The sequence below is a fragment of the Musca autumnalis genome, unplaced genomic scaffold (genome assembly GCF_047663935.1).
Source record: "Musca autumnalis isolate F117 unplaced genomic scaffold, ASM4766393v1 scaffold_1, whole genome shotgun sequence".
NCBI classification, from domain to species: Eukaryota; Metazoa; Arthropoda; class Insecta; order Diptera; family Muscidae; genus Musca; species Musca autumnalis.
Genome location: NW_027411644.1, coordinates 304,718,232 through 304,781,236, shown reverse-complemented (window position 1 = coordinate 304,781,236; position 63,005 = coordinate 304,718,232). Strand labels below are relative to the sequence as shown.

General features: G+C 37.0%; 1 protein-coding gene across 3 annotated transcripts; it reads right to left on the bottom strand.

The window, feature by feature from the left end:
• Nucleotides 1-3,829: 3,829 nt before the first annotated feature.
• Nucleotides 3,830-12,534, bottom strand: LOC141389858 (acyl-CoA Delta-9 desaturase-like). 3 transcript variants are annotated; one of them, XM_073962032.1, is made up of 4 exons: nt 12,312-12,534; nt 5,157-5,448; nt 4,556-5,078; nt 3,830-4,480 (listed from the first exon to the last, which is right to left on the bottom strand). In XM_073962032.1, exons 2-4 carry the CDS (start codon nt 5,431-5,433, stop codon nt 4,162-4,164), a joined length of 1,119 nt encoding a protein of 372 aa, XP_073818133.1. In that variant the 5' UTR covers nt 5,434-5,448; nt 12,312-12,534; the 3' UTR covers nt 3,830-4,161. The 3 variants fall into 3 exon arrangements, with proteins under 3 accessions (XP_073818133.1, XP_073818136.1, XP_073818134.1); XM_073962035.1 differs by having other exon boundaries at nt 11,956-12,452; XM_073962033.1 differs by lacking the exon at nt 12,312-12,534 and adding an exon at nt 11,952-12,200.
• Nucleotides 12,535-63,005: the final 50,471 nt, after the last annotated feature.

The following is a 63,005-nucleotide window of genomic DNA, read 5'->3' as shown; positions in this document are numbered from 1 at the left end:
TCGTTTTTAAAAATGCACGGCGATATAATTTCTTGTCGCCGGAAAATGAACGTTACGGCATCTGGCAACGCGACACGACTCGCGTCGCAATACGGAATCGACCCATAAGCTTTGCAAGTGAATTCAAACAATATCCATACTTTTTTATTAGCATTTGGCACACAACAACAACAATTTGAGCAAACACTGTTGTCAGTGCATGGTTTTTCAATTAGTGAGTGGAGAGAGATGCTCTCTTTGCTTGCTCGCGAGTAAAGAGGTGCCGCATTCTGCTCTGAATTGAAAACAATTCTTCAGTTTCAACGTCTTCTTGCATTAGCTAACCCGATCTTTAATAACCACTACCCAGGGCACATTTATATAAGGTAGAAGTGACAATTCACCGTTTTTTTTTCAAATTTGGTTTTCAATATGTAAAAGGTCTACTCATGAAATTTGGAACTTCGAAATTTGCTATGCCATAAAATACTTCTTTTCATCCTAAACGTGTAATGCCATGTTCAGACTAGCGGTGATTCGCTCTCTATTCGTTGTTCGACCCCAAATTACGATACAATTACTTCATTTCCCATACAAAATTTTGAGAACGAACAACGATTTTTGTACATTGTTCAATTTAAATTACTCTCAGAACGACGATAAAATATGTCCCATCTCTAACAAATGAGAGAATTTATCGAAATAAATTAATTATGACAGGAAAAATAAAAAATTAAAAATGTATTAAAAATTCAAAACTTTTTAGAAAAACTGCAAAATATGAATGAAATGTAAACGGTTTAACGACTAGTATACATTCAAATCATAGCAAATTTTGTCTTCTCTTCCATTGCAGTTGCATTTCTTGTCCATCGTTTCAAATTCGCGTACAAATTTAGAAACAAAAATCAAATGCCTGCCGGAATGTCTGTATACCAAAAAGATATGTTGGCAGGTCTCTCTCTCTTTAATTATTGAAATAGAAAAATTTGAAAATATACTGAAAACACCAAAATTGTGAGAAAAAATGGAAAACATGAATGAAAATAATAGAATTTAATATTGAATAGATATCTGAAAGAAGGATAAATATTTATTCAGTTCATATCAATTAACTTTACTCGTCTTTTGGCTGAAACTTTCTTTAAAATCAGTAAACAAAAACTATAAAAATATGAATCATGTTGCTGTGAATGATGTACGATGTCGTATGAACGGGTTAATTCGTGTACGTAATTATGAGAACGAACGACGTGATTCAAATGCTGGTATGAACATGACATAAGTCCCAATTTACATTGGGCGAGTTTACATGCGGCAATTGTCATTTTGTAGGAGAGAGAGGTGAGGCATATGGTAACCCTTTGCCTCTCAGCACCCTCTCTCACCTACAAACTGACAATTGCCGCAAGTAAACTCGCCTAATGTAAATTGGGACTAATCACCCTTTTTACGGTTGGCGTAGTCGTAGACGTTCAAGTGACGTAGACGTTGTCGTAGGCGTAGACGTTGGCGTAGTCGTAAGATACATTTTTATGTGATGAAAAATTATATACAACGACATTTTTTGTCTTTTATAGCATTTTATATCCTTAAAAAATCGAATGAAATACATTTGTAATTCCCAGAACGCATTTCTTGGTTTAAATACAACATTTATTTTTTTTGATACGACAAATCGGTATTACGTATGGCGTAACACGACAAATTGGTATTACGTATGGCGTTGAAATACGAGGAAAGAGTCGTGACCGATTTTGTAAACGACAGCATATAAAAATAAAAACAAATTAATTTCAAAAGAATTTTTTGGCAATGATTATTAAAATATATTGGAAAATAACTATAATAAATACAAATATTACTACTTTGATTCATTTGCATAAGATAAATTTCGTGTCTTTATCAGATGACAAACTTTCTATTGAAAATCTGTTAGAGTCCTCATATAACGATTGATGCAATGTAAATTTCTTAGTTCTTGCTCAAAAGATGATTTCAAACAAATAGTTTTACAATTAAAAAATATATATTTTTTAAATTTTGTACGAGAAAAAAATTGTCGTTGTCGTAAATGTTACGTGGTACCAAAAAATATCCCTACGACAACGACTACGCCAACCACCACAAAAACGTCTACGCCAAACACTTATTTTGATTGTAAAAACTATAGGGTTAGTTTTTCTTCTGAATTAAAAGTTTAAAAATGATCTACTAATAATTCTAATTATGTTTGTTACAAAAAGAATTCTTTAAAAATTGAAATTTTTGCTTTTTTGTTCAAAAACATACATAATACCAATTAGACGTTACGACACGTCAGCTAGCAATTTTGGATACGACAACGCCAACCGTAATAAGGGTGAATAAAAATGACCTACGACAGTTCTGAATGCTTTATATTTACATTCGGGTATGTGATGAAAACCGAATCGACTCGATTTGCAGAATCGAAATGGTATATTATCGGAGTGCCGTTGATGATATATATAGTTTTGCTTCGTAGACGCCCCTTATTTGAATAATACTTTTAAAATCCATTTTCAATTTCATTAAAATATTCACCAAAATTGGAGATATACCTACGATTTCGATTTATGGCAAAACGAGTCGAATCGTTTTCCATCACATACCTGATTGTGATTCAAATTTGTTCTATTTTAAAAGATTTTCAAAATGAATTTATTTTTCCTGAGAAATTATAAGAACGACCTAATTATTTAATATTTTATTTGACAATTAATTTTCAATAATAACAATCTTGTTTTTGGTAAATTTGTTAGTTGTTGTAATTCATGCATATACCTTATATAAATATGCCTTGCCACTACCTATCACTATAGGGCCTTAGGCTGTGGGTATAACGTCGGTAAAGTTGACTGATGCTTTTTACTTGTTTTATCTAAAGTGTTCATTTTGCACGTTTCCTAATTGAACTACATGGGCATGGTGTCAGGGGAAGATACAATCAACATTACGGACCCATGTAGGTGTTATATTTATCAGTGAATTATCAGTACAAAAGTATTTTAGTAATATAAATTTAGTGTTATCAATAACAAGTTTATCTCTAACATGAACTTTATATGTATATGTGTTTGTTTTTTCAGTGAGAGTTATCAAACATCCATCAATCATATTTGCAGACAAAATTCGACAATATAAGTTTAATTTTCAAATTTAATTCAATATATACTGTCGATTTGATTAATTAATTCTATGGGACATCCAGTCATTTGTTATGAGCTTGTCATTGTGCTTTAGAAACTATTTCGCAGTTGTTAAATTTCAATACGACTAATCACGTAGGCATTGCTGATTTTTAATTTGCATTTATGAATTTGTTAATAATATCATCAAATGTCAATTGTGATTGGACATTTTGCAATGTTAATTGTGTATATACTTCTATAACAAAGCAGCTGAACGAACAACAATGGTAATCTAATTTGGAAACATACGTTGACGTAGCAAAATATGTTATTATGCATTCACGTATTTGTGGACACGTTGTCTTATCGCTCACGTGTCCTAAAAGTTTTATTTGAAATTTGGAATTTGCGTCTATAAAGTTTATATTTATTATTCGCCTCTTTAATCTAATTCGCAAATGGAAATTTTTCCTATCAACACCAAGTTTTTAGTGGTTGGTTATTTGCTAAATAATTTTTTTTTGGAAATCAGAAAAAAAAAATACAGTAGCCTATTGCCCCCCGTCATAAATGGTTACCAAGCTACGATAAGATAATGAATGAATGGCCGATTATAAATCAATAATTTTTTGTTATTTTCTTTATAATATTGCGAGTTCTTTTTTATTTATAGATAATCGTTTCATTTATTTTATACATTTCTTTTGCTAAATTAGTAGTTATTGCAACTACTAAAATCATCACATGTTCCCTTATTATTATTTTTTTAGATACAAGGGATTCCTTTTTATTTATATAAAAAATAGTATCTATATACGATTAGTAGGTTGGTTTTTAGAGTAGCTTAGGGGATAATACAAAAATACTAAAAATTAATAAATACAACTTTTTCACACTAAGAGACAGGGCCAGAGTATGGACCCGCTTGTGCTTGATGTTGGTAGGTAGCCTGTGTTGGTTTTTTGTTTTCATTACTGAGTCAGTTTGTGGTTTATCTTAATTTTACATGCTATTGTCTGCCAGACTGATCTTAGAGATCTTTTTTGTCGACAGTCAAAATATCCTTGGCAATTTCAGGGGTCAAATCCTTATCACCATAGCCCCACAAGTGATGGCTGCCATCACCGGTACGCAAGACACGCTTTTGAATGGTTTCGGGAGCAACAGATTTCAAATCGTAGGCCCAACCAATCTTGGCAAAGAAATTGATGAAGGCAGTGGTCAAATTCATGGACCAGTTACCCCATTCGGCAGTCTTGTAATCCCAGGGGAAGACATGGTGATAGTTGTGCCAGCCTTCACCGAAGGCGAAATAGGCAACCAAGGAGTTTTCGGAGGGGTTGATGTTCCTGTTTCAATAAAAAAGAAAAATCAATGAATAAAAAGTCTTTAAAAAATTCCCCTGAGGTAGGTTGAGGACTTACTTGTCATAGGGACGACCACCGAATTTATGGGCAGCACTGTTGACACACCAGGTGACATTCAACAAGAAACACCAACGGAACATGGTGGCCACAAACCAGGCATTAACGAAACTCTCATTCCAGCCGTACATGGGAATGATGGTGGGCAAAATGAAACAGGCCAAAGGCATCAACAGCATATAGTGTTTCTTTTGGAACATGAGAATGGGATCGGCACGCAAATCCGACAAATCCAAACCCTTGCCCTTAGCTACAACGTCGGGATGTTTTTTGCACAACAACCAACCAATGTGCGAGAAGAAGAAACCACGGGTGGCATTGTGGGGATCAGCATCGGTTTCGGAGAACTTGTGATGGACACGATGATCACGGGCCCAATGATAGGCAGCATCTTGGAAGGCACATGTGTTGAAGACGATCAAAAGCAAACGCAATGGCCATTTGGCTTTGTATGAACGATGGGCCCACAAACGATGGGCTCCGGCCGTAATACCCAAGACACCAATGGAATAAAGGAAGATGGCTGGAAAGAAAACCAAATGAAAATTCAAAATTGTAAGTAAAAAAAATCGATTTTTTCAAATCTTATCAAATCACTTACAGAAGAAAACAGTAGCCCACTTGGCCTTGGCAAAGAACAAATAGCCACCATACAAGGCAGCAAGATGTAAATAACCGAACAGAATGATGTTACGCCATACCAATTTCAGCTTACGCTTTTCAGCCTTCTTGAATTGGGTAATATCGGCGGCCAAGGCACCATCAGGAGTATCGGCATCAGCTTCAAACAAAACACCAGTTTGTTTGGAACCTCCTACCAACTCGGTGGTGTCAAGAGGTTCGTCGTTACTGGCGACGGTAGTTGAGCGTGGCGGCATTTTGTTGTTGGTTTACTGTAAAAATAGGAGGAAAATAATAATTTAATAACATTTTTTTTAGATTTTATTTTGGAAAGTATGGGTATTGAAAGGCGTGGTGCTGCCACGATTTTAGAGTTTCTGGGTATTTTTCTCGGGAAATATTTGGAGACTTGACAATCAAAAAACTCAATTCTCAAGCCGTTAAAACAGCACTTTATTAGAAATTGTGGAGGAGGTACCCAAACCCAAGGGGTCCACCGATATAATCCATCTCCGAATTTGATCTACGTTTCGAAAAAATGTGCAACGTTTCGGCCAAATTCGTAAGTAATCGTACTCATTCGTTTTAGTTTGTGCCGGCAGGGTTATAGTTTTTGCCCATTATCTCAGGAAGTATGGACTTGCCCCGGAAAAAATAGTATCGCTGCAATAGGGGCCCCGAGAGCTACCTGTTGTTAAGATTTCAAAAGTATGCCAATAAAACTATGTCATTAAACTGCACTTGTGCGAAAAGATTTAAAATTTTGTGTTTGGGGGGTATCTAAAGGAGCGATCCAGTCCATTTCGACCTAGGTCAGGTCTAAAAGGAATATTATGAGGATAACCATTTTGGACCAGATTGATGGATCCGTAGAAAATCCATTTTAGCGAAAAATTTTTAAATTTTGTGGGGGGGGGGGTGTTTATGAAAGAGTGGACCGATATGGCCCATCTTCGAACTTGACCTACTAGGACTTGGACAAAATTCTACTTTGACCAAATCGTTTCATTCATTGAGAATTTTTCATGCGCACCGTTTTACCGAAAAATGTTGAACTTTTGTGGGCCAGGTTCCGGAAAGAGTGGACCAGATAGGGTCCATCTTTTTATAAATCTAAGTTTGAAAAGAATATTGCGAAGACAAAATCAGTTGATCCGTTGGAGATTTATCATGCGAAAAATATTAGCGAACAAAAAATGAGACTTTGTGGGGGAGGTACCAGAAAGAGTGGTCCGATCTAACCTAACTTGGCACTTGATCTAAGTTTGGACAAAATATTACTTTTAGTCAAAATCGTTTTATTCAATGAAGATTTATTATGCGAAACTTTTTAGCGAAAAAATTTGAACTTTTGTAGGGAGGTACCGGAAAGAGTAACCAATATTGCCCTTTTTCGAACTTGACCTAAGTTTGAAGAAAATATTACTTTTGGACAAAATTAGTTGCGAATACAAACCGTTTGACTCATTGTAGATTTATCATGCAAGACATTCTAGCGGAAAGAAAACAACTTTGGAACTCCTTTCCTTTACCGACCCACCGCAGAAAATTATGAAAAAATTACCACAGATAATGCTTTTTATCCCGATTCCAACCATGTATTGCTTTTGTTGCGGAAATGTATACTTCCCGAGTTATGGGCCTCCAAAGATCCACAAAGGCCGTAACCTATAATTTTGGCACAACATCGCAGAAAATTTTGTTCCCGTTCCCGAGATTTGCACCTGTCCATAGGAGAAAGTCTTAAATCCCGGCCGAAGGCCGGCTATTTAGAAAAATATCTAATTTGCCAAAATTTTAGACTAGGGCCGTTGTGGAACTTTGGAGGCCTATATTTCGGGAAGTATACATTTCCGCAAGAAAAGCAATACATGATTGGAATCGGAATAAAAAGCACTATCTGTAGTAATTTTTTCATAATTTTCTGCGGTGGTTTGCCCACATTTTATACTAGGGCCTTTGTGGAACTTGGGAGGCCCATATCTCGGGAAGTATACATTTCCGCAACAAAAGCAATACATGGTTGGAATCGGGATAAAAAACACTATCTGTGGTGGTAAGGTGGGTCGGTAAAGGAAAGATAAGCCAAAACTGTTGTGGGAGAGGTACCGCAAAATGTGGCCCATGCGAAACATAACAAAGAGTGTTCTAAGTTTGGACAGAATATTACGAGAACCAAATCGGTTGATCCGTTCGAGATTAATCATGCACGATTTATCTTAGGGAAACTTTTTAGCGGAAACATTAAACGTTTGGGGGAGGCATGGGAAAGAGTGGACCGATGTGGTCCATCTTCGAACTTGATTTAAGTTTGAAGAAAAAATAACGACGATTCATTGAAATATTTTAGGAAGAAAATTTGAACTGTTTGGGGAAAGGTACCGGCAAGTGTTTACTCATATGGCCCATCTTCGAACCTAATCTAAGTTTGAAGGAAATATTGCGAGGACCAAATCGGTTAATTCGTTCGAGACTTCTCGTGCGCAACAACCAGACAGTCGGGCGGACAGGTTTAAATCGACTGCAAATTTTAGATTGTTACGATCAGGTTACCAAAGACTATCTGTGGTAAAAATGTCAACCGGATTCGAGATGTGCCGCTAAATAAGAATGATGAAGGAAAACATTTCCGGAAGTGTCAAGAGCCATATGTAGTACAAGACTTCCCCCCGGAAAACTACATATCGTTGTGACCAGAATACCATGGACTACCTGTGGTAAAAATGTCAAGCCGATTCGAGAGGTGCCGCTAAAAAACATAAGAATCATGAAGTAAAACATAAAAAACATTTCCGAAAAAAAGTCAAGAACTTTTGGTCTGTTCCAGAACTGCAATTTTACCGACAATTGTTGGTAACTCAAAAAATGTGTTTGAGAATCGCACCACAGGATAACATGAATTACATGGGGTAAGAAATGACACTGCAACAATGTACGAATTAAGGGCATAAATTGATTTTACGAACACCAGGCAGAAAAATCTGAAATGTTCACGATGGGTATATCTTCTCGTCCTGATTACAAAAATATAAAGCTTTTCGGGGGAAGTCCATCCTTCCCGAGATATGGGCCTCTGAAGTTTCGAAATAGGGATAGGTAAGTCGACTTTCGGTTAATCGATTAATCGACTTTTTGCAGTCAAAAATCTAAAAATCGTAGTCGACTTTTGTCTGGAGGGAAAATCGCATAATCGATTATCTTGTGATCGATTTTCGAGTTTGCCCATAGATTGTGGACTTGGCGGTTTTACACTTTTGGCGGTTTTACAGTTTCAAAAGAAAACTCGAAAATCGACGAATAGTCGATTATAATCGATTTTCTGCGGTTATGAAAAAGTCGAAAGTCGTGTTTTAAAACAACTGAAATAATCGCAAGACCGAAAAATCGCATTTTTAGTTTTAGACCAAAATCGAAAAGTCGAAAAATCGATTATTGCTTTCCATTACCTATCCCTATTTCGAAAATTGCATCGTGGAAAAAATTTACAATTTAAAAGAAAATTTTGTTTCCGTGCCCGAGATTTGCACCTGTCCATAGGAGAAAGTGCTAAATCCCCGGCAACTTAGGAAAAAATTTCAATTTGAAAAAAAAAAATTAAGATTTTTCCGCCAGCTGATCGTAAAATTTGTTCCGAATTAAGAAGTAAACAAGTAGGAACAAGTAAGAAAAGCGTTAAGTTCGGTCGGGCCGAATTTTTTATACCCTCCACCACAAATTTCAGCCATTTCGGTGGATTCATGTGGCCACAACCTTCAAAATACCGAAATTCGCAAGGTACCGTTCTATGGGGGCTATATGATGGCGTGGACCTATACCTACAAATTTCTGGGGGAAAGTTTTATACGCCTAAAGAAGACTAAATACCAAATTTCAGCCATATCGGTGTGATGATGAGGCTAAAACGTTCAAAATATCGAAAATCGGGAGATATTGTATTATGGGGGCTATATCAACACGTGGACCTATATAAATATTTTATGGTAGAAATGTTTCTTAGCCTCTGGAAACACAAAATACAAATTTACAACCGATTCTTTGGTCAAATGGGTCTAATACATTCAAAATATATTAAAATGACGCGTACTTTATAAGGGGTCTTATGTGGGGACTATACCAAAACGTGGACCTATATAACCCAACTTTGGTAGCAAAGTTTTCTGGCCTCTGAAGACACAAAATACCAAATTACAACCAATTCTGTGGTCAAATGGGTCTAATACATTCAAAATATATTAAAATGACGCGTACTTTATATGGGTCTTATATTGGGGCTATACCAAAACGTGGACCTATATAACCCAACTTTGGTAGAAATATTTTTTGGCCTCTGGAGACACAAAGTACCAAATTACAACCAATTAGGTGGTAAAATGGGCCAAATATCTTAAAAATTCCTTAAAACGACGACGCGTCACGCGTCATTTTGTATGGGGGCTATACGAAAGCGTGGACCTACATTGCCCGCTTTCAATACCAAAAGTCCTACGTAAATATAACATATTTTCCCAAAATTTCATCAACCTACGTCAATCCGTTTGGACGCTAGAGTGATTTCCACAGACGGACAGACAGACAGACGGACAGACGGACGGACATGGCTATATCGATGTAGAATTGCACGCTGATCAAGAATATATATACTTTGTGGGGTCTACAATGATTATTTCGAGTAGTTACAAACGTAGTGACAAACTTAATATACCCCCATCCTATGGTGGAGGGTATAAAAACGTTAAGTTCGGTCGGGTCGAACTTTTTATACCCTCCACCACAAATTTAAGTCATTTCGGTGGATTAATGTGGCCACAACCTTCAAAATACCGAAAATCAGAAGGTAATGTTTTATGGGGGCTATATGATGGCGTGGACATATACCTACGAATTTCTGGGGGAAAGTTTTATACCCCAAACGAAGACTAAATACCAAATTTCAGCCATCTCGGTGTGATAATGAGGCCAAAACCTTCAAAATACCGAAAATCGGGAGATATGGGGGCTATATTAAAACGTGGACCTATATAAACATTTTATGGCAGAAATATTTCTTAGCCTCTGGAAACACAAAATACAAAGTTACAACCGATTCTGTTGTCAAATGGGACTAATACATTTAAAATATATTAAAATGACGCGTACTTTATATGGGGCGTTATATGGGGGTAAAACCAAAACGTGGACCTATATAAACCAACTTTGGTAGGAAAGTTTTTTGGCCTCTGGAGACACAAAATACCAAATTACAACCAATTAAAATGGGACAAATATCTTTAAAATTCCTTAAAACGACGACGCGTCATTTTGTATGGGGGCTATACGAAAGCGTGGACCTACATAGCCCGCTTTCAATAACAAAAGTCCTACGTACATATAATAGATTTTCCCAAAATTTCATCCACCTACGTCAATCCGTTCGGACGCTAGAGTGATTTCCACAGACGGACGGACATCGCTATATCGATGTAGAATTGCACGCTGATCAAGAATATATAGTTTGTGGGGTCTACAACGATTATTTCGAGTAGTTACAAACTTAATATACCCCCATCCTATGGTGGAGGGTATAAAAGTATCCGAAAAAAGTCCAGACCAATTTTTCGTGATTGCGATCAAGAAAACATTGACTACATACTTATGATACAAATTTCAATCCGATTCGAGGTGCCCATAATGATTTTAAAGTTAGACATTTCCGAAATGTCAAGACCCATACCTCAGGAAGTATGGATTTTCCCCGGGAAAGTTATATATTGTTGTGATCAGGGTACCAAGGACTGCTTAAGGTAACAATTTCAGCCCAAAATGAGACTTGTTTCAAATTATCAAGGTTAACTAAAACGCAACTGTCCAAAGTCTACTTAGAACCCAAACCTGCCAAAACTGGTAGAACAGCTACTAATTCTGAATAAAAAATATTTACTTTATCCAGACCAATTGATACCATACCCTTTACCGCACAACTAATGCCGTTAATAGGGGTATTATCACCATATTTTGTGGAAATTGCGTCGTACGCTTTGCTTTGTTTCTCTGTTGTAGCCAACCGCATTAGCAAACAAATCATCATCCACACAACTGCTGACATTTTGAGAATTGAAAAATTACACTTAATAATAACAACAACGAAAAAATTAGTCAAATAAAAGTCACACGTTTTTTTTAAATCTCAGGCTCATCTCAAACACCAACACATTCAAATCTAAGCTAATCTTGAACGAAAAAAGTTGGATGGTTTTTGCTGATTTTTCTCCAAAAAGAAATTGCAAATTCTTGGCGAATATCTTACGTCATGCATTTCTGTGGGATGAGAAAGAAATTTTCATTGGGAATAAATTTCTTTTGCAGAGAAATGGGAGTAGTTTTTTTTCTTAAAATTCAAAATTTTCCATTGTGAATAGAAAGTTTGCAAAAATGAGATGCAAGACGAGACGTAAGAGGTGTTGCCCGACTACAGGCAAACGAATAAAATGGGTTTGGTTGACGTGGTATTTTTGTGTCACTGATAACCATCTAAAACTGTCTTTCTTCACTTCTTTTTGCACAAAAAAACACACCGTTAAATCAAAGAATGAATAAAAAGAGGGAGGGAAAAGAAGTGGTAAATTATTTGCCCTTGAAAGTTTTTTGTTGCCAACAGCTTCCCAGACACATTGCAAATGGGGGGGATAGATTTCTAATTGTTTATCTTTTTTGCTTCTTTTTTTTTTTGCAAATTTATACACAAGTTTCTTTTTTTGCTTAATATTCTTTGCCTTTGTTTGTGAAATTTTGCACGTACATACGTTTTTTTTGCTATTTTCTTTTGTTCTTTCTTTATTCAATGATTGTTTTCAAGTCACGTTTACGTTTCCGAACAACTGTAACTTAACCACCGTTCAACGCCATACACGCCATACGAATGAACAGTTGATCTTATTTTATGTGGCATTTCGGCATTTCACTTTGCCAAGCGTTGAGCTGACGTACAGAGAGTAGAGAGTGGCAAAACTAAAAAACCCGATACAAAAAACATGTGGTCTCCACACACACACGAATATATACAAACACAACAAATATAATGGAAGAATTTGCAAAGCTTTCTGAATTTCTTCGTCTCTGTTCCCTCTCTTGTTGTTCTTTGTTAATAAATTTCACTCACTTTTTCAAACTGATGATGCGGTACTGTACAAACAAATAAATTTGTTTAAAGGTTCGTTACTTTCTCCCGGACTTTTTTTTAGCCGAGTCTTCGATGGATCGAAGACCTTTTGTGCGCGTTGTTGACACGTTAGAGTCGTTGAAAAGACTTTCCTTGTTATGCCCCAGAGACCGGTATTTAAAGGTTCCATTATTCTAGCTTTGCTTGTTTGCCTATGAAATTTCAAAAAAAAAAGTTCTTTACTTGGGTGGGTATTATCGCAATCAATAGATTATTTTGCAGTCGCGTTACTTCGGCTAAGTTTTTGTCGCCGTTTTACTAATCGTTTGTGTGCAAATATTTGTTTGACGGTCAGCGCAGAGGATTTTCATTTACAAGCTATGTATGTACAGTGGAGTACGTTTAAAACGACATTTATGCTAAAGAGGTTGATACACTTTCATACGGGCAAAATGTGTCTCATCGAAATAATTGTTTTAGAGTCTAAAATTTAGACCCCAAGTATATTTGGGCGAAATCCGTTTCAGACAATTTGGAGTTGATTTAGCCATGTCCGTCGGTCTGTCTGGTAGGCTAGAGCGCACGATAACTCTCGAACGGATCAACCGATTCGGCTCAAAATTTGGATTTGATAACATTTTGTCTAAACTTAGTTTAAGTTCGAAGATGGGTTATATCGGTTTACTCCTTCCGGTACCTTCCCCACAAAAGTTCGAAAATGTTCGGAACATTTTTAGGCGCCAAAACTCCTATAGAGAATAAACGATTTGATCCATATTTTGCACATCGTTAAATTTCTATCAGACTTCTATGAGGTTCTAATATGGACTCAATCGGTGCACTCCTTCAGGTACCTCCCACACAAAAATTCGGAAAAGTTCAGTTTATGACCTGCTCTCGAATCGCTTTGATTTTTGTTGTAACAACTTGTGTTCACTGCCCCCCAAACGACGGTACAAGTTTTAACGGGGGCAAGTCCATACTTCCTGCGAAAATAGCCTGAAAGGTACAAAACACGCCTATGACACCGTGTCACAGTGCAGAAAATAAAAGTCGACGTTTTATTGTATGTTCATCCTTAGTTATGATGATAATAGCTTTAGATTGACAATTTTACTATATTTGGTCAACTTGTATTCTTTGGGGCAACTCCCGTTCTTCCTCCCGATTTTGGTAATTTCGATGATTTTAGCCACGTTATCCAACTGAAATGGCTGAATTTCGAAATATAGTATTCGTTGGTGGTATAAAATATACTGACAGACAATTGACGATACAGGTCTACTTTTTGATATAGGTCCCATAGGTCAGTACCATCCGACTTTGGTAATTTTGAAGGTTTTAGCCGAATTACCCATCCGAAATGGCTGAAATTCGGAATTGAGTCTTTGGTGGAGATATTAAATATTCCGACAGAGAATGGTCGGTAAAGGTCCACTTTTTGATATATCCCCCATAGGGCTTCATAGGGTTTGGCTTCAACTTACTTAGCCGGCCCATTACAGAACATTTGATCTATAAGCCGAACTGAGAAAAAATCTCCAATTCTCTCTGTTTACTGCTTCACTTTCTGGAATACCGCGCCTGTTCATCTCTCAATCCCCTTGTTTGCTCCATCTTAGCTTAGGCCTGCCAAATCTTTCGAAGAATTTTTCTCTGAAACACACCAAGCACTGCCTTATCTGCTTGCGCAAGTACCCATGCGTCGGAGCCATACATTAGCACGGGTAGTATCAGTGTTTTGCAAAGCGTTGTTTTTGTTTGATGAGATGTGGCTTTATTCCTAAACTGCTTACTCTGACCGAACTAGCATATGTTGGCCAACACTATTCTTCTTCGTATTTCACAACTGATGTTGTTGGTTGTGTTTACGGCGGTGCCGAGGTAGACGAAGTGCTTTACTACCTCAAAATTGTAGGAACCAACGTCAACAGTTGGCCCGATCTCTATGGACGCATTGCGCGTCGACACCATCAACTTGGTCTTCTCGCCATTTACTTCTAGACCCACTTTAGCAGATTCCCTTTCGACTGTTGCAAAGGTGTCAGTTACTTCCTTTACCGATCGACCCATGATGTCAATGTCGTCGGCATAAGCAAGTAACATATGGCTGTTCGTGTATATTGTTCCACTTCTTTTGACCTTTGCGCCTCGTATGACCTTCTCCAGCAGGATGTTGAAAAGATCACACAACAGGCCGTCTCCTTGTCTGAAACCTCTTTTGGTAATAAACTCTTCGGAGAGGTTCTTTCCTATTTTAACCGAGGACCGAGTATCAGTTAATGTCATCATTCTACAAAGCCGAATGAGCTTTGCAGGAATAAAAAAATCAGGCATGGCTTGGAACACCTTTGAACGTATAGGGCTGTTTTATAATCGACGAAAAGATGGATGGTGTCGATCTGCATTTCTGGGGTCATTTCCAGGATTTGTTTCAAGATAAATATCTGGTCAATGGTGGATTTGCCCAGTCTAAAGGTAGAATTAGACGTGACATAGTCATAACGCCATAACCATAGAAAACCTAAACCCAATTGGTTTCTTATGGTTATGGCTATGGCATTATGTTATGTTACTACTTATCGAATACATTGATTTCCATAGGTTTGGTTCAATCAGCTGATTGATATGGCCTTATGGCATTATGGTTATGTCACGTCTAATTCTACCTTAAAGCTGCACTGATAGGGTCCAATAATTTCATTGACTTAGTCTCTCACACAATATGCCAGATACTATCTTATATGCAATAGGGAGCAGACTTATGCCCCTGTATTTACACATACAGTCGTATCTCCGTTCTTGTGGACTGGACGTAGGATGCCACCCCCCCCCCACCCATTTTCGGTATTTCGAAGGTGTGACCTCACTAACGCACCGAAATGGCTGAAATCTGGTTTGAAAATACCTACAGTGAGTGTCAAAAATATTCGGTTTTCAATTTTACCAATAATAACACCTTAGTATTTTAGAAGCCCATACCCAATAACCAAAAAAACAAATACTTAAAACAATTTTGGTCCTGTGCAATTAAAAAATTTATATTACATGGATCCATGGCAACCCTATAAGCGAGAATAACAAAGAAAAATTTGTTAACCCCGTTTTCTATGCGTCAAAAATATTCGGTTTTTGTAACTTTTGTTAGTCCATATTTATATTAGGCAATTTTCCTTGCGGCAATTTTCCTTGCGGCAATTGTCAGTTTGATGGAGAGAGAGGTGAAGCATATGGTAACCCTTTGCCTCTCAAAACCCTCTCTCACCTACAAACTGACAATTGCCGCAAGGAAAATTGCTTAATGTAAATATGGACTTACATATTTTGCCTAAAAACAGGTAATTATCGAACCCATTCTGCAATATTAGTGTACATTTTAATATTTGCGAACCGAATCTTTTTCCCAGTGTGTAAAAATATTATATTTTATAGCAAATTATTAAAATTTAGCGCTAATGAAAAACGCTATCCTAGAAAAGAGAAAACTGGTTATATTTCATTATAAAAATGGCAGAAATAAAATGACATTTATATTCCTAAGCTATGGTATTACGACCAATTGTATTTTCTGGTGCCTCACATTGCTATGAGGTCTAGCAAAGACAACACAGAGGTAGGTAAACTGATAATTCGTTATCCTATTTTCTCATATTAATTCTACAATTTTATCTTTTTAGGATGCGAGTGCAGAAAATGAATGTGCGTGTTCCACAGAAGAGAATGATATTAACCAGATACACTGTTCGAATGAGTCCTGTGATGACATGGATAATAATCAGGGGCCTTCTAAAAAAAGATCACGAAAGGACAATGTTGCCGAAAAGCAGGACGCACTAAGGGAAAGTCAGGTAAGGCTTTGATCTCTCGTCGCGCTTAATAATCATATTAACATGTTTTCCAATTTTAGAAATCCAACGCTCTCCGGAATGAAGAAAATTATAAAGAAAAACTAACTTTAAGTTTTGCTTTGTTTTGTTTATTAAATTATTAAAGTAAATTGTTTATACTACAGAAAGATTTTAGGAATGGCCTAAAGGATATGAAAAATGATTTCTGGAAGAAAATAACTTAAGTTTGCCTGTTTAGGAAAATTAGTGGCAGCTCAAATGGAAAATATAGATCCCGAAAAACAAAGTGACGCCGCTTGGCAGATCCAATGCCTAATGCGGAAGCTTACAAGACCATCCAAACAAGCATGCTCTTCATCATTAAACAATATTTTGGAGCTATCTATGCAAGGTTTATTTGAAGATGGAGACAACAATGAAGATGTCATTGAAGATGAAGACTTCATTATAGAGGAAAGCATCCTTGAGGAAAATGACACCATTGAATATGAAGGCTTCCCTTATTATAATTAGGTAACGTATATTTCTAGAATTTTCATATGCAAATATTTTTTATTTTCTATTTATTTCAGAATAAACACGAAATTTCAACGAAAAAGTTTAACTTTAAAGACTGATATATGGATCTCAGATTGATGTATTATTAATTATTAATGATTGTGTCCAACGGAAACTACAAAGTGTCTTGACGTTGTAGTGATTAAACATGTCAATGTTCGGCTTAATGTTATTGCCAATTTTTGAGATGGATTAATGGCTTATCTCATTCTAGTGTTGCAACTGGAAATATGTATAAGGTTCAGAAGATAATCAAATTGACTTTTTGACATCCTCAAATAGTTGCAGTATGACCATTCGTCATGCAGTAACAGCTCGTTGGACAGAAACGCAGAAGATCCTCGTTGCAATCTGCCTTCTCTCCAGGTCTTTACCCAATACATTCTTTTTTAAGGATAGTGGGTAAATATGTGGCATTATGCACAGATCAATTATATATATATATATATATATATATATATATATATATATATATATATATATATATACTAGCACTCACTTGAATAGGACCCTCCTTTAAAATAAACTAATATAATAATAACTTGATAGTGGTTTAAAATATCTCCACATATTTTTGTTAGTTTGTTGTTCTCCTTGAGTAGAATTACTCCCAAAAAACCAAGCTCTAGAAATGTCCCGTTAAATTTTACCGTTACTTTTTTGATTTGAGTGTTTGTTTTGCATGGTTCATTTGAATAGGACCCCCATAATTTTAGTCAGTTATTGAGGAGAAGTGATTGATTTCGGATCGCTAAAGCATTGTTTTGGTGAAAAATAATTACAATAGAAATTTTTTAAGAAAAATGGGAAGAGCTATGTCGCTGAGTTCTGGGGAAAGAGCCAAAATTGTTGCTTATAAAGATTCTGGGCTGTCCATTCACCAAATTGCCGAAAAACTGAACAGAAGTCGAAACGTTATTTCAGTATTTTTTAAGAAATCCTCAAAATTATGGAAAAAACATGAAAGGCCGTACAGTAGGTGCCCTATCCGATGCAGATAAGAGAGCTATTCTAAGACATTCGTCAAACTCTCACAATTCGGCGGCTAAAATTAAGCGAAATGCTGCCATAAATGCAAGCGTATCCACAGTTAAACGCTTCATATCAATGATACCTGTATAGGAATTCTGTAACTTTTATCGATTCGAAAGTTGTTAAAATTTCTTTTGTTTTTGTAACAACTACAGAACAAACAAATGAAATTGTTGTAAAATAAACAATGAGTAAAGATGTTATAAAGTTACTGAATAGGGGGGCTGGAGTGGAAATTTCAGCACGATAATGCCCCGATTCATACCGCACGGATAGTCAAAGCATGTATTGATCGCCAAAATGTTGAGGTTTTGAATTAGCCGCCATATTCTCCAGACCTTAACATAATCGAGAATGTATGGGTATGGATGGTTCGTAAATTATACGAGTCTGGTAGGCAATATGATACCAAAAGTGAACTTATTGATGCAATAAAAAAGCCTGGTCTATGATTTCTCTCAATTATATAAAAAAAAACTCTATGACTCCTTGCCAGACAGGATATACGAGTGCATTCGTAATCAGGTTGGAAGTACCCATTATTGAATATCCCTGAAAGTACTTCGTTTTTAATATACAATTAGAAAATAGTGACATTGTATTGAAATATTTGTCTGTATTTAAATTTCTGTAGGGGGTCCTATTCAAATGAGCCAATTTTTTTACATGAATTTTTGACTTTATTTTGTTTTTACTGTATTATATTTAGATAAATAAAATATGAATTTTAATGAATGGTTATGTTTGATCCAAATACATTAAATATAATAATAAAATTTATATAAAACACTTCTGCCTTATACTTTTTTTTAAAAAAATAAGAATTAAAATAAACTTTTAGGGGGTCCTATTCAAGTGAGCGCTAGTGTATAATTGTTCCACAAACATCCCATAAGGGACAAGGGAGACTTCTCTCATATCAATGAGTGCACCCGGATTCATATTTGCTCAATGATATGGGACCTACAGTTTATCGCCGAGTCCGAACGGCGTGTCTAAGACACCACTTTTGTAGATAAGTTTTACATGGCTGAAATACTCAGGAAATGTCGCCAACAATAGGGGTATTTTGCCACCGTTGAAAAGTGTTTTGATGTTGCCTGGTCGGGGAATCGAACCCACGACCTTATGTGTGCATAACATTGCACCACGGTGGCACCCACAGATCAATTATATGTATATATCAAATGGTGAAAAGAGAAGGGGTGTTAGTTAATTATAATCAGCTATAATTTCTTAGCTCCTTTTCAGAATACTAAATTTGAAATTTACTGCACTATATGTTCACCAAATTTCAAAAACCACCAGCATAGCATGGATGGTGCAGTTGACACAGAAGATCTACACAATAATCTACACCTCTTTATACGTGCACCTAAATCTATTGAACTTATTTCAGAAACTTGATGCACAGCCACACATTTCTAGACCTAGATTAAACCAGGGCTATATGAAACAGAAGACCGAACAGGCTATACTTTTACAAACAGATTATATCAAACAAAACAATCCAGTATTGCTCACCAATTAAAATGCTCTCGTCTGCGGCCGCAGCAACAGCTTCCTGGAATAGCTCCATAAGTTCATTTATTATTATCATGTATCATTCTTAGTGATCGTACACTGTACACATTTGGTTTGCTGCAGTCCATACACATTTGTTTATTTGATTGGAAATAGGTATGTGTAGCCTTTCTTTTAAGCCTGCTAGTCACATATAGCATATCATTCGAGTCTCTGGGATCTATTATGCTCACGATCCAAGTAATGATTTCACGTAGGTAGCATTTGGATATGTTGAATTTAGGGTCGACAATCTTATCGTCAACGTTGCTGAACTCATCGTCTTCTTCTAGCAATTACCTGATTTCAGTATCACTGATTTTCTGTGAATTGAACATAATCGAATATGCCGAATATATAATTCATATGCCGAATTTGACGTGTGGTCAAAATTTTTCCATGAAATCCCTACGACGAATTAGACGAGTGGTCAGTTTTTTACACAGCATACTTCCCAGCAAAAATTCAGATCCATTAGTCATTACGTAACCCATTACAAAGTAATGTAAACAAGCTTCTTTTCCCATTACAAGTAATCTGAAAAGTAATAGGATACTTCTTCTCACTAAGTAATGAGGACGGTGGCACAGTGAGTGTGTGTCCGACTATAAATCCTAAATCCTAACTGTCGGCACGCGAGTTTTTTAATTAAAAAATAACAGTTCGTGCTGCACATGTGCACTGCACATTTAAGTTCTTAAGCAACCCTTAATGTTCGTGTGCGTGGCATAGTATGTAGTGTCTTTGGCTGGAAATCAGAGGGTTCGTGTGTTCAACTCGCACAGCGAGCGAAATAAAATAAAGTAAAATAAAAGTAAGAAGTGTGATGAAATTTAAAAAACAAATCTCTAAATCAACTGTTCTAAAAATAAAATTTTTTCCAACTTACTTTTCAACTTCTAGTGGCCCCAGAATAACTAGTTATTCTAGTGGTCATAAAATAACTACAAACTGAGTGCGACATGGCCTTGTAAAAATAATGGGGAAGAAGGGGGTTTGCCCATGATTTTGGTAGGACTTTTCTTGCTGGGTTACGTTAATTTGGAGGTGGTGGTAAAATATTTTCTATGCCAAAATGAGAAGAACTTAGACGTGGTGTAATTTTTACACCACCATAAGCATATCTCCTCACTCGCTAATCGTAGGACACCCAAAACATTGCTGACTACTTTCGCTAGCAATATAAGAAAAATACGAAAAAAAATTAGACCGATCGTTCAAAGAATGTGACAGTAGGAAACAAAATATGAACGAAGGGTAAAATTTACTCCCACCTCCACAGTTAAAGGTTATGTAAACTATAGTCAAGCAAAAAATGGTCATAAAATTAGTCACTTAAACTCTAGTATCCAACTATATCCTCCTATATATGTCTGAAGAGCTGCCCAACTAACAGCGAAACCGGTTACATAATTTGGTGGCTGTGTGGGTTCAAGTCCTTGGCTTTCCTTTTTCACTTGCAAAAAGTTTCGATCATCAAGATTACCTCTAAACGAAAAAAATTAATAAAAATATATCCTTTGATAGCTATGTTTGTCCCGATCAACACTAGAGCGATTTCCATGAAAAAATTTCATGAAATTAGGCGTTCTTATATCGAGTTAGACATCGGTAAGCCGCAATCACAACACTATATTCCACTCAACTAGCCCAATTACTTAATCAAAGCACTCCTCATCCCGATATCATATCAGCGCAATGGCAAAGTATTGCCCACTCCATGCAAACAGCCGCAAAATCCATACTTGGCTACCAGAGACCTCCACCAAGGAATCCATGGTATGATCAGGAGTGTCGTGCTGCTACCGAAGAGAAAAATGCGGTATATAGGGCTACCTTACAATGCGTAGCAACGCGTAGCGCACGAGAGAGATATCGGGAGAAAAGAAGAGAGGAGAAACGTCTTTCCGCAGGAAAAAGAGTGGGATGGAAAAGCGGGAGTGTGAAAAAATCGAGATGTACAGGAACCAGAATGAAGTCCGAAAATTCTACCAAAGAGTCAAGCATCAAACTGATGGCTTTGGTACAGGCACATCCTCCTGTAGAGACCAGCAAGGTAATTTGGTAACTGATACAGATAGTGTGCTCAGGATATGGAAAGAACATTTTTCAAAACAGTTGGTATCTAATAGCAGCGAAGACGACGAGGATACCACAGACCCAATTCCAGAAGATGGTATTGAATGTATACAGCCCAGCCAAGATGAGGTAAAGACAGCAATAAATTGGCTGAAGAATAATAAGGCAGCAGGAGCCGATAGCTTACCAGCCGAGCTGTTCAAAACCGAAGGCGACACGCTGATAAGGTGTATTCATCAGCTAGTTAGCACCATCTGGCAGGAAGAACGAGTACCTGACGATTGGAACCTGAGTATCCTGTGCCTCGTCCACAAGAAGGGAGGTAAGACTGTATGCTCTAACTATAGGGGCATAAGTCTACTCCCTATTGCCTACAAGATAGTGTCAGGTATATTGTGCGAACGACTAAAGCCTATGATCAACGAGATAATTGGACCATACCAATGCGGCTTTAGACCTGGCAAGTCCACCATTGACCAGATATTCACCCTGCGGCAAATCCTGGAGAAGACCCAAGAGATGCAGATTGACACCTACCACCTTTTTGTCGATTATAAAGCAGCCTTCGACAGCCCGCTACGCCCAAAGGTATTCCAAGCAATGCACGATGGGGCCAATAGCAGGTTTTCGAGGCAAAAAGTCAATTTTTGAAGTGAACAATTTGAAAAAAATAATAACGGATTTCGATTGCCAACACTCTGAATAACTAAAAATAAAAAAATAAATCAATCTGGTAACATCACATAGCGACATACTGATCTGGCAATGGTGACATATTTTCTTATGCATCATTTTCCGACATTCATTATAAATAAGTAGTGAAAGCATTTTAGGCGCCAAAAAGAACATTTCAACATTTTTATATTTTTTAAACATGGAAAGCTCTTCAATGGGTATGTAAAATAAGATAGTGTTAACAAATAATAAAAATGTTATGTGTGGTAAATGTATTTTTGAGTTAAGATGTTATGTCTTTTTTGGAGTATTTTGCTTTGTTATCCGTGTGTTCTCTGGAGTATAACTTTTGAGATCTAGGTAGATCTAGGATATTATATATATGTGGTGAAAGGTATTAATGTGTACTATCATTTTGTGAAAAAATTAGCTGCGCCTATCTGCGCCTTTTCATAAAAATCTTATTTCAGATGTCGTAATACTTAAAAATATGGACATTTTTATGTTTTGGTTGGCGAATAATCGGAAACCCATTAATGTTACCAATTGGATTTCGGAAAAATTTAAAAGACATATATAATAATAATAATATATAATTTCAAAGATATCGCAAAATTTTTGCTTTTGTGGTGGAATCTTAGCCGATTTTTACTAAATTTGGAACCTTTTTTATTAACTTATAACAAACCACAGACAAAACCATGAAATTTGAACATATGTATAGAGGGGAGCTATTTCTATATCTGAACCGATTTTAATATAACTTGACAAACTTATTTGTAGTCCGAATTCCGTAACATTTTCCAACTTTTATTGTAATTTGATGGAATTTGCATGCTTGGTCAATCATTTTCCTGAAATCGGGCGAACATATATATGGGATCTATATCTAATTCTGAACCGATTTCAATATGCTTTGCCAAAAATGTTTCTAGACCAAAATCCTTCACACATTTCAAATTTCATCAAGATTGGACATACATAGCGGGATTGGTGTACCAAATACCTAAAATCGGGCGAAAATATATATGGGAGCAATATCAAAATCTGAACCGATTTCAATATAACTTGGCAAACTTATTTGTAGTCCTAATTCCGTGGTATTTTCCAAATCGCATAAAAATTGGGCAGAATTTGCGTGTTTAGTCCATCAATTGCTTGAAATCGGGCGAACATATATTCGGCAGCTATATGTATATATGAACCGATATGAACCAAATTTGGCATATTAGTTTCTAAGCCCATTATAAACATCTGTACACAATTTGGAAGGTCTAGCTTGCCCCAGTGATTTGTTGCCTCGAAAACCTGTCATTGGCCCCATCGTGCAATGTCTGAATTTGGTATCTCCGCAAAGCTCATCCGGCTTTGTAAAACTACTTTAACTGTCACGATGTCCTCAGTTAAAATAGGGAAGAACCTCTCCGAAGAGTTTTGTACCAAAAGAGGTTTCTTGCAAGGAGACAGCCTTTCCTGTGATCTTTTCAACATCCTGCTAGAAAAGGTTATACGAGAGGCAAACGTCAAAAGAAGTGGCACAATCTACACCAAAAGCCACATGTTACTTGCTTATGTTGATGATATAGACATAATGGGACGATCAGTAAAAGAAGTAACTGATACCTTTATGAAGGTCGAAGGAGAATCTGCTAAAGTGGGTCTGGCGGTAAACGGTGAGAAGACCAACTTAATGGTGTCGACGCGCAATGCATCCATTGAGATCGGACCAACTGTTGAAGTTGGTTACTATAATTTTGAGGTAGTAAAAGACTAAGTATACCTCGGCACCGCCGTAAACACAACAAACGACACCAGTTGTGAAATAAAAAGAAGAATTATATTGGCCAACAGATGCTACTTTGGTTTAAGTAAGCAGTTTAAAAACAAAGCCACGAGCTGTATTTGCTATACAACGACATCAATAAAGTTAAACGTATCGAGATGCAGCGATTGCTTTGGCTAGGCCATATCATAAGAATGTGCGAAGATGAGCCCGCAAAAAGGCGTATAAATACGGACCGCTTGGCGGTGCACGCAGAATTGGCGGGCCAAGGAATAGATGGCGCAAACAATTGGATGAGGAGATGAAAAGGCGCGGTATTCCAGAGTGCGAAGCAACAAATAGAGAGAAATGGAGATCTTTTCTTAGTTCGGCCTATGGAACAAATGTTCTGTAATGGGCCAGCTAAGTAAGTAAGTAGGTCGAGTTTCCCATGACAGCAATTTCATAAAATTCATGAAAATTTTTCCATTGTGGTTTATGGATTTCCTTGTGTGGAAATAACATTGCGATGAAACGCTATCCATTTCATTTTTTTTGTTCTCTTCCCGTGTTAGTAGGATATCCGGACTAGAAATAGTACTATTTGCTTCATCGCATTTCTCTAATCCTTACGATTCTGATGTCAAAAATTTCCAATTATTTTACAACCTGAACAAGCCTTGTAGAATCACTTACCCCATTATTATAAGTCTTCTTTTGTTATAGTTTGGATTTACCCAACAGATTTATAGCGTTCTGGTTAACTTAAAGTTAAAAATGATGATTGAATTTCAAGGAGGAGCTTCAAGTCATTGAATTTTAATGTGAAAATTATATTTTTAATGCCTCCAAATTAGTTTATTTTGCATTTTCAAATCCATCAGATAGTAAAAGAACACATGTAATAATTGCCCTAAGTGTTCTAACGTTCAAACTTCCTATTTGTGTACTTTTACGTATGGTAACTTCACTTCTTGTAGACATTTCGAAAATCGATTAATTTAAGGTAGTGAAGCTGACAGTTTACTACGTAATTCTTCTACTTTTAGTTGTTCATTTTATTATGGGAACACTGTATATGTATGTTATCGCTTTACTTATACGTATGTATATATGTACATACATATATTAGGCATTATTAAATGATAAACCAATTTGCAGAGAATATATTTGTTTTGGCAGTCGGTGAAAGAAGAAATGCTATATTCAATAATAATCATAGACGACTGTCGGTTAGCCGAACGGCCGGCCACACACACTTTGTAAGTTATCAGAATAGTTGTTCAAACATTTGTTTTTTTTTTTGGGGGTTTTGGCAAAGGGCAAGCGAACGCGTTTTAATTGATTAGCATGGGAAAAATATTATTATTCACTGTTTGTGTATGTGTGCGAATTTATGCATATTTATTTTTTTATTATTTATAAATCCAAAGATTATGACCAAGGTTAACTATTATTGGTTGGGGGTTTAGGGTTTCTTATTAAAATTTCAAAAATACTGCGTTGTACTTTGAATTGTTGCTTTTGTTGTTTTTTTTTGTCGAAATGAAAATAGAGAAGTACTAATTTTGGGTTGTCAAACTTTAGCATTAAGTAATAAAGCACGTGCGTTTAGAAACCCCAAAATTGTTTGCTCAGTGTTTACTAGTCTCATCAACAATAAGCTGTACCGAAATTTGCGGATCATCAATATATGTATATACTAAAACGGATGGAATCAAAGATATCAGAAAATATAAAAATACAACATTCTGTACATATGAGAAGAAAAATCTGACAATACCCTTAAGAAAAACGAGAATGGTTAACTACGTCCACATGGACCGTTAAAGATTGGGAAGAACTCCTGTTAGGCTTGTAATACTACAAAAACAACAAACTGAAGAACATAAAATTGGGGGAGGCTTGTAGACAGGACAAAAAGAAAAAATATTCACGAACTTGCAGGATTAGCCAACGACGCAGCGAATACTAAAATGTTTACAATCGGACAATCAAACTTATATTTCATCAGTCTATCGACTAAACAGAAATCACAGTGCCAAAACTCGATATAAACACCAATTGTCTTGATGTGATATTGATGTGACTGTTCATCAGTCTATCGACTAAACAGAAATCACAGTGCCAAAACTCGATATAAACACCAATTGTCTTGATGTGATATTGATGTGACTGTTGATGTGGTTGCTGTTGATTTGCAAAACGTTAAGGTCGATAATTCTAATTTAGTAGCAGTTGAAAAGAGTCCACAAAATTATAAAGACTTACAATAAAAGTCCGATGAACGATTTTTACGAAAAAAGCAATCCTCCGAACAACTATGAAAAATAAAAAGCATGGCAAATTTCTAAATAAAATTTTGGTCGTACCTAAAATCTGGGAACTATTAAAATTATAATGGACAACGTTAGATTAGTGTTACCCACCGACTATGAAAAATTCATTGCTTTAAACTAATATTTCACATATTCAGTAAAGCTGTTAAAGGATAATTTGGCCCAGTAATGATATACTGCGATATCAATATTTTTTATACAATGGTTTCTGAAAGTTGTAATTTTTGGTTGTCTACAATATATAATATGTAAATTTATTGAACCTGAACTTAAGGAAAGGCCATTAAGTTGCAACTATCTGCATATTTATTAAACAATACATAATATACTATTTGATTGGTAGGTTGGGTTTAACCTTTAACTTTGGAGGTGAAAATGTAAGACGTACTTTTTGACGTGGTGGTAAATTTTACCCCTATACATATTTTTAAATATTTCTTTATATATTGTCTATGTTTTATAATATTTTGCATTTTTTGCATGATATTGTGTCAGCAAATAATAAAATAATATCAAATCAAACCACACTCTTTGTTTATATGAAAATTAGGCCCTACATTTCACAGACCTTTTTTTAATCCAACAAAAAAACCATATTTTATTTTTAGAAGAAATAAATAATATAAAAATACAGAGATCATTCAAAAACACACGTTTTTTTAAAAATCTGCAGGTTACCAAATAGTTGATTTATCATTCATAGTGATCGTACACTGTACACATACATACATATGTATGGGTATGCTGCAACCCATTTTCATTCCTTTATTGGATTGGAAACAGGTATGTGTAGTTTTTTTGTTATGCCTACTAATATTTTCGAGTCTCTGGGATATATTTTGGATGGTGCTATTGAGTCCTTTCCCAAGATCCTAGTAATAATTTAACGTAAGTAGCCTTTGGTTATGTTGAATTCGGGATCGACCATCACCCTCAACGTTGCTGAACTTATCGTCCTCTTCTAGCAATTGCCTTATTATAGGAACACTGATTTGCTGTGAAAATGGATTAATTGAAAATGCAGAATATATAATTCATATGCCGAGTTTGACGTGTGGTCAAAACTTTTCCATGAAATTCATACGTCGTATTGGACGTGGGGTCATTTTTTTACATAGGATACTTACATTAATTTGGAGGTGGTGGTAAAATATTTTCTATGCCACAGTGACAAGAACTTGGACGTGGGGTAATTTTACATTACCTGGTTTCATTGGTGGTAAAGCAAATCTTCGGACGTATCGACTATGTAATGGCTTCTCTGTCCTAGAACTTATCGTTTTTCAAATGCAAATGTGTTTTATACATTTACGCGGAAACTTGGCCTTCTTCATGACAAACGCTTTTTTTTGCGCTGCCTTTGAAGTTATGAGTTTTGGCTTTGAACGCTAACACGCCGTGACAACATTTTTTGATATGTTTTCAAGGACGTGGGTTCAAATCCCATGAGGGCTCAGCCTGTTTTTTTATTTTTTTGAATTTTTTTTTGAAAATTAATAATAAAAATCATTAAAAATGATCTTCGCCCTAACAGGCAAAATTTCAAAAAATAAATTTTAATTAATTGACAATTTTAAGTATTATTTTTTTACTGACGTACATATTTCTTTAACTCGTTTTTAAAACGCTGGTTGTTACTTCTTCTTCTTCTTTATTTGCGAATCCGATATTCGGATGTAAAGCGATCATACAATATTATTGTTTACATGTTTTAAAATGAATTTCAAATATAGATATTATCTAGTTGTAGGTAAGTTCTCGATTTTTAGCGGCATTTAGTAAGTTGGTTTCATCTCTGTATCCCGTCCAGTCTTGAATGTTTTTTAACCAATATATCTCTCTCCTGCCTCTACTTCGGCTTCCTTCCATTTTCCTTTTTATAATATTTTGTAGAAATTTGTATTTTGTATTTCTCATAAGGTGACCCAAGTATGAGATTTTTCGGGATTTGACAGTATGTAGGAGTTGTCTTTCCTGGTTCATTCTTCTCAGTACTTCCTGGTTTATTATGTGAGCAGTGTATGGTATTTTCAAAATTCGTCGATATAACCATATTTCGAACGCTTCGATTTTCTTTTCATCTGCACTTTTAATTGTCCACGTTTCAGCTCCATATAATAACACAGACCAAATGTAACATTTCGTGAATCGTATCTTTGTTGCTAGACTTATGTCGTGATTTGTTAGTACGTTTTTATATTCGAAAAATGTGTCTCTGGCCATCTCCACTCGACGTTTGATTTCGTTTGATGTATTCCATTTGTCGTTTATTAAAACACCAAGATATTTGAAGTTCTTTACACGTTCGACAGTCTCGTTCTTTATTTGTAGTGTTGTATCAAGAATCAAATCGTTTCTACTGACAACCATATATTTTGTCTTTTTTATATTAATCCTGAGACCATATATTTTGCTTGTGTGTGTCAGTTTGTGTAGGAGTTTTTGTAAATCAGATATACTGCTAGCAAGTATGGTGGTATCATCGGGGTATCGTATATTATTTATCATTTTGCCGTACATTTTTATGCCCATGCGTTCTTTTTCAATCGATTCACGAAATATTCGTTGGGAGTATATATTGAAGAGGAGGGGTGATAATATGCATCCTTGTCTAACACCTTTGGATATGAGAACTTCGTCTGTCAATTCGACGTTTATTTCAAGTCTCGCCGTCTGGTTCCAATATAAACTGCGTATGCATCTAATTTCTTTTTCTTCAATTCCAATATCTCTCAGTATGTTAATCATTTTATGATGTTGGACAGTGTCGAATGCTTTTTCGTAGTCTATGAAGCATATGAACACATCCTTATTAACGTCTCTACATTTTTGAACAAGTACTTGAAGAGATAATAGAGCTTCCCGGGTACCCATACCTTCTTTGAATCCGAATTGGGATTCTCCCATAGCAATTTCACATTTAGAGTATATTCTCGTGTGTATTATTCGAAGAAAGATTTTCAAAATATGACACATGAGACTAATTAACCCATTAATGCATGAAGTTCCCTGGCGACTTTTATTTATACTTTTTGTTTGTTTTAGAATAGTAGTAAGATAAATAAAACATTTCAAGAACATCTTTTGTCATTTATAAATTATCGTATGTTTTACAGACCGTCCGTTAAATCGGACGCTATGTAATTAGAACACTTTGTGTGTGATATATATATTGTTCCTGTTCTTTGTTTGGCGTTGCTTGTTGTATTTGAGATAAGTTCATTTACTCCTTTAACATCATATTTGCTTTGATTGAAGTAAACCATGTCATATTTTACGTCGTAACGAATATTATAGAGTTAACATATACTGAAAACAATGAATTTTAACATTTTTCTCATTTTTTGTAATAAACAAGCACTAAAAACTTGAAATTTGGTGGGATTCACTTCATAATTATAAATTGTGTTATGTTTTCAATCATCCCAAACAGTTTTATTCAGTGCATCAGCCTAAATAAAGAATTGGCGTAAGAAATAAAAACGTCCGTTTAAACGGACGCTATGCACTAATGGGTTAATCTGTATTCACAGCATTTTTTGCATTCGACTTTTTTGGTATCGGTATAAAAGTTGATATTAGCCAATCGTTTGGGTATTGACCTGTGTCATATATATAGTTAAACAGGCGGACAATCAATAACACATTGTATCCATCTATAAGTTTTAAAATTTCAGATGGAATTTCGTCAGGTCCAGTTGATCTCTTATCTTTCAATGATAGAATGGCGTATTTCACTTCTGATTTAGTGATTGGGTTTCCAGATAGATTAGCATTTCCGTTGTGTTGGTATATTGAGCGTCTATGGTCGGTAAATAGTTGTTCAATATAGTTTTTCCATGTATTCTTTATATGTACTGTCTCAAAAATTGGTTGATTGTTATTATCCTTCAGTAGTGTTGGCGATGTTCTCCTATATATCCCAGCGGCTTCTTTTAACTTTTTATGTAAATTAAAATCGTCATGTATGTGTTGCAAATGTTCGATCTCTTGACATTTTTGATTGAGCAGGGAATTTTTGGCAGCTCTGGTTGCTGTGCGAATCTCTTTATTGATCTCCCAATAGCGTTCGTAATTAACATTTTTATATTTTCTTCGTTCCTCTATAAGTTCCATAATCTCGTTGGTCATCCATTCCTCTTGGGTTCTTCTTGTGTGGGTTCCTATGTAGCTTTTTGTTACTTTACATATCGCAACCTTCACCTTGTTCCATATATTATCTGCATCGTTTGCATCGATACCTTCAAATTTGTTGTTTATTTGTTCTTTTATTTCATTTCTGGCTGTTGTATTTGTGAGTATTTCAATATTTATTTTATGGGATTTCTTCTTTCTTTTTTGAATCCGAGCTAGTTTAATTCGAATATTGCACATCAAAAGATTATGATCTGACGGCACATCAGCTCCTGGATATGTCGAACATTTGGTTACACAGGTCTTAAATCTGTTGTTGATCATTATGTAATCTATTTGATTTCGTACGACATTTCTTTCGTTATCTAATGGTGACTTCCATGTGTATAGTCGTCTAGGATGTAGCCGGAATATTGTGTTAGTTATTGTCATTTTAAATCAGAGCTGAGCAAAATCGAGAGAGAGGCAAATTTAAGAGAGAATTAATATTTAATTTTTCTTGATGTTTCATTACTTATTTCAACATTTTTTAAACATTGATGTTGTCTAAAATCGTCCGCAATGCAAATTATTAAAAAATATAAATAACAAATTGCATAAACTTTTAATTGTTTATGGTTCACAAAAAACTAAGAGTACGTTTTCACAATTTGTCTTTGTGCTAGCACACAGGCGTGCTCAACCCTACTTTAAATTATTGGCAGAATTGGATTAACCTGTCTCCTCTTTCATTTCTTTCACCAAGTCCATATCCTCCCGTTACTCCTTTTATTTCTTCATTTCCCACTTTGGCGTTGAAATCTCCCTGAATTATTGTTATTTCATGTGATTTCGTCATTTTTAGTAGTTCACTAATTTCTTCATAAAAAATTTCAATCTCGTCGTTGTTTCCATCACATGTAGGGGCATATACCTGTATAATGTTTAAATTTATGGGTTTTGCTGAGATTTTAATCATCATAGATCTCTCTGACTTCGGAACATATCCAACTACACAATCTGCAATGTTTTTATTGACAATAATGCCAACCCCTCTTCTGTGTATTCCCTCCATATTTCCAGAATGGTATACCAAGGCGTTTTTGAATTCAAAATTGCCGCTTTCTGTCCACCAAGTTTCACTGACACCTAGTATATCAATTTTGAGTCGATTCATTTCATTGATGGTGTTATTCAATTTGCCAACTTTATATAGGCTTCGGACATTCCAGGTCCCAATTTTTAGTTTTTGGTTATTTTTACCTCCGGGGATTCTTAGCACCCTCGTTTGGCCGGAGACTGAGGGCCGTGTGTTTTGATTTGTGTTGTTCATATTGCATGATTTTCAAGGGAAAATTGCTTCAGTGGTTTCCCGTTGCCTTCTGAAGGGTTTGTAGTTTTCCTTCTAGATTTCAGCCACAGGAGAACAGACGCTGTTTGCAGCCGCCCAATGTGGGAACACACGCTGCAGTTATGGCAATTGGTTATTTAATGGCGCCAATGACTCGCCATGTCAATTCGAGCTTCAAACGGCACTCAATATTTCATTGGGATACTCTGCCAGAAGTGTGTTATTGAGACCCTAGGCTCTGTTACTTAGTGTTTGCAAATTTTATGGAAGGCTATTCCATAGACGTATTGTTGGTATAAAAAAACGCTTTTCAGACCTTGAGCTTTCGAATTTTAATTGTGTGATTCGCTTTCCTTTTTTTTTTGAACTTGCAAAGTGGATTCTTTCCATTAGATATGTAGGTTTCTTGCTCGTTATAACTTTGTGAAGAAATATGAGGCTTTTGTACTTCAGATAATTATCGAAACTCATGTTGAAAATCTGGTAGGCATAATCAGATATTCGATCACTTTTTCTTTTATGAAAGACATATCTTACTTATTGTTGAATGTTGTCTTTAGTTTTAGTTGATCGGAAACATCACCGTTGTAAAAAAGTTCAATTGAATACAGAAGTGTAGGGATAAGATAGGACTTAGCTACTAGCTAAACTTCCAGAGGTGTTGCCGCTTGGACTGACCAAAGGTTTCTTAGCATTCCATGGACTTTGCCAGCTGACACATTTATATGACTTGACCATGAAAGTTTATAATTAAAAACTACTCCAAAGTTGGAAGCAGAGCTCACATACTCGATTCTGGAACCATTTATCTTCAAGTTTTCTAAATTTTGGATTTGTTTATGTTTGGTAATGTAAATGCTCCGTGCGGAGTTTTTTTTTTCATTTATTTTCTCCCATCGGACGCCTCCCCAGGTGGTGGATAGGGGAACGCTCATCAGATATGACGGGTACCGCAGAAATAAAATATGCGGGGCGAACCAAAAGAAAAAAAATGGAAAACGGCAGCGTCTCACCAAAGGATTGGCGGCAGCAAACAGCGTCTGAATTCCAGGAGGAGCGGCTGAATACCGAGACGGAAACTCTAAACCCTTCAGAAGGCCACGGCAAACCACTGAAGTACAATCCCTAGTAAATCATACAATTACAATGAATACAGAAAATAACATACGGCCCTCAGTCTCCGGCAATCAGAGGGTGCTAAGAATCCCCGGAGGTAAAACAAAAACAAAACTTAAGATAAGAACTTGGAATGTGAGAAGTCTTTATGAACTTGGAAAACTAGACAACACCATAAGCGAAATGGAAAGACTACAAACTGATATCCTGGGTATCAGTGAAACGTGGTGGACGTTAAAATTTATCATTCCGGAAACAGAGAGGGAATTCACAGAAAGGGCGTCGCTATTATAGTAAAAAGTCACGTAGGGACCTGTGTCACTGGATACGTTCCAATTTCTGATAGGGCGATGATGATAAAAATATCTGCAAAACCAATAAACATGAATATAATACAAGTATATGCACCCACAGGCGATAGCGATAACGATGAATTGGAACAGTTTTATTGCGACGTTGAAAAGTTATTAAAGATGACAAAACCCCACGACATTACCATAATCCAGGGCGATTTTAATGCTAAAGTTGGGCAAGAAGAAACAAACGGAATCACAGGAAAATTTGGCTTAGGACAGCGGAATGAAAGAGGAGAACGACTGATACAATTCTGTCAGGAACACAATTTTAAGGTTGCGAATACTATGTTTCGCCTCCATCCAAGACGACTTTACACCTGGAAATCGCCACAGGATAATAACAGAAACATTGTTAGAAACCAAATTGATTACATTTTAATAAATAAGCGATATTCCTCTTGCATAAATAAATGTTCTACGTACCCAGGAGCTGATGTACCCTCGGACCATAACCTTCTGCTGTGCAAATTACAGATAAAGCTAACTACCATCCGAAAGAAAAAACCAGAGAAAAGAGTTAGCATTTAAAAATTAAACGATCCCTCCACTAAACAAACCATGAAAAATCACCTTAATGTAGAACTACACAATATTGATGGAGAAGACATCGAGAATTTATGGAATAATGTAAAAAACTCCATGAATACCATAACCAGCAATATCCTTGGAACCACAACATCTAAAAGAGAAGACACGTGGATGACGGACGAAATACGCGCGCTTCGCATAGAAAGGAGCAAGCACAAAAATTCTAACTATGAAAGATATTGGGAAATAAATCAAGAAATAAAAATTGCAACTCAGGCCGCAAAAATGCGCAACTCAATAAACAGTGCCAGGAAATTGAAAGACTCCAAATCCTACATGACGATTTCAATCTCCACAAAAAGTTAAAAGAGGCATCTGGAATCTATTCAAAAAGATCATCTACATTTATTTTTTTTATTTGTACAACCAAATTTATGAAACAGGACAATACCCTCAAGATTGGCTGAAATCTACGTTTATAACGATTCCCAAGAAAAATAATGCGAAGACGTGCGGAGACTATAGATTAATACATCTTATGAGCCATGCTTTAAAAATATTCTTAAAGGTAATACATAGGCGCATATACCCAATATGCGAATCACATATGGGAAAAACTCAATTTGGTTTCAGGGAAGGCATTGGGACTCGAGAGGCCCTACTTAGTTTGAATGTACTAATACAAAACTGCCGAGCTGTGCAAAAGGATGTTTACATATGCTTTATCGACTACGAGAAGGCATTTGACACAGTCAACCATGACAAGTTGATGGAAATTTTGATATCAATTGGATTAGATGAAAGTGACCTTAAATGCATTAGAAACCTGTACTGGCAACAGATAGCCAACATTCATATAGATGGTGAACTTACCAACGATGTTCCTATTTCAAAAGGCGTAAGGCGCAGGGTTGTATACTATCCCCTCTTCTATTTAATGTGTATTCCCAAAAAATATTTGAGGAGTAAATATGTGGGAAAAATATCGGAATTAGAATAAATAATACATTCATAAACAATATACGTTATGCCGACGACACCACATTACTTGCAAGCAGCCTCGCAGGATTACAAAAGCTAGTAGATGCTCTTAAACATTCTAGTACGTCATATGCCTTAAAGATTAATATAATGAAAACGAAGTATATGATTATAAGTAGAAGAAATATCGAATCCAACATTCCCTTATACATTAATGGAACTCAAATAGAAAGAGTCTCCAAATTCAAATACCTCGGAGTGCAAATTAATGACCACTGGGACATATCAAAGGAAATAAAATGCCGAATTGAAATGGCAAGAAACTCTTTTTTTAAATATAGAAAAATACTAACGAGCCATGACATAACCATGGAAACTAAAAAACGATTTGTTAAATGCTACATATGGTCCATTTTATTATACTCGGCAGAAACATGGACGCTAAAAGCAGCAGACGAAAGAAGACTGCACTCGTTTGAGGTTTGGATATACCGACGGATCTTAAAAATATCCTGGACAGATCTCATCTCAAATAATGAAGTACTGAGACGAATGAATACCGAAAGTCAAATGATCAGATTGATAAAAGCGAGAAAAACTGCTTATTTGGGACACCTTATGAGAAATAGCAAATATAATCTCCTCCAAGCTATCATAAGAACCAAAATAGAAGGACGCCGACCAAGAGGAAGACGAGAAATAACATGGATCAAAAACATTCAGGAATGGACAGGACAACAAGATGAAATAAGCCTTTTAAGCGCCGCCAGAAAAAGAGAACTATCTATAATTGAATGAAATTTTTAATTTTATAACATACAGTGACACAGAAAAGTATACATACACCCTACAAAAATGCAGTTTTGGCTTAATCGTTGGGTTTTTTACAGCAACATCTGCACTATGTGGCTCCTTGGTGATAAAATAAACATAATTACACAAATTTATTTTAATCTAATGCGTATATTTAATACAATTGAAGAAAATCAATTTTCACAACACAGAAAAGTATACATACACCCCAAGGAAATACGAGTATTATCGTAAAATTTATGGAATTAGTAGCAAAATTTATACATATTTTAGTTTTGGCTAATGTCTCTGGGTGTCTGAGATATATTTTAGAGAAAAGAAAATAATTTTTGGGGGTCGAATGCGGTTATTTAGTGTCAAATTTCTTATATACCTCGTTAAAGCTGACCCTTGCTTAATTTTTTGAGTTTTTAGCAATTGTACTTTATAAAAAGCACAAAATTCGTATCAGATGGCAAATCTGGAGACCCTAGAAGGCTTTGAAGTTGTTTTTTGTGCGAAATATACCTTCCTGAACGTCGATAAACGCACGTTTTCCCTCAGATTTCTCAGGAAGTGAATAGGTTCCGCGGAATTCTTGGTGCAAATTACATATAGATGGCCTTGAATGGCCTTGTAATATTGTCGGACACAATCCTTGGGCATCAATTGACTCAGAAATGTTCAATTATACGAAACGTTTCGCGCCTATAGTAAAGGTAATGATCATAATACGAAAACGACGTTGTTCACAGTACAAATTTCATGCTTTTTTGGTAGTGCTTATATTTTGTTGCTTTAGAAGCTTTGGGAACAGGTTTGTAACAAAATATGTCACATTTCTGATTCAATTAATGCCCAAGGATTGTATCAGACCCTATTACAATGTAATTCAATGCATTTTGTAACGTGCATTAATCGACGTCCAGGAAGGAATATTTTGCTCAATAACAACTCCAAAGCTTTCTTGGGTCTCAAGATTTGCAATCTGAAACCAATTTTGTGTTTTTTATAAAGTACAATACCTAAAAACGCAAAAAATTAAGCAAGGGTCAGCTTTAACGAGGTATATAAGAAATTTGACACTAAATAACGGCATTTGACGCCCAAAAATGATTTTCTATTCTCTAAAATATATCTCAGACAGCCAGAGACATTCGCGAGAACTGACCAAAGATATATTTTATGAGCGTTTAGAAGAAACATATGACCGTTGTCCTGCCCATGACATTAAAATTAGAAAGGAAAATATCTTTGGTCCAACAGTCGGAAAATTCAGTCTTCACAGTGAAACATCTGACAATGGTATGAGGCTGATAGACTTCGCAGCGGCAAAAACATGGTAGTCAGCAGCACCAGATTTCAACATCTCGACATCCATAAGGGCACCTGGCTGTCTCCAGATCAGAAAACAAGTAATCAAATTGATCATGTTGTGATAGATGGAAGACATTCATCGAGCGTGTTGGATCGTTCCGAGGCGCAAACATTGATTCGGACCACTACCTTGTTGCAGAAAGCTACGTACCCGTCTAAACGTTGCAAAAAAAGCACGAACAGACACAACGCGGAAGTTGGACATCGATAGGCTGCAAACACAACAGATAGCCACAGCCAGGCATGCCAACTGTTCCGAGGTAAAAATCGCTACATCCACATACGCACCATAGGTCTGTAGCGATTTTTACTTTAAGACAGTTGACATTCCTACTTAAACAGTGGTTTTTGTACGTCAAAAATCAACACAAGTATCGGGAAAACCACCAATATTCGATCAACTAGCCCAATTGCTTAATGAGAGCACTCCTTGTCCCGATAACATAACAACACAATGGCAAAATATTGCCCACTCCATGTAAACAGCCGCAAAATCCTTCTACCGAAGAGAAAAATGCGGCATATAGAGCTACTTTACAATCAGTAGCAACGCGTAGCGCACGGAGAAAAGGAGAGAAGAGAAACGTCTTTTTCGCAAGAAAAAGGGAGAAATGGAAAAGCGGGAGTGTGAAAAAAATCGAGATGTACAGGAGTCAGAATGAAGTCCGAAAATTCTACCAAAGAGTGAAACATCAAACAGATGGCTTTAGTACAGGCACATTCTCCTGTAGAGACCAGCAAGGTAATCTGGTAACAGATACAGATAGCGTGCTCAGGATATGGAAGGAGCATTTTTCCAATCTGCTGGTATCAAATAGTAGCGAAGACGATGATACCACAAATCCAATGCCAGAAGATGGTATAGAATGTATACCGCCCGGCCATGATGAGGTAAAAACAGCTATCAACCGGCTGAAGAATAATAAAGCAGCAGCAGGACCCGATGGCTTACCAGCCGATCTGTTTAAAACCGGAGGCGCCGCGGTGATAAGGTGTATGCATCAGCTAGTTAGCACCATCTGGCAGGAAGAACGTGTACCCGACGATTGGAACCTGAGCATCCTGTGTCCCGTCCACAAGAAAGGAGATAAGACCGTATGCTCCAACTATAGAGGCATAAGTCTTCTCCCTATTGCCTATAAGATAGTATCAGGGATATTGTGCGAACGACAAAAGCCAATGGTCAACGAAATAATTGGACCATACCAATGCGGCTTTAGACCTGGCAAGTCCACCATTGACCAGATATTTACCCTGCGGCAAATCCTGGAGAAGATCCAAGAGATGCAGATCGACACCTACCACCTTTTTGTCGATTATAAAGCAGCCTATGACAGCCCGCTACGTTCAAAGGTATTCCATGCAATGTCTGAATTTGGTATCCCCGCAAAGCTCATACGGCTTTGTAAGATGACTTTAACTGACACTAGGTCATCAGTTAAATTGGAAAGAACCTCTCCGAACAGTTTAGTACCAAAAGAGGTTTCAGATAAGGAGACAGCATTTCGTGTGACCTATTCAACATTTTGCTGGAAAAGGTAATACGAGATGCAAATGTCAGATAAAATGGCACGATCTACACCAATAGTCACATGTTACTTGCTTATGCTGATCATAGGACGATCAGTAAAGAAAGTAACTGATATCTTTAGGAAGTTCGAAGGAGAATCTGCGAAAGTGGGTCTGGCGATAAACGGCGAAAAGACCAAATTGATGGTGTCGACGCTCAAAGCGTCCATAGAGCTCGGACCAACTGTGGAAGTTGGTACCTATAATTTTGAGGTAGTTAAAGACTTCGTCTACCTCGGCACTACCATAAACACAACAAACAACATCAGTTGTGAAATAAAAAGAAGAATTGTATTGGCCAAATGATGCTACTGTGGTTTAACCCACTTAGCGCCAGAAAAAAATTTTTTGGAAAATTTTAAATTTTCTTATTGAATTCAGTTTTATTTTTATTTTTAAGCATTTTTTAAAAAGTAACTTTTTTTCTTAAAACTTATAGTTTTTCCGGAATCGGGTGTCCGTTAAAACGGACAGTGGCAAAATCCACTACCGTAAATTTGTATGGGAAATTGGTGTTTTTTACAAATATGTATAAAGTAAACTTCATTTTTAGTCGTACGCACAAAGCCAACTGTTTTATATTTTTAAAGATATTCTCTATCTTCTTCATTTTATAAAATATTTTCCATCGTACGCCCTAAAGAACGGCATGTTTACTTTATCCGTAATTGTAAAAAACATCAATTTCCCATACAAATTTACGGTAGTGGATTTTGCCACTGTCCGTTTAAACGGACAGCTAACTTTGCAGTGTAATACAGAAGAATTCTTGCTTTGTATTCACAAATTATGTTTTTAGAATAATACTTTCACATCTTTTCTAAATAATCTTTGCGTTGTATAAGTGTAACTTATCTAATTATGTGTTTTTTACCATGGTAAGAAAATCAAAAAATCACTTCACGAAAAGGGTTATTTTTGTGACCGAACCGCGAAAAACTACGCAGGTCAAATGTCAATTTATGAACGGGGAAGGACAGACATATGAGTAAATAATTAGAAAATACAAAAAACCCCGCGATAAAACACGTATCTAACTGTTTTTTACCTGCGTTTTTGTGCACATTTTTTGCTGGCGTTTAAACGACCAGTGGCTTTAAGTGGGTTAAATAAGCAATTTAAAAACAAAGCCACATCTCGTCAAACAAAAATAACACTATACAAAACGCTGATACTGCCCGTGCTAATGTATGGCTCCGAAGCATGGGTACTTGCGCAAGCAGATATGGCAGTGCTTGGTGTGTTTGAGAGGAAAATTCTTCGAAAGATCTATGGCCGATTTGCTTTGACGGTGAATATCGATGTCGTATGAACCACGAGCTACTCGTATATCAGCTATACAAAGACATGAATACAGTTAAACGTATCTAGATGCAACGATTGCGTTGGCTAGGCCATATTATAAGAATGAACGATGATGAACCCGCTAAAAAGGCGTATGAATACATGCCACATGGCGGTGCACGCAGAATCGGGAGGCCTAAGCTTCGATGGAGCATACAAGTGGATGAAGAAAAGAAAAAGCGCGGTATTCCAAAAAGCGAAGCGAATAACAGAGAGGATTGGAGATCTTTTCTTAGTTCGGTCTATGGAACAAATGTTCTGTAATGGGCCAGCTATGTAAGTAAGTATGACTATGAAAAATCATTAACGGTTATGTCTAGAGTACGTAAAAAAATTTTAATGATATATGGAAAGTTCTGTATCAGCCAGACTTGTCCCATATTAGACTAGTCTTTAACGGCATTGCCTTGATATAAGAAAAAATAGTGTATAGAACAAAAGTTTTTGCACATTTCTTTGAAAATAGTTCTTAGAAATATTGTTAACAATGTCGTGATCATGTTTGCTTTTATAAAAACAAACATTTGAACACACTTTATTGCTGTTCATGCCCAAACATTACGTGACTTACAACTTTCTTCGTCAATAATTTTTGATAAATTTAGGAATTTTTGAAAACGATAGTTGGAGAAAATAAATCAATAATTTAAATTTATTTTATTGGCCGTCATACTTATTCTAGCCACCCTATGTCGATGGACGAAAAATTGACAATTTGTTGTATAATTTGACGATATTGTAGGAAAATATGGCAACATCGTTATGACTTTTCTGTTCAATGCTGGTACATAGTAGGCCTTTCTAATGCTAAGTTTACATTTACGAAATCCACTCGATTTCAACTGTCAATTCCATAGCTCAAACGTCAAATGAAATCTCATCTGAAATCCATTGGATTTCATTTGACGTTTAACCTATGGATTTGACAGTTGAAATCGAGTGGATTTCGTAAATGTAAACATAGTATAAACATATATCGTCTGCACCGTCGGAAAAGGTCGTAAGTCCACTTTTTTTGGAAATCGCGTTTTTGTTACAAGATGATAGTACAAGTCAAAACACGTCGTATGATACAAAGAAAATGGTAGTATGTCGCGTTTTTCTATATGTTTTGCCCTTGTCGGAAAAGGTTGTAAGTCCACAAAACGTACAAATTTGAGTACGAAAAGGTCGTAAGTCCACAGGAAAATGTATACTTTAAAAGAATACTACAGCTAATGTAGTTCAGATATAATGTTTAACGTCATCCATGGATGGGGTACAATGTAAAGAACTAGCCTACACTTTTGGATGATAATCGGATGATATTTGGCGGAGCCTGTAGACCAAACTTTTGAACAAAAATGTGATAATTTCTATATTGCAACGAAAATTTACATTTGAAATCTATTTTTCCCTATAAGCGAACTGATTATGAAAGATGGACTTCTGGCCTTTTCATTGATACTAATTGGGATGTTGTATGTGTTCAAATACCTAATATATTGAAAAATTAAAAAAAAATCCAAAAATTTTACTGTTTTTACTGTCGTATATCTTACTTAACTTTATCAACTGGTCATTTGTGGTTTCTCGAGGGACATTCATAGGACATAGGACATTCACATAACGAGATTAGTGTGTATTCTGAATTCAATAAAGTAATACCTTCTAACGGAGGGTAAGTGCAATGTTTATATTATTAAATGATTCTATAATAATAATTGATTGAAATGTTATTAAACTAAGAAGTCATTATGGTTTTTGCTAACAAAGAGCAGTATGAATTTGGGATGGAATTAGACGATGGTGTCATGGGTCTAGTTCCCTATGGTTTTCACCGTGATTCTGAAAGCTCTGAAGATGTCAATACCAAACATCCAAGAAGTAATAGAAACTCTTAATTTCAAAAGACGGACAGACGGTCATGGTTACACCGACTTAGAATTTTACTCTGGTCGGGTCTTATTGCTAAAATATGTACCCAGGATGGGAGAAACAAAATATATAGCCTACTTCCACCAAGGGACATTCCTGTGCATAATCTGAAAATTACATGGCACTTAGGGTCGGAGATTCAGCAACCGTTGCCTCGCAAATTAATTTTCTGACCGATACTTTCATAACTTTTGGAAGAAAGCGTTTTTTTTTTTAATAGGTCCTGCCCCCGCCCCCTCCGAAATTCAAAAACTATGAAGCCTATTTTCAACTCGGTTGTTCCTTGCATATTCTTTGAAATTTTCAAAAAAAATCGGTTCAGTCGTTTTTGAGTCTATGCGGAACATACAAACATACACACATTGTCTTTTATATATAAGATTTCACACAAAAGTTTTGGTCCACTAAACCCGCTAATAATTATCTCATCGCCATGTTATTCTTCGTCTTAAACTGAAATCATTCTTAAAATTTCGCTCCGATCGGAATATTACTGCGATCTACAGGACAGCTACAAAGTCGGGTAAAAATTGTGGGTTTGGTCCATTTCACACATTTCGATCATAACCAACATCTAATGGGGTCACTTCTGGTCGGAACCCGATCTCTCCACAAAATTTCGTGACGATCGGTCCAAATTTGAGGCCTGGAGCTTTATTACAATTGTTAATGGATAGACGGACACACATAGCTAGATCGCTTTATCTCATCAAGATATGAAAAAATGGCAAGGGGAGGGGGTCTACGACGAATACTTCGCGATGTTACACGAATATTGGAAAACACAAACTTATAATACCCTTTCCACATTGGTTTTATTTTAAAAACGTCCGTAAATTGTAGGAAAAGGTCGTAAGTCCCTACAAAAATACAAAACTGTACAAGGAAAAAGTCGTAAGTCCAAAGACTTCCAATTATCTCCCAAACGCGATGGAATTTTATCCAACAAAGTACAGATATTGAAGCGGAATAAATAAACGAAAAATACTGCCTTTACCACCATAATAAAATCTTTAATACAGAAAGCACTGGAATGTTTTTTCTTCCTCCTGAAAAATTTATTGAGAGGGACTTACGACCTTTTCCGACGGAGCAGACGATATGTATATGGTCTGTTCCTTTACTTTTTGAAAGTGGTAAAACCGGCAAAAGTAGAATAAGTTGTAAACTGCACTCATATGAATTGTATGGTGTCTGAAGTAAAGGAACGCTTTTCGAGTAAAAAGTGGTAAAACTTGAAGATTCTAGCACGTAAAGGAACAGAGTTATATAGTGTGATAGAAATACATCAGAAAAGGCTCTTACATATACATAGATATAAAAATCGGACAAAAGCAATAATAAATTAAAAGAATAAAAGTTTAACAAAATTTACCTTTTCATATAAAAACGAAGGAATGGGGGAACACAAGTTAAACATCGGGAAATACAAAAGAAACGACAGCGCTGATACAACATGCATTGAGTAAAGACCATATACCCGATTTTGACAACGTCGTCGTATTAGACATAGAGAAAAATGAAGAGACTGAAGTTAGAAAGTACAACAACAAAACTTCCTATGAACAATGAACTTGAAAGAAGACTCTGACAATATAAGTTCCAGTCACCGACGGGCCCCTCCCCAAAATGATTTTAGTTCCCATATGGTATTAGCTTATGTTACACATTTTTTAATTTTTGAGTAAAATTTTAAACTGTTTTAAATTGTTCAAGATATATGTAAAGTAGTTGGAAGCATTACAGATAATTATTTAACTACATTGGTATACTTATTGTCCAACATATTTGAAAATATAAAAATAATGAACAAGTTAGACTTTTTGAGCAATTTTATGCATAACTCTTGTTAAATTTTAAGGTGTTGTTTAAGCGTTTAATCGGAATTTTAGGCTGACTGTAAGTGTTACTGAGTTCAGAACAATACATTTATTTGTATTTATTGCACGTTTGTAACATATTAGGTCCCATACTTTGGCTTATGAACAACATCCAGAAAAAACATTTTTGCGATATTTTGTTTTTGAAATTCACACATTCCAAAGTTCATTGAAATTGGACATACATAGCGAGTTTAATGCATAAAATACATGAAATCGGCCGAAAATCTATATAGGCGCTATATCCAAATCTGAACCGATTTCAATATGATTTGGCAAATTTATTTCTAGACAAAATTCCTGCACACATCCAAAATTTGAGATGTGATATACTCTGATATGCTCTGAAAATTTCAGGAAGATCGGTTCAGCGGTTTTTGAGTCCATAAACTTCAAGCAAACAAACGTACAAACATTTTTCTACTTTATATATATATATATCGTCTGCTCCGTCGGAAAAGGTCGTAAGTCCACTTTTTTTGGAAATCGCGTTTTTGTTACAGGATGATAGTACAAGTCAAAACACGTCGTATGATACAAAGAAAATGGTAGTATGTCGCGTTTTTCCACATGTTTTGCCCTTGCCGGAAAAGGTCGTAAGTCCACAAAACGTACAAATTTGAGTTCGAAAAGGTCGTAAGTCCACAGGAAAATGCATACTTTAATAGAATACTACAGCTAATGCAGTTCAGATATATTGTTTACCGTCATCTATGGTTGGGGTACAATGTAAAGAACTAGCCTACACCTTTGGATGATAATCGGATGATATTTGGCGGAGCCTGTGGACCATACTTTTGAACAAAAATGTGATAATTTCTATATTGCAACGAAAATTTACATTTGAAATCTATTTTCCCCTATAAGCGAACTGACTATGAAAGATGGACTTCTGGCCTTTTCATTGATACAAATTGGGATGCTGTATATGTTCAAATACCTCATATATTGAAAAATTTGTAAAAAAAAACAGAATTTTTACTGTTTTACTGTCGTATATCTTACTTAACTTTATTAACTTGTAATTTGTGGTTTATCTAGGGACATTTATTCACATAACGAGGTTAGTTTGTATTCTGAATTTAATAAAGCAATACCTTCTAACAGACGTGTAAGTACAATGTTTATATTATTGAATGATTCTAAAATATTAATTGATTGAAATGTTATTAAACTAAGAAGACATCATGGTTTTTGCTAACAAAGAGCAGTATGAATTTGGAATGGAATTAGACCATGGTGTCATGGGTCTAGTTCCCTATGGTCACGGTGATTCTAAAAGCTCTGATGATAAACTTCCTAAACGCAGGAAGACATTACATGCTGAAGATTCTACATGGTTTGCAGACAAAAACAAAAGATGCAGGGAGTTGGGTCAGAAATACCTGGGAAGACAAAAATGACACTATTTGGGATTACAATGTAGCTAAGAAACCACGTACATTAACGGCATTAATCATGTAATTTAATTGAAGGAAAAGGTCGTAAGGCAAAAATACAAGGTCGTAAGTACAATGTGTAATGTTTTATATTAAATATTAGCCGAACCGGTCCACGTTGCTGGCACTTGAAACAGTTTTTGTTACATTTTCTAATCTCAATTATATTTGGGATATGCAAGTGACTATCAATAACAAGTAAGAACGTCGTTAAATTCGGCCAGGCCGAACTTGTTATACCCTCCACCATGAGTTGTATTGAATTTTACTTCAATTAGTTTCCTTTCGTTTATGAAGTAGACTAAATACAAAATTTCAGCAATTTCGGTAAAACAATGTGGCTAACCTTCAAAACACCGAAATTCTGGAGGCTATGGGGCTATATTAAGGCGTGGACCTATATAGACAAATTTATGGGAGAAAGTTTTATACCCCAAAAGAAGAATAAATTCCATATTTCAGCCATTTCTGAGGAATATTGAGGCCACACCTTCAAAATACCGGAAATCGGGAGGTACCGTTCTATGGGGGCTATATGAAGGCGTCAATACAAAACATCCTAGATGTAATAGAAACTTCTACACCAAATCACTAAGATCCATCTTTAAAATTGCGAGCTGTATCTTAATTTCAAAAGACGGACAGACGGTCATGGTTATACCGACTTAGAATTTTACTCTGATCAAGAATATATATAATTTATAGGGTCTCCGCTGAATATATCGATATGTTACAAACTGAAAGACAATTATACCCTCCATCTTATGGTGGAGGGTATAAAAATCTTCAGAAATGTTGGTGTCGATATATAATTTTAACATACCGCCAAATAACTGATGACTTGAGGCATGCCGACTGTGTTCACCTTCTTAAAATGTATCTTATTTACCTGATGAAACTATAGCTATCGATATGTTGCCTTCTAATCTAAACACTTGCTTTCCAATAAGACCATAGCTTCGTTACGCATAACATCTGGTATTTCCATTGATTTGTAGCATATTTAAGAAAGTGGGGGTGGTCGGGTCTTATTGCTAAAATATGTAGCCAGGATTGGGGAAACGGAATCGTTCGTAAGTTTTATAAATGTATATAGCGCATTTAAAAAATAGGGCACAGGTGTAACCCGCTCCTCCGAAATTCAACAAAATATATAGCCTACTTCCACCAAGGGACATCCCTGCGCATAATCTGAAAGTTACATGGAATAAGTACTTAGGGTCGGAGATTCAACAACAGTTGCCTCGCAAATTAATTTTCCTACCGATATTTTCATAACTTTAGCAAAAAATCGTTTTTTTTTAACAAAATATAGAGCCTATTTTCACCTCGGTTGCTCCTTGTATATTCTCTGAAATTTTCAAAAAAAAAGTCGGTTCAGCAGTTTTTGAGTCTATGCGGAACATACAAACATGCACACATAGTCTTTTATATATAAGATTTCACCGAAAAGTTTTGGAACATTAAACCCCCTAATAATTATCTCATCACCATGTTAATTTGCAAGCTTATTCTTTGTCTTAAACTCAAATCATTTTTAAAATTTCGCTCCGATCGGAATATTACTGCGATCTACAGGACAGCTACAAAGTTGGGTAAAAATTGTGTGTTTGGTCCATTTCACACCTTTCGATCATAACCAACATCTAATGGGGTCACTTCTGGTCGGAACCCGACCTCTCCACAAAATTTCGTGACGATGGGTCCAAAATTGAGGCCTGGAGTATTATTACAATTGTTAATGGATGGACGGACACACATAGCTAGATCGCTTTATCTCGTCAAGATATGAAAAAATGGCAGGGGGAGGGGGTCTTCGACGAATATTTCGCGATGTTACGCGAATATTGGACAAAACAAACTTGTAATACCCTTTCCACATTGTTTTGTAAAGTATAACTATTTTATTTTAAAAACGTCCGTAAATTGTAGGAAAAGGTCGTAAGTCCCTACAAACATACAAAACTGTACAAGGAAAAGGTCGTAAGTCCAAAGACATCCAATTATCTCCCAAACGCGTCGGAACTTTATCAAACAAAGTACAGGTATTGAAGCGGAATAAATTAACGGAGAATACTGCCTTTACCACCATAATAAAATCTTTAATACAGAAAGCGCTGGAATGTTTTTTCTTCCTCCTGAAAAATTTATTGAGAGGGACTTACGACCTTTTCCGACGGAGCAGACGATATATATATATATATATATATATATATATATATATATATATATATATATATATATATATTGATTTAATACATATTATTTCAAATATTTTAAAATTACAGAGACAGAGATATACCCTCAGCCTGTGCAAATTGAAACACTTTTTCACAAAAAACATATATATATTTAGGGGGTTTCAAAATATTGGTCGACAAAAATGTTGATTAGGATTAAAGTTCAAAAATTTTGCGGAAAAGGCACTTAAAGGAATGGACCGACATAGACCATGGGGGTGCCATAAGGGGTTTTTACACCCTTCGGGCTGTTTTCTCAAGACTATGGACTTGCCCCTGAAGCAACTTTTACCATCGTAATTGAGGCAGCGAATGTAAGTTGCTTCAACAAAAATCAAAGTGATTCAATAGCAGGTCTTAAAGTGAATTTATCCAACATTTTGTGTGGGAGGTACGGGATGGAGTGGACAAATATAGTCTATATTCGAACCTAATCTATATCTGGTAGATATTGTGAGAATGTGTAAAGTATGGACCAAATCGGTCACTACCATCAAGAGTTATCGTGCGCACAATTTTTCCGAATATTTTTGAACTTTTGTGGGGTAGGTACCGGAAGGAGTGGACCGATATGGCTTATCTACGAACTTAAATTAAGTTTGGAAACAATATTACGAAGGCCAAATTTTGGCCGGAATCGGCATTTCCGTTCGGGAATTATCTTGCGCTTCCACCCATAAACATGGTGTCATAGGATTTGTTTTTCAACTTTCAGGTTATTTTTTCAGGAAGTATGGACTTGCCCCTGAGGAAACTTGTACCTTCTTATAGGAGACAGTGAATACAAGATGTTACAACAAAAGCCAAGGCGATTCGAGAGCAGGTCCTAAACTGAACTTTTCCGAAATTTTGTGTGGGAGGTACTCGAAGGAGTTTACCGATTGAGTCTATATTGGAACCTCATCTAAGTCTGGTAGAAATTTCATAATGTGAAAAGTATGGGCCAAATCGGTTACTCCCTTCAAGAGTTATCGTACGCACAAATTTTCCGAACATTCTCGATCTTTTGTGGGGGAGGTACCGGAAGGAGTGGACCGATATAATCCATCTCTGAACTTGAACTAAGTTTGGACAAAATATTACGAAAGCCAAATTTTGGACCGAATCGGCAGATCCGTTCGAGAGTTATCTTGCGCTCCAACCACTACACACAGTGTCATAGGGTTTTTTGTAACTTTCAGGCTATTTTCTCAGGAAGTATGGACTTGTCCCTAAAGAAACTTACAGCGTCGTATAGAGGACAGCGAATACAACTTGCGTAAACAAAAACAAGTGAGCAAAGGCTATAGTCGGGACTGGGCCGACTATGTGATACCCTACACCACAACATCTGTGGCAAAGTTCTCACCAACCCTGACTTTTATACCAAACGACTTAGAGCTAACTGAACCAAAAAAATGAATAATTGTATATTTGACCATTGTCGACAATCTACTGATTGAAAGGTTTGCAAAAGAGAAGAAGAGAAGCTGAGGTATTTGCCATTAAAATAAATATTTAAAAAATATTAAAATTGGGATAGCGTAGCGCATTTTACAATATCTCTGACATTTTACCATCAATGACAACAACACATTTGGTATAAATCCCGCGAGTTGCTTAATGAGTACATACCACCGATGAATAGGTTTGGCCGACGTTATATATTAGTTCGCTGTTAGAGGGCGATAACCGTCTGGTGCTAGGGGACTTCAATGCTCATCATGAGCTTTGGCACTCCGTCCTAGGTAATGACCAGCGGGGTACAGCGCTGGCAGAGCAAATCGATAGCTCCACGTTTTGCACGGTGAATGAAGACGCTCCTACGAGGATTAGAGGAAACTGCCACAGCTCGCCAGATATCACCATTGTGGCACCAGGTCTGATAAATGACGTATCCTGGCAATCCGTCATTTCCCTTAGTTCGGACCACCTCCCTATCATCGTCTCCGTAAACAGACCACCCGACTTCATAACCTCTGAACGCCGTACTTTCCTGAACCATGGGAAAGCTGATTGGCAAGGTTTCAGAGAATTTACCAATCACCGCTTCAGTCAATTGCCCACCCCCTCAGATCCTCGGGTAGCTGAGAGAACTTTCCGAGACATCATCACTAAAGCAGCCGCTCGCTACATACCTGCTGGTCGAATACCCGAAATAAGACCAAATTTCCCAGCAGAGGCGACGGGACTAGCAAATGAACGTTATGAGCTTCGTCGTACGAACCCCGAAGACCCAAGAGTTAGAGAACTTACTCTTGAAGTCAACAGGCTAGTGGGCGAACATAAGCGGAAAAAGTGGCTAGACCATCTGAAGCAATGCAACATTGGTGCAGGAATAAGTAAATTGTGGGCAACGGTTAAATCACTCTCGAGTCCGGAAAAGAAGGATGACAGAACGGCTGACATATGTGATAGGTTAAATGTCTACATAGCTGACCTAGTGCAGTTCTTCCATCTGAGGAATATGAAAATATCCGCCGCTAAATCCACAGCCACGCTGTTCACCACATGGACGGCTGAGATGAGGCTCCCACTGAACATATTGGTCGATGGTGCACTGATTCCGACCACTAACTACCCTAAAATACTGGGTGTAACGTTCGATAGCATGTTCAAGTCGTCCGCGCATGCCACAGCTATTTGCAATAAGATCAGAAGTAGGAACAAGGTTCTCAAGTCGCTGGCCGGCAGCACTTGGGGTGCTGATAAAGAAACCTTGTTGACCACCTACAATGCAAAAGGCCGGTCTGTGGTAAGCTATGCGGCGCCAGCGTGGTCCGCAAAGGTTAGCGCATCGCAGTGGAAGAAGATTCAAACCTGCCAGAATGCCGCCCTGAGGACTGCAACAGGGTGCCTCCTCATGACACCAGTGGACCATCTTCATGAGGAGGCGAAGGTTTTACCGGTGCGTCAGCACAATAAGATGTTGTCGATGCAGTACCTGCTTGGGTGTTACCGCAGTGAGCATCCCTGTCACGATTTAATGGACAGCCCCCCCACGCAGGCACGTCAGGAGAGACCTTCATGATCTAGAGAGAGAGGTCCAAAGGTATAAAAGAGAACCGCTAGATCAACGAGCCTATCAGGCAGGCTTGAATCGCATTCACACCAACATGGTTGCGCAAGCAGTACGAAGATACAGTGTGAATGCCGTACTTGGAAACCATTCCCCATCCATCGCAGCAGAAGAACGACAGCTGCCAAGGCAAACACGAGTGGTTTTAGCTCAGTTAAGATCCGGACGATGCAGCCGCCTCAATTCGTATTGGGCCAGAATTGACGCCACGATACCCAACATATGCCCAGCATGTGGATTGGGACCACACGATACTCTGCATTTATTCAACTGCCCAGCTAACCCCACTCACCTGTCTCCTCATTCTTTATGGACGCAACCAGTCCAGGTTGCAGAATTCTTGAGTCTGGATACAGAGGAACTTGATAACTGAAATAATACACGAACGAACATATATGCGTTGCTACAACAAAAACAACAACACATTTGGTATCAATTTCAAACTCAGATGGTCAAGTTTCACTATCGGGCTGTACCCTTGTAATATGTCCAACAGAAGCAGAAACATCCGCATTGAAAATAAAGCGTCTTTTTCTATATCTCTAGTATTTGTTCACATTTGGTATTGACCAGTCTAGTATTTGATCAACCTACTTTGCATCAATGTAAACGTGATATTTTATTCTTCCATTGACAGGGTTTGCTTTTGGAATGCCCTTACTAGAAGCGAATATATAATCATAAGAATAAAACATTGTATTTTTTCCCACATAAGTTTTTTCCCATTCCGACCGCTGAATATAATCCGACCACCTTCAAATTCAATAGTCCCCATCAGCACTCAACATTTCCCAACGATCCGATCAAAATTGCGACTTGTAGCGTGATTACAAAAAATGGGAAAATGGGATATATTACCGACTATTGCTATATTTCCGTTGTTTGACCACCTTCGCCAACCTACTTTGCATGATTGTAAGGGTGAGATTTTGTAATTTCATAGTCAGGCTTTGGTTTTGGGAGACCACCAGTCAAAGCTGTGATATTCGCCATTATAATTGAAATTCCAAAAATTAAATTTTGGGTTGGGTTAGCGACTATTGCGATAATAAGTTTCCCCTTTCATTATAAGACTTTGCTTTTGGAATACTCTTAATAAAAGCGGAGATACTCACATTAGAATAAAACCTTAACTTTTTCTCAAAATAAGTTGTTTGTCCATTCCGACCCCTGAATTGTAGCGTGATTTAAAAAATATGGAAAAGTGGGATGTATTACCGACTGTTGCGATATGTCCGTTATTTGGCCACTTACGCTTATCTAATTTGCATCGTTATAAAGATGGGATTTTCTAATTTCTTAGTCAGGCTTTGCGTTTGGAAATTCCGTAAAAAAAAATAAATAAAACGCTAAATTATCCAGGATAACAAGTAAAACAGTGTCTGCCGACAGTGACCAAAAGAAAAGAAACAAACCTAGGATCAGCTACTTTTCCAAACTCAAGTTTATATAGTAATTCGTAATCCACGATGGTTCTTACATAAATTTGTTGAGCTTATATACCGTCGGTATTAGAATATTTTATAAGAATGTTCATTTTCAAGCACAGCCTAAATCCTTTTTTCATTTTTTTTATTTAGTGAGTTTTAAGAATTTTCTGCTCTTTTTGGTACGAATGAGGCTTTCCGAAAAAAAATTTTGAGTTTTTTCAACTTTAGGAGCCATTGTATTAAAAATAGTGGACGTTCCGAATAAAAGTGGGCAATTAATAGTGGTATTGACAATTGTACTAAAACTTTAACTGGCCCATTACAGAACATTTGTTCTATAGCCCGAACTAAGAAAAGATCTCCAATTCTCTCTATTTTTTGCTTCGCTTTCTGGAATACCGCGCCTTTTCATCTCATCATCCACTTGTTTGCGCCATCTATTCCTTGGCTTGCCAATTCTGCGTGCACCGCCAAGCGGTACGTGTTTATACACCTTTTTAGCGGGGTCATCATCGCTCATTCTTGTGATATGGCCTAGCCAACGCAATCGCTGCATCTCGATACGTTTAACTATATTGATGTCGTGGTACAGCAGGTACAGTTCGTGGTTCATGCGACGTCGATATTCACCGTCAACGCAGATTGGTCCGTAGATCTTTCGAAGAATTTTTCTCTCAAACACACCAAGCACTGCTATGTCTGCTTGCGCAAGTACCCAGGCTTCGGAGCCATACATCAGCACGGGTAGTATCAGTGTATTGTAGAGCGTTATTTTTGTTTGACGAGATGTGGCTTTGTTTTTAAACTGCTTACTTAAACCAAAGTAGCATCTGTTGGCCAATATAATTCTTCTTTTTATTTCACAACTGATGTCGTTTGTTGTGTTTACGGAGGTGCCGAGGTAGACGAAGTCTTTTACTACCTCAATATTATAGGAACCAACTTCCACAGTCGGTCCGAGCTCAATGGACGCATTGCCGTCGACACCATCAACTTGGTCTTTTCACCGTTTACCGCCAGACCCACTTTAGCAGATTCTCCTTCGACCTTCATAAAGGTATCAGTTACTTCTTTTGCTGATCGGCTCATGATGTCTATATCATCAGCATAAGCAAGTAACATGTGACTATTGGTGTAGATTGTGCCACTTCTTTTGACGTTTGCCGCTCGTATAACCTTTTCCAGCAGGATGTTAAAGAGATCACACGAAAGGCTGTCTCCTTGTCTGAAACCTCTTTTGGTACCAAACTCTTCGGAGAGGTTCTTTCCTATTTTAACTGAGGACCTCGTGTCAGTTAAAGTCATTTTGCAAAGCCGGATGAGCTTTGCGGGGATACCAAATTCAGACAAGGCTTGGAATACCTTTGAACGCAGCGGGCTGTCAAAGGCTGCTTTATAATCGACAAAAAGGTGGTAGGTGTCGATCTGCATCTCTTTGGTCTTCTCCAGGATTTGCCGCAAGGTAAATATCTGGTCAATGGTGGACTTGCCAGGTCTAAAGCCGCATTGGTATGGTCCAATTATCTCGTTGACCATTGGCTTTAGTCGTTCGCACAATATCCCTGTCCCGATCTTGTAGGCAATAGGGAGTAGACTTATGCCCCTATACATAGTTAGAGCATACAGTGTTATCTCCCTTTTTGTGGACGGGGCACAGGATACTCAGGTTCTAATCGTCGGGTATTCGTTCTTCCTGCCAGATGGTGCTAACTAGCTGATGAATACACCTTATCAGCGTGTCGCCTGCGGTTTTGAACAGCTCGGCTGGTAAGCCATCGGCTCCTGCTGCCTTATTATTCTTCAGCCGACTTACTGCTGTCTTTACCTCATCTTGGCTGGGCGGTATACATTCAATACCATCTTCTGGGATTGGGACTGTGGTATCTTCGTCGTCTTCGCTGCTATTGGATACCAACAGATTTGAAAAATGTTCTTTCCATATCCTGAGTACACTATCTGTATCACTTACCAAATTACCTTGCTGGTCTCTACAGGAGGATGTAACTGTACCTGTACCAAAGCCATCAGTTTGATGCTTGACTCTTTGGTAGAATTTTCGGACTTCATTCTGGCTCCTGTACATCTCGATTTTTTCACACTCCCGCTTTTCCATCTCTCTCTTTTTCCTGCGGAAAATACGTTTCTCCTCTCTCCTTTTCTCCCTGTATCACTCTCGTGCGCTACGCGTTGCTACGGATTGTAAAGTAGCCCTATATGCCGCATTTTTCTCTTCGGTGGCAGCACGACACTCCTCATCATACCATGGATTCCTTGGTGGAGGTCTCTGGTATCCAAGTATGGATTTTGCGGCTGTTTGCATGGAGTGGGCAATGTTTTGCCATTGCGCTGAAATGTTATCGGGATGAGGAGTGCTTTGATTTAGCAATTGGGCTAGTTGAGTGGAATATGCTGTGGCTATCTGTTGTGATTGCAGCTTACTGATGTCTAAATTTCGTGTTGTGTCTGTTCGTACTTTGTTTGCTATGTATAAGCGGGTGTGTACCTTTGCTGCAACAAGGTAGTGGTCCGAATCAATGTTTGCGCCTCGGAACGATCGTACATTCAACACGCTCGATGAATGTCTTCCATCTATCACAACATGATCAATTTGATTTCTTGTTTTCTGATCTGGAGACAGCCAGGTGCCCTTATGAATATCGAGATGATTAAATCTGGTACTGCTAACTACCATGTTTTTTGCAGCTGCAAAGTTTATCAGCCTCATACCATTGTCAGATGTTTCACTGTGAAGGCTGAATTTCCCGATTGTTGGGCCAAAGATATTGTCCTTTCCAATTTTGGCATTAAAATCGCCTAGAATGATTTTAATGTCATGGGCAGGGCAACGGTCATATGTTTCTTCTAAGCGCTCGTAAAATATATCTTTGGTCTGTTCGTCCTTTTCTTCAGTGGGAGCATGAGCGCAAATAAAGCTGATGTTGAAGAATTTAGCTTTTATTCGAATTGCAGCAAGTCTTTCATTCACTGGAGTGAAGCTGAATACCAGATGTTTTAGTCTCCGACTAACTACAAATCCGCAACCAAACTCATGCTTTACGTCATGGCAGCTATAATACAGTGCGTCACCTTTAGGTGTTGTTGTGACGCCTTTCCCAATCCATCGCATTTCCTGTATGGCAGTAATATCGGTCTTGTACTTTTCAAGTACGTCTGCCAATGCGAAGACTGCACCTTCTCTATAGAGAGTGCGAACATTCCAGGTGCAGATTCGCAGATCATGGTCCTTAAAACGATTGCGGGGTTCGTCAACTTTAGAGGGGGTTGTTTTTCTTTTCTTTCGTTTTTTCATAGTATGCTGCTTTTTCTAGGGGAGGGTTACTAGCCCGAAGCCCAAACTTAAGTTTTTAACGTTCTTATGGGAGAACGCGCGGCACATGTTAGCTCACTACCTTTAACGGGTGTTAAAGGCAGTTCCCCAGGTGACACCACGGGGAGGTCAGTGTCCACTTGAGATGAAAGAGGGACCAAGATAAATCCTGGGCTTTGCCATGTTAAAACCGGTCAGGACCGTTGCTTGGTATCATCCATCCCCTACGTCACTAAAACATTCCTCAAAATACTAGAAATCAAAAAGTGATTTTTAAAGGAGGACTACCTCAAAATATTGTCACGAAATTAGGTTTAACCGTACTCACTCCGTGTTGTTTTATTCCCCCATACGATTTATACCAAATAAAATGAGAGTTCGATTTCACTACACAACACTGAAAATGGAAACAGCTTCTAGTTTGCATTTTTTAAATGTACATATTGAGACTACAAAAACCCTAGTAGGGTCTTGTCCTGTCAGGTCCAGTTCGGATTTTATGGGCTCATTTAAACCGGGCTAAAACTACAGTTTTTTGAATTTATCGGGACTTTATATCAGAAACGACTAGGAATTTGGCCTTGCTTTCTTTGGCATTACTGTAGACCTCATAAGAAAAAGTCCATAAAATATAGAAAATTTTACATAGTTTCTGAATTTTTGGTCAGTACCAGCTAAACTAGTGGCAGTTGAACCAAGAAACCTTTTGCAAAACTCTTCCAAATTCTTCAGAACATTCTCTAAAATGCTTACTTCATGTTGTTTCAGCGGTATTTTTTATCATATCTTTTGCAAAACGTATTTCAAATAAAGTTCACAAAAACAGTTTATTCTGGGATTTCGGATTTCTCCGCATTTCTTTATCAAATAAAAAAAGGACATATATACATATATTAAATCGTTATTGAAAAATATACTGAAAACAACGTGATAGATACATTTTACAACAATAGCATGTTCTGAAAAGTTGTGTATTACATTCCAGCGAATATTTTTCCAAAAGAAAACATTAAGAAAAAATGAACGATTTTGGATATATGGTGCGTTATGTATACAAATTATAGAAATTTTCGATATTTTATAAAATTTGAGGCGTGAGCGTAGTAGGCTCGTGTTTGCAACTTCTCGACATCCAGCTTTCGACCTGTGTTAGATTGCGGTAACATTAAGATCGGTGCGTACATTTGCTGCTATAAAGAAATAGTACGAATGCGAGGGCGAAATGGTAATTTTTTAGACATTTTTTATATCCTCAGCATTTATGCTAACGAGGGTACACTTTGATACGACCAAAAATGTGCCTCGTCGAAATCATGGTTTTAGACCCCAAGTATGTTTGTACAATATCCGTTTCAGACAATTTTGTGTCGATGTAGCAATGTCCGTCTGTCTGTCTGTCTGGCTGGCTGGTGCACACGATAACTCTCGAACGGATCAATCGATTTGGTTCAAATTTTGGGTATCGAAATATTTTGTCAAGATTTGATTTAAGTTCGAAGATGGGCCATATAGAACCACTCCTTCAGATACTTCCCCCTAAAAATGTTCAAAAATTGTCGCAAAACTTGTGCGCACTCTCGCACTCTCGAAGGGAGTAACCGAATTGCATATGGTAATACTACCTCTAGGCATACATCAGGTTCGAATATGGATTATATCGGTTCACTCCTTCAGGTACCTCCCACACAAAATTTGAAATAAGTGCAGTTTAGTGACACCTCACGAATCGTTATGAAATTTTTTGTAGCAGGATGTTCGTGCGGCCCCCGTTACGCCATTGTAATTTTTTTTCGAGGGCAAATCCATAGTTCCCGAGATAATGGCGCATAACCTAAAAAAACGCTGCACTATGTCGCGAGTTCAAATAAACGGTGGCCAAATATAAAAGGAGTTGGCGTTGGCAGATGAATTTTGGTATAAATACTTATAGTTCGCTGACAATGTCGAGAGCAAAAAATTGGGAACGTGGACCGACCGTTTTGGGGTAGTCCCCATGCAACGGTACTTCTTAATGTTTCGGTATTTTGAATATTTTAGCTAAACTTATCAAATTGGTTGAATTTTGAGATTCGTGGACATAGGTCCACGTTTTGATATAGACCCCATATAACGGTACCTCCCGATTTTCGTAATTTTGAAAATTTTACATATGTTTCAGCGCCAAATACGCCGAAATTTTGTATTGGGGGTTTTCACTTTACAAATAACTTTTCTGATAAAAATTATGTACATAGGTCCACGTTTTGATATAGCTTCAATAGAACTGTATCGCCCGATTTTCGGTATTTTTAAGGGTTTAGCCACATTAAACAACCACTGTAGCTGATATTTGGTATTTAGTCTTCGCTAGGTCTTGCGAAATATTCTTACAGAGAATTGTTGCTATTGCTTCACGTTTTGATATAACCCCCGTGGAACGGTACCGCCCAATTTTCGGGTTTTTAGTTTTAGCCACATTATCCACCAAAACTTACAGATATTTGGTGTTCAGTCTTCATATATTTTTGTGAGTTTATTGAATACATCAAAATTTTGTCTTCAAATAAGAGAATTTTCCTTAAAAATTTTTTACCGTTTAATGGTTAATAAACGGCACATTTGTTGTTAAAAATCGAAATTTTGACTTTTTATTCTTTTCCTTGACAGTGTATACTTTTTTGGGGACAAGTCCATACTTTTTGAGACAATGGCCCTGGAGCTCCAAAAAATCTGCCGGCACTAACTAAACTTGGTTGTGCCTAACATAACACTCACGTACATACATACTTGGATTACGTCCAAATATGGAATGTACATCATACCACTCCTCAGGGTATCTCCCACACGAAATTTGGAACATGTAAAGTTTAAGGTTTTTTTATACCCTCAGCATTTATGCTAACGAGGGTATATACACTTTCATAGGGTCAAAATGTGCCTCATTGAAATAATGGTTGTAGACCCCAAGTATGTTTGGACGAAATGTGTTTCAGACAATTTGGAGTCGATTTAGCCATGTCCGTCTGTCTGTCTGGCAGGCTGGAGCCCACGATAACTCTCGAACGGATCAACCGATTCGGTCTAAAATTTGGCTTTCGTAATATATTGTCCAAACTTAGTTTAAGTTCGAAGATGGGTTATAACGGTGCACTCCTTCCTGTACCTCCCCCACAAAAGTTCGAAAATGTTCGGAAAATTTGTGCGCACGATAACTCTTGATGGAAGTAACCGATTTGGTCCATACATCGTGAAATTTCTACCAGATTTAGATTAGTTTCCAATATGGACTTAACGGTCCTTCGGGTACTTCCCACACAAAATTTTGGAAACGTTCAATTTAGAACCTGCCCACGAATCGCTTTGATTTTTATTGTAGCAACTTGTATTCACTGCCCCCATATAACGGTATAAGTTTCATTAGGGGCAAGTCCATACTTCCTGAGAAAATAGCCTAAAAGTTAAAAAAGCCCTGTGACACCGTATGTAGTGGTTGGAGCGCAAGATAACCCTCGAACGGATGTGCCAATTCGGTCCACAATTTGGTCCAAACTTAGTTTAACTTCTAAAATGACCCATATCGGTCCTCTCCTTAGGATACCTCCCCCACAAAAGTTCAACATTTGTGTCCAAGTGCAGTTTAGGGTCTGTTCAGAGATCCTTTGGAAATTTATACCGATGATGTTCTTTGTGGTCGTGTTTACAGCCATATTATGTTTTTCGTGGACAATTCCATGCTTTCTGGAATACTGGCCCAACCCACTGAAATGACTAGTAGGACGATATCTATCGAAAAGATATGATTCTCAAAATAAGATCCACTTCCGTAAAGCACTATGTCAGTCCATTCCCTCCTCCGCAAAACTTTTGAACTTTTATCCTAATCCACATTTTTGTCGGCAAGTTCAAATGTCAAAAGTGGCACAAAATTCTGAAAATACCCTAAATACATTCGATCTGTCCGTAGATGAAAGTACGAATAGGCTGAGGGTATATCTCTGTCCGCAAAGCCGACTGATACTTTTTTACTTGTTGAGATATATAAGTTCAATTTTTGACAATCTACTGACTGTATTGTCTCCTTATAAAACTAGGTCATGACTGCAATTTCCCAACTTAAACTTATATATCTCAAAAATGGTACAACCTAGAAAAAAATTATTAATAGCAATTTTATACAGAATTTTTTCAGCTAAAAGATTTTCTCCAGTCCCATTTCGATAAGACTTTGCGTTTTCTAGCAAATCGTGAAAACCTAACAAAAAAAAAACCTAAAAATGTGACTTGAACTTATATATCTCAAACATGCTAAACCCTAGGAATAAATCATAACGGCCAATCCTTTGGAGAATTTTCACAGCTACAAAATGTTCTTTAGTCCCATTTCGATACGACTTGCGGTTTCCAAGCAAAATCGCGAAAACCTAAAATAAACCTAAAAATGTGAAGTTTGACCGCGATTTATTTAAAATTCCCTCCAGCGATTTTTTCTTGTTTTTGGATTTTTCTCATCTATGAACATTGCTGTTTTAGAATTCGCGAAAACATCCCAGGTGTAAGCAGTTTTCATTCAAAGTTAGTTAAGTTGCGCCCTGCATGACATTGTTTTATAGGTGGCCATACAGTCAGTACATTGTCCCAATTTGAACTTCTATGTCTCAAAAATGGTAAAACCTACGAAAATACCATTGAGGTCAATCTGGTAGAGAATTTTCATTGCTACAACATTTTCTTTAATCCCATTTCTATAGGTCCTGCGGTTTCCAAGCAAAATCGTGAAAATCTCAATAAGCCATAAAAATGTGAACTTGGACCGCGATTTTTTTGAAAATGCCTCCGGCGATTTTCTTATTTTTCTCATCTATGAACATAGTAGTTTCAGAAACCGCAAAAACATTCCAGGTGAACGCACCTTTCATTTAAATTTTGTTAAGGAGCACCGTGCCCAGGGAGAAGGATTTCAGTACTGATATATCCATCGACTTTGTATGATTCGGCAGCTATGCAATCAATGCCGGAAGTTTTCCCAATTGACAATTGCTTGGTGGATGTGACCGTATCTTTCCGTATCCATGCATTTACTTGATAGGTGGTGGGATAAAAATTACAGTGGTGTTGATCAGGATTAAAATGTATTTGCGTTTATCTCGGCTATGATTTGTTTGTTTAATTCTTCCTTACTTTATGGTCTAAGATCAATCTGAGACGAACAAACTTTGTAAATTTGTAGTTGTCGAAGTACAATTGAATTGAAATTGCTTTCGCAGCATATATTTTTAATACATCATATGACATAATTTTCCTAAACCTTCCATATGTAATATGTTGGATAGTCTTTCCTTGTAAATGTCCTTTCCTAGTAAATATCCTTAAACACATCGTGAAGAGACTGTGTCTTTATACCGAGCTCATGGTCTTTATCCTTTCGAATAATTTTTTGAATCCGAATAAAAACTTAACAAAATTATCTACCTGATATCCTAAACAAAAATATTACTCATCATTTACAGGTGCTAATGACACAATTAATAAATAAATTCTTTTCATTGAATCATCACATTTATCTGTACATCATGTCACATTAAGTTAAATAAATCTTTAATTATTATCAGAAAAGTAAAAGAAAAAACAACAACAAGAAATGTGGCTATAATTAAAAACTGGCACTTCACACCAATTCGAATTATTAACAATGTGGGGAAAAAACCTGTTCAAATATCAATTTCGAATGCAATTGCAGTAAATGTTGTTATTTGTCCGTTATGATTGGATTGGAGCTGCTCTTTACATGTCCACCCCTCAAAGGCATTAGAGCTATCCATTCCTTCCATCCCCCACAAATGTCGATACTGGCTGCCGATGATGGTTAAACAAATCGAGAAAAATGAAAACTGATTGCAAACACTAACCACACAATTTAAAATATTATTGCAATTGAAATTAATTTGCAAAAATGATTCCTATGGCATGATGCAGCAGACTATTATCTGATGTGTGTGTGTGCAACCCACATCCTCCTTCCTCATGGCCAGCACAACAGCTCTCTTCTATTTTGTGAATTCAATGTCTGTTCAATGCTGTCAATTTAAGTGGTAAATACAGATGGTTTATTTGCATGGAAGGGGAGGAGCTCACACAGCGACATGGTAATAGACAAAGCGTCAGATAGTGTGTCAAGTCGACAGTTGTATTCGGTGTAAAATGTTGTTTGGCATCTTTACCATCATGGTACCACCCACTTTTCTGGGAGAATGCACAAAAAACATTGCAAATAGATCTCTGCTGCCACAACAATCCCTGTTCGCCCACTCATTCATCCATCCATCGAGTCTGCAGCATTCCCCTTGGTACCATTGTGGCCAATGTAATGTGTCTAATTTTCTAAGCCTGTACCAACTATTTTGATGTTGCACAAAAAAAAAACAAGTGAGCCAAGGCTATAGTCGGGTCGGGACCGACTATGTGATACCCTACACCACTACCCCTGTTCATAAGCTTTTGACTAATAAAATTCAAAATATTAAAATTGGGATAGCTTAGCGCATTTGCTCTGAATGTCTTCATTAACACAGGTAAATTTTTTGAAACGCATGTAAGTGCATCGACAGTACAACCCAAATAAAAAATGGAAAAGTGGGATGTATGCCAACCATCAATAGGCTTCTTTCTGTGTTAGACCCCCATCAACCCGATTAAAATTGGGACCTGTAGCGTGATTACAAAAAAATGAAAAAATGGGATGTATTGCCGACTATTGTGATATCTCCGTTATGTGGCCACCTACGCCAACCTACTTTGCATCACTATAAAGATGGGATTTTCTACTTTCATACTCAGACTTTGTTTTTGGAAGATCCCCAACCGAAGCTGTGATATTCGTCATTATTATTAAAATCGCAAAAATAAAAAGTTGGGTTCTATTAGCGGCTATTGCGATATATTCGTTGTTTGATCACCTACGAGAATCTACTTTACATCACAAGAAAGGCGATATTTTCTACTTTCATGGCCAGGTTCTGCTTTTGGTATACCCCATATTGAAGCTGAGATATTCGCTTTGGAAAAAAACGTTGTCTTTTTCTCCAAATAAGTTTTTTGCCCATTACGACCCCTAAATATTATCCGACCATCACCAAAATCAATAGGCTTCTTCATCTGTGTGACCCCCATTAACCCTCAAAATTTCGTGACGATCCGATCAAAATTGAGACCTGTAGCGTGATTTCCAAAAAAGTGGAAAAATGGGATATATTACTTACTATTGCGATATCTCCGTTATTTGGTCACCTGCGTCGACCTAGTTTATATCATTGTAAAGATGGGGTCTTCTGCTTTCACAGCCAGGCTTTGCTTTTGGAAAGTCCCCAACCAAAGCTGTGATATTCGTCATTATAATTAAAATTGCAAAAATTAAAATTTGGGTTTTATTTGCGACTATTGTGATATCTTCGTTGTTTGATCACCTACGAGAACCTACTTTACATCATTAGAAAGGCGATATTTTCTACTTTTATTGTCAGGTTTTGCTTTTGGTATACCCCGTATAAAAGCTGAGATATTCGCTTTGGAAAAAACGTTGTCTTTTTAGCCACATAAGTTTTTTACCTATTCCGACCCCTAAATATTATCCGACCATCACCAAAATCAATAGGCTTCTTCCCCTCCGGGACCCCCATCAACATCCAAAATTTCGTGACGATCCGATCAAAATTGCGACCTGTAGCGTGATTACAAGGTTTAGATGGACAGACGGACAGACGGACAGACGGACGGACGGACGGACTGACGGACGGACACACATAGCCAGATCGACTCAGCTCGTCGAGACATTCATTTTGGTATATATAAGTATGGGTCTACGACCATTATTTCGATGCGTTACAAACTTTTTGGCCAAAACCAACTTATAATACCCTCCCCACATAGTGGTGTAGGGTATAATCAAAGCGATTCGAGACTAGGTCCTAAACTGAACTTTTCCGAAATTTTGTGTGGGAGGTACCCGAAGGAGTGGACCGATTGAGTCCATATTGGATCATCTAA

Excerpts from the sequence above, each read along its gene's own strand:
- LOC141389858 (XM_073962032.1), bottom strand. The coding sequence starts at position 5,433 with ATGCCGCCACGCTCAACTACCGTCGCCAGTAACGACGAACCTCTTGAC. Across the intron at positions 5,079-5,156 it reads GTGGGCTACTGTTTTCTTCT|CCATCTTCCTTTATTCCATT; the intron begins GTAAGTGATTTG and ends TTTTCTTTCCAG. Across the intron at positions 4,481-4,555 it reads GGTGGTCGTCCCTATGACAA|GAACATCAACCCCTCCGAAA; the intron begins GTAAGTCCTCAA and ends TTATTGAAACAG.